Raw genomic sequence first — 72,089 nt, forward strand, 5'->3', positions numbered from 1 at the left:
TTCATATCGGACTTGGTGTCTCTACATGAACCCACAGAAATGAGATACAGTACTTTATAACATTAGAAATGGTATTACAATAGGAATATTGGCAGATAAATACAACTCTCTGGCTCCAAGCTAACCTTAGAATTGCCTTATAGCAATCACAAAGATACCTTAGGAGATTCCATCAAGGTTAGAATCCTGTTGAAGAAGAACTGATGCTACCTCTACAGAGAGAATTAGAAAGTTGCAGCTTGATTATATTTCCTTTTATACAAGGATTGCTATTTGTTTCGGAGCAGGGGTGAATCAGTCTATTTGGAGCTAATTGCTTAAGTAGCAAAATGAGCTACGAGAAAAAAAGAAGAAAATAGCATATGGTTCAAATAAGTTCGCAAATATGATGTATATGTTCGCTCGCTTATAGTTTGTATTGGGTGTGGGGGACAGGCTGTAAGTAGGCAGGGTCATTATAGCCTAAGGCTTAGTTTTAAGACTAAGCCTTTCCCACCCTGGGGTGGTGCACTCTCATGAGGAATCCCATTATGCTTCAGATCAGGGGTCCCCAAACTACAGCCCACAGGCTGCATGCGGCCCCCTGAGGCCATTTATCCAGCCCTGCCACACTTCCGGAAGGGGCACCTTTTTCATTGGTGGTCAGTGAGAGGAGTACTGTATGTGGTGGTGCCGCAAAAGGTGGCATTGCTCATGTACAGTACTACTTCCAGTGACGTGGGATGCACGATTCATGGCTCCGGAAGCGCATCATATCACTTGTTACGGCTAGCAGTGACAAATATGGAACCGGACATTGACCATCTCATTAGCCAAAATCAGGCCCATAGTTCCCATTGAAATACTGGTCAGTTTGTTGATTTAAATTTACTTGTTCTTATTTTAAATATTGTATTTGTTCCCATTTTGTTTTTTTACTTTAAAATAAGATGTATGCAGTGTGCATAGGGGTTTGTTCATAGTTTTTTTATAGTCCGGCCCTCCAACGGTCTGAGGGACAGTGAACTGGCCCCCTGTGTAAAAAGTTTGGGGACCCCTGCTTCAGATAAATGACTTTGTATCAGAGACTTCTTTGTTTGTATATTGGATTAAAGGTTTTGATTTCTACACTATAAAGTGGGGTAGACCGGGAGCTTGCTCGTTCTCAGTTTCTGAGATTAGCATACAGGAGAGCAGAGAAAGGCCACGTGGAGGAGAGGAGAAGCAGCCAAGATGGTGAAGTGCTGAAGGAGAAGCCAGTTTGTGCAGAGTTTGTGCAAAGAGAAGGAGATGAAGAACAGAGGTGAATAAGGCTGGTGAGGTAGAAATCTTTGATTCTAGGAAATTCAGATAAGTCAGTGGCTTTGGGATCCCTGAATGGAAAGGGAAGTGTTTTCCCATTGGGTGTATTTCTTGCCCGCCGGGTGCAAGCTAGGATAAAGATGATGGCCCACCAGTTCTTGGCTTTGTTGTTTCATTACTGTCTGTCCGAATCAAATGTAAATCTGCATGGGCCAGGCAGCTGTGATGGTGGTCACGGCTGCTGGCTTTACACCTTCTCTCTGCACAAACTCTGTACAAACTGGCTTCTCCTTCAGCACTCTGCCATCTTGGCTGCTTCTCCTCTCCTCCACGTGGCCTTTCTCTACTCTCCTTTCTTTGCTCTCCTCCAGCATGGGCTCCTCTGCCCCATTTTATAGTGTAGAAATCAAAACCTTTAATCCGATATATTATACAAACAAAGAAGTCTCTGATACAAAGTCACTTAGGGTGGGAAAGGCTTATTCTTAAAACTAAGCCTTAGGCTATATCGACCCTGCCTGCTTACAGCCTGTCCCCCACACCCAATGCAAACTATAAGTGAGCAAACATATATATCATATTTACAAACTTATTTGATCAACAATTTTACAATGAAAAGGACAAAAACAAATTGAAGAAAACATTATCATAAATAAAAGATACATTTTATTTATTGCAACAATAATGCAGTATAATATGATAAATGCATAATAAAACATTTGTAATATTTAATTTATAATTATGCTTACATGCCTATTAATATTTAATAATAATTGTAAGAAAAAAAGTACTCATTTAGATAATGTTATCTAAATGAGTACTTTTCCATTGAATGAATATTTTTTGTTTATATATCATCTTGTAACAATATATTGGAAATATCTGAACAAGAAATATCCTTCATATTGAATTTTACAGCAAGTGCTGCAGCTAGAGTATCAACATTCAGTCTCAGTTTCTCACTTGTCAAAAATCTTTAGCAATTGAAAAAACTCTTAATTGCTGTATTAGTTTCAGGCTAGCACAATGTAAATTGAACAAGATTAAATAAATTTTCACATGGAATATGTTCCTTTTTGAAATGGATGAATATTTCCGCCCAGTTTTTATCAATTTCAACATGTTCATTTTCCCATTGTATTAATTTTTCAGAATTTAAATATACATTCAGTCTTCTAATATCTTCAAAGAGACCATTGTCGTCTATTTTGATGTCTGGCATTTCTTTAGATAAAAACTCAAGACAAGATTTAATATCTTTCCAATATACTTGCGATGAAGTAAAAAAAACCCATTGAAAACTGTTATTTCCTGTTATGTTTGTTTCAGACCACTCTTCGATATATTGAAAACATGTGTGGTAAAAAATTCTAAACTTCTTTGATAAACTTTTCTGTTATGCCCAGATTTGATTCCTCTAAGTCTGACAATTTTCTTTTTGTAATTAAAGGAAGAAATTTTCCTTCAAAACCAGATTTATATTGAAGGATAAAGTCATTCAAAATAAGACTAACTTCCATAGATGAAATGTGTTCACCTTCAATCTTTTGAATCGTTTTGTGAAAAATAGGTGCTTGATTATGTACAAAAAACATTAATATCTCAGATATTTTATTATTGAAAATGATTCCAGGGTTTTAGCACATTTGTCTAAACAAAAAATATGAACAGAGAGGCTCAAATAATTGTAGAACACACTCTATCGCAGGTGTTAGAGCAAGCCATCTAACTTTTGAATATCCTAAAAGTTTTTTGTATTCAACATTTGCTTCTTCACAAAATTGTTTTAAAGTAGCAACATGAACAGTAAAATGACTAAAATGCAAATAAATTGTAGTTATTATTACTTCTACATCAATTGGCATGGCACACGATGCTGTGTTGATTGCATTTGACAAAATATGTGCATTACAACCTATTCCTAATATCTTCTTTTGGAGTAACTCTTTTAATTTTACATACACATTATTCATCCCTTTGCGTCTTCACCCACCAAAATTTGTATTTGTATTATCAGCCGTTAGTGCAACAACTATGGATTTCAAATTGTTTTCATTTATTACTCTGTAGAGATGGTTTGACAAAATTTCAGAAGTTTTGCTCTCAATGGATTCTAAATTTAAATTTTTACTTGAATGCCATTGGTAACATTAAAATATCTTACTATTATTGGATACAATTTAATTTCATTATGATTTGATGCATCAGATAAAATCATTACAAATGCTACAGTTTCCAAGTCCTCTGTAAGTATTTTGTCACAATAATTTTTAAATACTGATTTCAAAATAGCCTCGCATTTTGTCCTGGCACATGAAAATTTTGCACTGTGAAACTTTTTCAATAACTTAGTTGTACAATCCATACTATGAAAACTTTGATTGTGAATTATGGTATGAAATACAAATGTTCCCTCCATTGCAGCCAACTATTTTTCATCTTCAGAATAATTTGAAGTTTTAAGAAACCTTGTTACTTTACAACTGGAAGCTGATGCATCTAATGATTGTTTATGTTTGTTGGTGGTCAAGTGTTTCGGTATCGTTGCTCTGCCCCCAACTGCAATATAAAATTCTCCACTGCAAATATTGCTGAAAACAATGGTATCTTTCTTTGATATGAGGAATGGAAATTCCTTTTTCAATTTATCATTGAAATGGCATTTTCTTTTTTTTATTTTTCATCCTTTAAATGAAATTAAAAATTAAAAATAAAATATAGAGCTACATGAATGATGCAAACACATTAGGAACTGAAAACATTACATCATGGTAGGTGAATTTTCCAGAAGCTAAATTAACAGAACTAAATATCAAACAAAACCATTAATTTGGAGTGATATTTGGGTGTATTTATTACTTTTTAATTAAAAAAACATCTGTTTTATGCAACTGTTTAATCAAAATGTGTTATGAATAGATATGGTTTGAGGTTAGATTTCCACTTTAAAACTTGAATTTTGGGAAAATACTTGTAAATAAAATTATATATATTTGAAAATTATTAAATAGATAATGAATTGCTAAAACATGAATTGTGCTTACCTGTCTATGATTGAATATTCACTGAGAAAGAAAAAATTGTGAGTCTACAATGTCGTATGTGCCGTGTTGTGTTTCAGTAGGAAGTACACAAAGCCATTTGCACGCTCAGTGTATCACAAGCTCTCTCAAGGTCTCTCGTGCAGAGCGCATGCGTCTCATAATCGCATCTCTCCGCACTGTACTGATCCTTGACGAATCGGCATGTCAAATACAAATACGTCACATCATACGCAATGGATCAACTCTGCATTGACTGATTATGGACATTTACAGATTAGTCTTCCAATATCAAAAAGGAGGACATGTAGGAGGACACTTTTTGAGGGAGGACGGAACTTACAAAAGAAGGACTGTCCTCCCTAAAGGAGAACGATTGGTCACCTTACTTAAAGGGAACCAGCTCTAACAGGTCTCTCTGGCCTCAGAACCATCCCCAAAAGAGCTTCCTGGTTGCTTCTAGGCACCTGTAGCAATGCAGTGTGTGGACAGAGTTTTAATTCTGGGGGCAGGAGGTTTCTACAGGAGACTCTGGCTTGGCTGTGGCCTGGAACTGTCGCCGCAGGCACTCCTATCCAGTTGACCTGTACAAGGCCAAGGCAAAAGAGATCATTTTTTCCTGTTACATTCCCAGTCTGCTGACGGCCTTCTCAGTTGGCAAGCAGGGTACTTAGCCTCGTTCTCTTTCTAACTCCAGTGCCACCTGCAGCCTGAAGGGTATCACTCATCAATGGGCTGAAAAGGATGCTTCCAAAGTTGAAAGGCAAGAATGGCAATAAGAGGCGAAGTGCTGGACTGTGTTTCCTGTCCTGAACCCAGATTGTTTACTCAGATTAGAATAAATCCAGATGTGGTGAAGCCACCAAAGTGCTTTAAAATATATTGACAGGTGAAGCAAAATTCTCTGGGGCTTGCTTTAAGATAACCCAGTGGGCGGGTGGGATTGCGGGAGTGTTATAGTAAAACAGTGATCACTAGGAGTTGATACTTGTTGAAATTGGGTGATGGGTATATGAGGGTAAGCTTCTAATAGAATGGGTCTGTGACTCATACAAGCTAATGGAAGCAAAGTCCTCAGCATTTTCCCGACTTTATACTTAAAGCTCAGAGAAGTAATTTGCATGAGGTCACAATTCTAGGAAGCCATAGAGCTAGGTCGCTAAACTACACCTTATTCCAAAAGCCGGCGCTCTTGGCCACTCCCCTATTCAATGGACACTGTACCCGTGCCTAGCATGCACTACAACAGATCCCGAAGCGCCACCCCGTTTCATGTACTTAGTGTGAAATACCATATTTAATTATTACAACCACCCTGTGATGAAGGACTATTAGTATAGACATTTTATAAATGAGGAGATGGAAGGCATAGAATATTTGAGCATTCTGCCCAAGGAGAAGGTCAGGGTGGTAGAAGCAGACACGGGGCCCTGGCACGCTGGCTCTGGAACCCACTCTCCTACCCGCGATGCCGTACATACATCAGTACTGGGTTCGGTTGTGTGCAGAGCCCTGCGGGAAGGGTGGAGAATGGAGATGGCCCTGGTGCCTCCTGAGCTGTCTTTGGGAACTACCAACGAAAATGAAGTTGTTTAGAAACAATCAGCGCTTATTTCCTTCTCAATACTTTCCTCACCCCCGACACCACAGCGGCTTTCCCAGCATTCTCCTCCCTGTGTCTCCCTTTCCTTTACCCTCTTCCAGCGTCCACAGTTCTCCCCCGCCCCCCGTGGCTCCTCTGTTACTTTCAAAACTGACACTGAATGAGGTGCTAGAGGTTGCAGAGAGGAAGGACGCGCGCAGCTCTCGAGAGTTCAGTCTAGGATTTGCAGACAGTGGTTAATCAAGTCAGAGAGCACCTATGTTGTGCCAGGTCCTGCTGCAGGACTTTGGCATGGAGCATACACAAATGTAAAACATGCAAGTTCCCTTGCATTCAAGCTGAGGAGTCTGAGGTATAAGCGAAGTAAAGCAACCAGGAACGGTAATAAATTTGAATAGGTGCCACCCCTTTATTAGTTAGAAGCAAGAGCAGGGCCCTCCACAAACACAGGAAAGCAATACCTGAATTAAATCCTATAGCACAGAAAGCCTGGTGAGGAGGGTATACAGACGCAGGGTCCTGTGCAGAGCCACATGCAAAGGCCTGGGGTCTGCAACAGGGTGGTATGAATGGTTGTTATGTCTCAGCCAAAAGTGTGAGCAAGAAAAAGTAGAGTTCGAAAGAGTCAAGGTCACAGGAAGCTTTTTCTTCAGCTCTAAGGCTCCTGGACCTTTCCCTGTTGGTTTGTGTGTTTGCTAAACTTGCCTAATAAGAATCACCCAGGGTGCCTATCAAATGCCGCTTTCCAAGTTCATACCAGGCCTGCTGAGTCAGTCTTCAGGGTGAGGCTTTGAATGACTTGTTTTAACAATTTGTCAGGTGGTTGTTATGATCAGCCAGGTTTGGAAAGAGCCTGGAGTTGATGCCGGGCTATGGGACTTACTTCCAGGCCAATTCTTATTGGAACATGAGTATCCTATACCTCCCCTTGCAGAACTGAGTCCTTGACCCTCCACAATGTGTCTGAATAGTCATAGGGGTTGGTATGCTGGTGCAACCTTTGGACTTCTGGACTCATGAACAAATAAGACAGTGTGTGACCTTTACCGCCAGAGGCATCACTGCAAATTAGTGTATTTCCACAGGCAGAGATCAAACAGCAGACACGAAAGAAATGCGATACATTCTGCTTATCTTCTCACTGTTTTTCCCCCTTTTTTATTAGGTTATGAGAGCTTGTGTTTGCAACCTGCACTGGGTAGGTACAGACAGACTGAACACTACACTGATAGAAAAGGTGGAGGGAAGAGACAGGCAGAATCCTGGAAGAGGGCTTAGGGTGGTAAATAGACATTTTTGTGGGTTAGGAAGTGTGGCTATTTGGCGAACTGTGGTATAACACACCTTGATGAAGAGACATCTCTTTCTTCTAGCACTCTCAGGAGCGCCAGCTCAGAGAGCGATTTGACAACAGAGATTCTATACATGCTTCATATAAGTGGGCGAGGGATTAGGTTTCATAAGACCAATTTAGTGTCGCTAAAGCTTCCCATGTTAAAAAAAAAAAAACTGCTCTCAATGTTCATTATCTCAGCTTCAAAGTGTTCAGAAAGGATTAGTGAGAAATTCTATTGTAATTCATGGTTGACACAAAGGGAAAGGTGGGGGAGGAGAAAGGAGAGAAAAGAGAGAGACAATGCCAAAAAAATGAAAACTCATTTTAGCTCTTTTATTAAAGCCAGATGTATTTTAGGCCCTGTTTCTAGGCAACTGCATAGTGGTAATATTCTTGAATCCCTTTTTTAAAGACCCACAACTGTCAGAGTCAGTAAAGGTCAGAAGGTAATTATAAAGTAATAAAGATGATCGAGGAGAGGCAGCATCACTCCAGCATTGCTCGGGAAGCAGTGACATTTTGTCTTTTGCATTCATTTTCAGAAACTCTAAGATCGTCCTTGGGACACTTAGCCATGGCCCTTTGGCAAGACCACTGCCACAGACTTGGTCATGGAATTGACGCTTAACCTGAGGGTTCTCATCACACCTCTCAAATCACCGGTAGGGAATTGACGATGCTCCCCCAGAGCGCATAACCCTCCGCTGGGTGTGCAGGGGGCAGGATCGAGGTCTCTGGGGCAGGATCGAGGTCTCTGGGGCAATGTAGAGCCAATATAGAACTTTTAACTGGAAATTGCCTTACAGAGCAGTCCAGCAGGTTTAATGTATACATAAGGAAACTGAACCGAAAGGTAGCAGAGGGCAAGGAAGAGAGACAGAAACCCAAACCTATGAAGTGCATGGACGTGCCTAGTTTAGGCTCTCTGAAGGCGGAGGTGTTCTATCTAGTGTTGACTTCGTTATTGTGTGACCCTGTGACAAAGAAAATTAACATTTAAGTTCTTCAAGAATTTTGCTCTGCCCTTTTTAACTATTTGATTTTCACAATAATTATGTAGGGTTTACAGGTATCATGCCTGTTTTACAGAGGAAGAAGCCAGGCGCACAGAGTTTATCTCCCTGGCTCCCCACTTACCGTATTATTTGACCCTGGAGAGGATCGTGTAGTCCCTCCCCATCTGCAAAATAATAACATCGCACACCTTGTAGGGTACTTTACAAGAAGAAATGAGGTCGTTTATGTGAACCCCTCACACAGAAAGCTGTGCGTATGATAAGTCAGAGCATCACTACGCCTTTCTCAAAACCTTCCAGAACCTTCCATCCCACGAGAGTCAAGCCGAAGCCTTCCTTGCTGTGGCCTACAGGATCTGCACCTCTGGAAGTTCCTTCCCCATCCATTGACCTCCGGGACCCCCTCTGGGACCCCCGGCCCCCGCCTGCTCCCTTGGCCCTATCTTCCCCGAAGGTCTGGCCACGGCAGAGACCACCGTGTTTATGATCGCAGCTCTGCCCTCTTCCCCGCCGCCACCGCTGCTGCAATGCTCCCCAGAGCCCTCCTCACCACTTCGCATGCCCTATGTCCTGTATTCCCGTTGCCCTCGCCGGAGAGTAGGCTGTAAGGACAGGGCTTTCCTTGCACTGTTTAGTCCTTGCTGAACCCCAGCACCTAGTTGGTAGTCAATAAATGAATAAATAAGTATTATCTTCCATCTCCCTTACTTCTTCTTCCATGGTCACACATATCATATTAGATCAGAAGTCTGTGCCCTTACAAAACAAAACAAACAAAAAACAAGAAAATAAAAACTTAGCTGTAACTATGAAACACAATTAAAGGGCTCTAAGACAAAAAAAAAAAAGCCCAAACCAGGGACAAATAATTACTGGGGCTTCTTTGTCCATACTATAACTCTTTCCTGAGTTTGGGATATTTAGGACTCTATACAGTTACATTTTTTTTTTTTTTTTTTAGTGTTCACATGGCCTGTCCCCTTAGCATGAAGTACCTAGTCCCTGATTTCCAACATTTTAGTACAAGCATCTATTGACGTATCAGTGTGTGCCAGGCACCATGCTCTGGCCAGTGTGACACACAGGATGTGCTTACAATTTAGTGGCAGAGACAAACACCAATAGCCAATCTCCATACACACTACTATGGTAAATGCTAAAGTGAAACTGTATCTTGCAGGGCCTAGAAAAGGAACATTTAGCAGCAGCTGGGAGTTCAGAGAAGACTTCCCAGGGCATCAAGAGCTAGCCAAGCCCAGAAGGAGCAAGAGGTGCTCCAGGGACCAGTCTACGCAAAAGCAGTCACGAAACCGCCCAATGTGTGCTGGGAACTGCAGGCATTCTATGTTACTAGAACATCACTTATAAGGTTCACGGTCCCTGACATGATATGAAATAGATTGGACTTGGGGAATGTGAAATGATCTACTTTGTTTTTAAATTGACCACGCTAATGGAGGATATTTTTAATCCAGGCTTGCTAAAGGTTTCTTAAGTCCATTAAAGCAAGACTTCATGAAATCTTGGTTGACACACCTAGTCCTTTTTACATGGTGACCAGAGAGAATACAGACCTGTCAGAAATCCGTGTGGCCTAGAGGCCACCTTAGAATCAGACAGATAGCCTAGATGGGCCCTCTGATCTACTCCAATCCATGGTCACCCTGTATCCGGCCAATCTCTTAAGACCAGAGAATCTGTTAGCAGGTAAATTAATTTTGAAGTTCCTTATAAATCAAATTCACTAAAAGAGACCCAGATTGACATTTCAGAGGCTTCTGAGCATAATGAAAGTCCTAACAACTAGGATTTGACTGGCCCACTTCTCAGGGATTCACTAGACCAGGTGGCAGCCCACTGTATCTCCCCTTGGCTCTTTTATTCACCCCACATATTACCAACAAACTAAACAGACTTAAAACCCACGCAAACATGTAACAATCATATTTCACAGAAAAATTTGGATCCTAACTTCTCTTGAAAAAAAAGTATCTAAAAATACTGGCCTGCCTTCCTATTGGGCAACTGGCTGGAATAACATGTTGACAGATGCCACCCCTCTGTGCTCCTCGTCCTCCCAGATGGGGCATGCTCTCATCTGCCAGTCCCACCATGGGACCTCCCAGATGACTCCTGAGTCTTCAGAGTCAGATATCCTGGCTGTCTCCTCCTTATCATAGCCCCTCATCTCCAGTGTGGGTTTATCAAGTGATCAAATTGAAAAATTAAGTCCTAGTAAGTCCTATCAGTAAGTTCTCTACTGCTAATTACTTGGTGCTAGTATTTCATTGGAGAGGGAAGATACCTTGGAAAAGGAAGACATAATAGGCACTACATTACACAGAGAGGAGGAGAGAGACAAGGGTGAGATCAGGTGAGGAGTGGGGGTAGGTGGACCACCTAGAGGATCAAATCAGAGGGCTTGAAGGAGCAGGGTCAATACAAAAAGGAAAGACACGAGAGTGTCAGCCCGGCGTGTGGAAGTCCAGGTTCTATTCCTGGCCAGGGCACACAGAAGCACCTATCTACTTCTCTACGCCCCCCCCTTTCTTTCTGTCTCTTCCCCTCCCATAGCCAAGGCTTCATTGGAGCAAAGTTGGCCCGGGTGCTGAGGATGGCTCCATGGCTTCGCCTAGGGCGCTAGAATGGCTCTGATTGCCAAGGAGCATCCCCCCTAATAGGCATGCTGGGTGGATCCCAGTTGGGCACATGTGGAATCTGTCTATCTGCCTACCTGCGCCTCCCCCCCCCACTGCTTCTCACTTCGAAAAAATACAAAAAAAAAAAGGAAAGTCACAAAAGGGGAGTAGTGGGATAGAGGAGGAGCTAGAATAGAATTAGTATCTTGGCAAGACTTATGAGTGCCAAGGGATAAGGAGGGATTCCTCTTCTTTTCAAATCTCTCAGATATTTAAAAGAAAAATACTAATAGCCATGCACTTCTAAGTGTTGCTACTAATTAAAACTTAACGTGCTTGGGAGTTCTCAATGAGGTGTTAAGTACAAAGTATGTTAACTTGGGCAGGGATGAGCTTTTCCAGTTCAAAATTAATGCCCCTAAAAAAAAAGTAAGACTAATAGAATGTTTCACCCAGATGGTTTGGCTCTTTGATATCTACAAACATTTTGAAAACACTTAAAATATTTTCAACTTTTCTGTGCAGTTGCATTAGGTGATGACTGTTGTTGGCTTACTTATTTCCTGTTTAGTTTTTCCTTTGCTCTCTCTCCAAATAACTTTTGGTTTGGAAGGCTGTAGTCAGTCCATAAAACTAGGCTGATGGCATAAAAAAAGTTGTGTAATACTGGAGACACAAGTGCCAATCGGTGGTTTCATAACCTAATGCCCTGTGATAAGTTCTGTTATCCTGCCCCTTGGCTTGAGTTCTAAGCTTGATGATGGATCTTCTGAAATGTGCACATTAACCATATCAAGATGAGTCTCTGACCCCCAAAGGATGGGATTTCACTAGGGCTATGGAAGATCTCCAAGACTGCACACTTACTGCACAAAGGCAACTAGGAGGTTGGCTGAGAACGGGTGCAACAGTGAGATGAACATTTTAATCCCTGATGGAGAAAGAAAAAACCCAGGAAAGTCAGCTTTCTGGAGACATTCTCTTTTTGTCCTCTACAATAAAAGAAGATGTAATCACTTGGCAGTGCACCCTAGGACGCACAAGTAGAAAAAGGCTGGTAGAGGTGGGTGTCAGGCCAAAGTATGCCCACTCCCCCGCGGCATACATGAACACTTTCAGTTTCATAAATTCCGACCACGTTCTTAAAAGAAGTAATCATTTGGTCTTCCTGAAAAGTTCAACTGCCTGGCAAACATAATAAAAATTTAAAAAAAACTTGAAAGTTTGTCTTCTTGTCATCCTGATAAGAGTTATAACCCGATTTAACCTTAGAAGCTGTTGTTGGTATATAACCTTTCTGTTTTTGTTTGGTTTAGCAGATTCATTTAACATAATTACACTTATTTAAATAATCCAAAACTCTAACCTGAGATTTTCTCCTCCTGGGCCCCCAAAAGCTTTCAGGGCATGGTAGGCAAAGAAAGGCGGTCTCTTCATAGGAGCTTCACTTAACGAATTCAAAGAATATTGATTAACCATCTATTAAGTACCAGATAATCCTTGAGGCATTTGGGATATAATGAATAAGACACTGGACTTCTTAAAAAATGGCACAGGAGCTGTCAGTTCAAACCTGACCTTAGGTCGACCATATCACTGGAAATCACTGTATACATGAGGTCTTCCTGCCAATCTCACTAGGTCATACAGCGCACAGCTCAAAACCGGACGGCCAGAGCACGCACCACCCCATAACACATTACATGGAATCCTTCTGGAATTATTAAAACTTTCTCCAAAGTGTTTTAGCTTCTACTTCAAGAATGGTTTATCTATCATGCAAGATGTATCCAATGATTGTACTTTAAAAAACTTAAATTGGGTTGTCAGGAAATGTGTAAAACATTTTTCTGAGCTTGATCAAAAAAAATATAAACTCCTGTGTATGCCTTAATATGGTGAGTGGGGAGTAAGCTGATCATTGGTAATTATCCCTTTCAACGCAGGTCTCTATACAGCAATTCGTTTGGGAGGAATTGTGCAGTTTACAAGAACTGATGTTGCTTTGGAAAGTCAGCTATTTATACATATTTCTATTTCAGCAACAGGTACTTGCCTTTGTTTTCATTTCACTGGAAGTAGCACCCCTTCCTTTCCTTTCAATGGAAAGGCCATGAGTTACTTCCCACCCACATACGCAGCTGTATTCTGATAGTAGCTTCCTTTTGTAGTTATTATAACCGAGAAAATTTTAATTAATTACTCCTTGAGGATGTGATATATGTAGTTATCAATGGAATATTCCCCTAATATAAAAGATGGTAACAAAGCACTTCCATTTTTAGTGCCTTCATCAGATGGGTGGTTAGACTTAAAATTAATCCCTTTATACATTTGCTTTTCAAAATAACTCTTCCAAATGTAAAAGTTAAGGAATCAAGTCTCAGCTTGCTATTCACATGTCAAGAAGCAACAATCTACAATAACATAGTGCTCCACAGTTAACAAAAGTGTTTACATACATCATCTTTTAATGTAAATAATAACAATTTTTTTTTCCAGTGGATATTTCTTTATGGGTGACAGTAGTCTGGCTGAGATGTGGGTATAATTACCTACACTTAACAGATAAGTAACCCGAGGCTGAGCAGGACTGATACCACAAGCTGGAACATAAATGAGGACACATAGCCAGGCCACGACTGGTCACTGTATAAGTTTCCATAAATTCAAAAGGAGCCTCATACAAACTATAGTGATAACATGTTAAAGATTTAATCGTTAACAAGGAGATGAGCAAAAAGACAAAGTTGATTCAAAGAAGAATTTGAGAATGTGATACATACAGTGGGAAAAAAAGAATGCTATATAGGACTATAAATACATACAAACCTGGAGAATGCCTTGCAAGGCAAGAAAATTGGAACTTTTGGAGTTGCCTTCTCTACCAAACAGAAGTGCTTTTGCAATCTCCTCTGAGCTATTAGCATTTAACTTTAGAGGAACTGGGTCCTACTCAAGGTTAAGCATTAAGTCAGTTACCTCCCCTGGAGCAGGGGCCACCAAACCTTTCCCGAGTATGGACAAATAACAAATACAAGGTGTGGCAAAAGTAGGTTTACAGTTGTCAGTACAAAAACCACAGTTTATTCTATCATTTATTGAATTCTTTTCCATAGTAACTGTGAACCTTCTTTTGCTTTTGCCCCGCTCTGTATTTCAGCTGTTGTAGGGCTTTTGGTACGTCGTGACTACTCAACTCTGCTGTTGTAACATGAAAGCAGCCGTAGGCAGTAAGTAATAAACAGAGTTGTGTTCCCACACAACTTTATTTACATAAGACAGGTGGCAGGCTCCATTTGCCCCACAGTACAGAAGTTGCCAACAGCCCAGACCTAGAATAGCAGTGGCCCAGTTGCATAATCCTCTAAGTACAACTTTGAAGAGAACTGCAGCAATCATTTTGCTTTATTTCCAAGTTTAGATCATATTTTAAACAGTACACAGGACTTCAAACAATAAATCCCATGCTTCCTTCCTCCCCATTCTCATAAGAGAGCTTGCTCTGCTATCCTCTGAGGTTCATTCAGTCTTTGGACTTCAGTTAAAAAACAAAATGAAACTCTATTAAATAGAGAACATTAAAACAAAACTAAGAAACGTCTCAATATTCCTGCCTTTGGCTTGTTGGCTTGGAAAAATATAGTGTGAACTACCTATCCCTTTCTCACTGCCTTGAGGAATCATCAGGACCCATAGGAAGCCCTATGCTGAGAAGCAATTGCAGAAGGCTTTCAGAAATACATGCCAGATATTCCCAAGATGAAGAAGCACCCATCTGGAGGGGTGGTCATGACAGTGTCCCATGATTCAAGGGGAGGGAGTCCATGCACCAGCCATAGGACCTCAGCATTCAGATTTCAAGAATCAACAACCTACAGAGGGACCTGCATTCAACCCATTCAAAAGCTGTTTCATCCAAGACATTATGTTAAATTATGACAGGTGCAACAGTCATTTTTAATATAGTGGAAATTACCTGATCTCTCAAGAAAACATTCCTGTGAAGGAATGTATCCTGACTGCTGTCAAGCTGGGGTTAGGATGGGAAATCAGTATGTAGTCCTATACTAAGCTCACTCAGTCTCACCCACAACAGGCAACTGACACAGTAAAATGCAAGAAATATATTTCTAATGCTTCTAGGTTTTTTTGTTTGTTTGTTTGGGTTTTTTTGTATTTTTCTGAAGTTGGAAATGGGGAGGCAGTCAGACAGACTCCCGCATGTGCCCGACCGGGATCCACCTGGCATGCCCACCAGGGGGTGATGCTCTGCTCACCTGGGGTGTTGCTCCGCTGCAACCAGAGCCATTCTAGTGCCTGAGGCAGAAGCTATGGAGCTATCCTCAGTGCCCGGGCCAACTTTGCTCCAATGGAGCCTTGGATGCGGGAAGGGAAGAGAGAGACAGAGAGGAAGGAGAGGGGGTAGGGTGGAGAAGCAGATGGGCGATTCTCCTGTGTGCCCTGGCCGGGAATCGAACCCGGGACTCCTGCACACCAGGCTGACGCTCTACCACTGAGCCAACTGGCCAGGGCTTGCTTCTAGGTTTTAATTCACATACACGGAGGTCCTTGGGTTAGGACAGTCTCAACACATGACATTTCAAGTTTACGATGCTCACTCGCATAAAAGCTTTTAAAAATCGAGACATTTCGGCTAAACACCATCAGCACTATATTTACAGACTACGTGGGCAAACTAGTTTGGTTGCGTTCAGTAGAAGAATATGCAGTATTCTTTTTCTGTGGCTTAGTTGCGTTATGTTCTAGAATAGATTATGATTTGACAACTGTATTAGGATAGGTAAGTGACTTAGGCTAGGGTGTGTTCTACTTATACCAAAATTAGGGTCACGTCACTGTCGTAGGACCGGAACTGTGTTGTAACCCCCTGTATACTGTATACCTATTGTGGGCTAAATACTATGATAGACTGCTGTTACAAAGTTGTAACACAACCATTCCTCACTTTTAAATAGCTTCATTTACCAGGGAGAAAATGTAGTGCCAATTGTGCTTTATGAGATCTTATATAACATGTGGGGAATGCTACAACAGCTGTCTGAGGCACAGTACTGGCACAGACGGGGGAGTGATGAAGACGGGTGAGGGAGATCAGGCTGAAGGCTAATGGTTTCAGAAATGACTAGTAGAAAAAGGGGGCCAGAAAGGCACAATGGCTTTGTTTAATTCTATTAACACCATTATCAAATCAAATCTAAAAATTAAACGACAATAAATCCAGATAATAAGATAAACAAATGAAAATCAGAGAGAGAGAAAGCACTGATTCGATGATTTATTGCTAACAGTTTTTACAGAAATACTGTCTCACACTGTAACAGTCTCTACTGTCAACGTCTCTCCTAAATTGCTGCTGGTGGTGGGTTTAGATTATCTTTTAATTCCGTTGCTGTTCTGTTATAGTCATGTTTATTTGTCTGCTAGTGATCACGCTTTCCTCCTTCCAGTTGGTTTTCTAATTTTTCAGTTTCTAGAAACTTAAAAACAGAAAAAATCTTGATGAAAGTAACTTGGTATCATGTAATGTGTCGACACCTTCAAGGAATCTTTTTACTGTTTAACCAAGATCTTATTTCTATTTATAACTATTTCTCTAATGGGAAACAGTTTATATATGATGTTTGAATGTCTCTGGATAGTTTACACTTAGAATAAGGGTTCACATAATATTTTAAATGCACATATAACACATTATTTCTATTTTTATTATTTTATAGAGTGATAAGTTATCCTATAGGAAAGCCATTAAATTCTGATCTAAAATGTGGTTTTATGTCATACTCTGATTTCTATTCAGATTAAATATTTTGCCTTTTACAAAATGTGGCTTACCACAATATTTTAGGTAGTTTAAGGGAAGGAAAAGCAATTAAAAGAGTTGTTTTAAAAAAAGGAAGAAAAAGAAAACATGGAAAAACTTATAATGAATCTAAGTTTCCCTTAGAAAACAATCTTTCAAATGAAATGTAATAGTTCTAATAAATGCTAATTTAGACCATTACAGAAACCACATAAACTACTTACGAAAAAATTAGGAAAACTGTCCTTTAAGACAAAAATTAGATATTTTCACAATATAAGTTAGGCAAAGGTTTTGGAAATTCTTAGTACAATTAACTTAAAAAACTAATCCAGCAGTTCTGAATCTCATGTAATTACAGTTTGGTTTTATCTATGAAAATTACAAACAATACTAAGTATTAGCATGCAGCCAATAATTTATAGAGTATTATATCAAAGGAAGATGCCTTTCTTGATGGCAAAATGATGGAGAAATGTAAAAATTACACAGCACTGAAAGAGAGAGCCCACCACCTTGCTCGGAGGCGCAGTGGAAAGAGCCTCATCCCAGAGCACCTAGATCTGGAGGGCCAGCTCAAGCCTGGTCAGGACCCTTATGTGAAGCAGTCAATGAATGCACAACTAAGTGGAACAATGCGTTAATGCTTCTCTCTTTCCCTTCCCCCCACCCTTCTTCTCTCTCAAATCAATGAAGAAGAAAAAATAAAGAGCCCACTATTAGTCCCTCCGATTTAAATCAGATGTTAATAAAACCATTGGGAGTTATAGGATAAAATTAATAAACCATTATAATAAGAACACAAGAATCTTTTAAAACACAATACAACAGTAAAATCTAGCCCTTCCTAAAAAAGTAGAACACTTTTAGTTAAAGGCCAGTTTTCAAGCCAATAATATAAGTTAACCTAAATATAAATATAATGGTTACTGTAGTGGCTTTAAAGCATGTATGCGAATTCTTTCTTTGACACACCTCTCTTCAAATTATGGGCCAGGATTAGTCCCTCACTTCTAATAAAGACAAGTCAGAAGTGATACTGTGTAACTTCCATGACTAGGTCATTAAAAGGATACAGCTTCTGGCTGGCATGCAAGCTTCGTCATGGTGCTGGCTCTTAGAACCCAAGCAGTGAGGAAGCCGGGCCACACAGAGGTCACATGTGTGTGCTCCAGCAACAGCCTCAGCTAGACACCCTGCTGACACCAGCATCAACTAGCCTGCCAGTCACATGGGGCTCCAATTCCTGACCCACAGAAACTAAGACAATAAATGATTATTGTTGTTTCAAGCCACTAAGTTGGGGGTAATTTGTTTTGCAGCAATAACTAAGTTTCCTGAATGCACACACCATTAAACATGGAAGAATTTTTTCTCAAACTGAAAAAAATTATAGAAACCAATTTAGGGCACACCCTCCATTAAGAACTCTGTGGATTTTATTTAAATAATATAATTAAAGTTTATTATGATAAACTTTTCTAATTTGAAATCTGAGAAAATTAGAATCTAAATTTCAGAGTGTGTAGGCTGAATGTCATCATTAATGTTCTGGAGAATTTAGGTAATCCACGGAGGAATACACAGAAAATACTGAAGCTAATTAAGAGAACAAATTATTTTAGAGTACTTTAAAGTACAGTGCTCTCCACATTGACGACACTATAGGAACAAAATGTCAAATGAACACTAGAAGCTCTAAATTTTTCCAAATCACTTTTTACATATTAATTACTTTTAAAGTATTCTATTTGGCAAATTAGTCAATTTACTTCAAGCAAATTATTTGCACATACATAATTTTTATCTTTTCCTAATAAAAAAGGAGCTCCCTGAGGCCATCCTTATCTTGTTCAGCTCTGTACTCCCAGCTGATGTGACACAGTGCTGCTGTAGGTCAAATACTGCACCAAACATGTACTTGTGCAAATGACCAAACTACATAGATGTACCTGACACTCACTCAAGATTCTCATCATTCACCTTTCTCTCTTATTTGTTCTGCCCTTCCCCATAATGAGTCCAAGCTAGCTGATGTTTTATTATGCTTCCCCAAGCATTCGGCATACTCCTTATTCTCATTTACCGGTTTACTCAGAGGAAAGATAAAGACACAATGTTTGCTGTGCATAACTGGTCATCTGTGGTGATCAACCATTCCTGCTCAACTCCAGGACTCTGCACGCTGCTAAGTTCACGGCACACCATGTGGCTCTGTCCCTGGAGAAGGGGACCACACGGCCATCTGGCTATGCATGCAGAAGCCTGCTCATTTCCTTCACCAACTCAGGGCAGAGAAAACCTAGTCATAAGATTTCTATTCCATTACAGGCAGAGATTTATAGATCAGCATTATTTTTTAAAGACAGGGCCTGGCTGGTTGGCTCAGCAGTAGAGCATCAGCCTGGTGTGTGGATGTCCTGGGTTCAATTCCCAGTCAGGGCACGAAGGAGAAGTGCCCATCTGCTTCTCTACCCCACCCCCTCTCGCTTCTCCTCCCCTCTTGAAGCCATAGCTCGATTGGAGCAAGCTGGCCCTGGATGCTGAGGATGGCTTCATGGCCTCTGCCTCAGGCACTAAAAATGGCTCCAGTTGCAATGGAGCAAAGGCCTCAGCTGGGCAGAGCATCGCCCCTAGTGGGTTTGCCAGGTGGATCCCAGTCTGGGCACATTCAGGAGTCTGTCTCTGCCTCCCTTCCTCACACTAAATAAAAATATAAATATATTACAAAGACAGACCACTCTGTTTAGGAAAGAAAAGAATAAAGACATCTAACTTTTTGTTTATTCCTTCCGTTTAATAAGAACTGAGACCAATCTTCTTTGACAGTATTATATTGCCTGTGCTCACACTTACACTTTTCATTGAATCCAGATTTTGAAATATTTATTTATAAGTTTATAACTTCTTTGAAATTAATCAGTTCATGAAGCAACAGTTTTTTTCCATACATATTCATACTTAATTACTATTATAAATAAGATGGGGATACTCTCCAGTTTCAATCTGAACATCTAATTTGCAGATTCTAGTACAGAGTTGCTAATTCACTGTATGGCCCTAGACGAGCCATTTCAGATCTCTGCCTTCATTCACATCTAACCGGGATAGTAATACCTTTAAACCTACTTTACAGGCAAGTAGGCACAGGATTTATGTAAAAACATTTTGCTAAAGTTGCCGAACATAAGGTAAAACATGTAACATTTTATTATACCATTTCCTAATACTCAATTGCTTTTTATAATGTAACCAAAATAATGATTGGATACTTTAAAACTACAAAATTCAGTAGTTATACAAGGTGAGTTAAAGTAGTAAAGCTGGTCATAACAGTAAACCCATTCATCTGTGCTCTCATTTAATTACATTAAGAAATAATAATTATAAAAATAGGTAAATGTTTGTGAAAATATTCCTATTTATTCCGTCTTAGGAGTTCTTGCTCACATCGATGGACTGTCTGGCATCGGCCATGGCATCAGGCACTTGGACAGTCATTTTGTCCATAGACTTTGTCAAACATATTTGGCAGCCCAGCCGGGATCTGTGTAAGAAAGGGGAAATTATGGTTTAGTATGAAGTATTCATAAAACACCGCAGTTCTATAGGACCTTTTCTTAGTCAAAGCAGTTAAGAATTTATTTACCTTTCAGATTTCTATTAAGTTGAAAAAGATACCGTCAGTTCTCAACTACAGGGTACAAAACGTGAACATGAAAAACAGAACGCCTAGTAGGCCAAAGCTTCATTTTAGTTTTTAGTGTCTATCACCTACCAATTGTTTCACCAGAACTACTGCTTTTTGGTGAAAGGACTGACAAGCAATGGATAATCAGAAGGTGTAACAGTGGAGAAGAGAACTGAGGTCTTAGCAATGCCATGAAAATGATTAAATAATTCCTAGATAATTGAAACCATATAGAATATAAAGGAAAGCTATATTTTTTAAAGTATTTAAAGCAAGAAATTTGGAATAAACATAGATATGTTATCAATTATCAGATACATATTTTCCCATTTTTAACTTCTTTGAAATCAAGATAAATCTTAAAATCAATGCATCTTCCAGTCAGTGCTACACTGTGAGGTGGCAGTCGCATCAGAGCTGCAAACTTGGTTACAAAGTTCATTTAGATGTCTCTTCAAATGAGTTATGAGAAGTGTATTACTACTACATGTGTTAAATTTAATTACCAAAGTAAGTGCCAAAAGATTACAAAAGATAAAATTAAGAATACAGAAATACAGCAGTGTAATTTGATATTCATAAACATGTAAATTTGATATTTATAAAGCAAATTTTTGTCATTGGAAGAATAACTAATTCTTTTTTTTTATAGCATTACTAGTAATTTTATTTATATTTTCCTTTTTTAACAGGAAATCTGTCTAGGCAATTTGAAGTAGCTCTTTTACTATGTACAAAATAGGTTAAGTGATAACTTTGTGCCATATATATACAATATATATTTTTAGAGAGAGAGAAAAAAACAGGAAGGGAGGGAGAAAGGAAGGAGAGAGATAAGAAGCATCAACTATAGTTGCATCACTTTAGTTGTTCATTGATTGCTTCTCATCTATGCCTTGACATGGCATGGGGGCAGCTCAAGCTGAGTCAGGAAACCCTTACTCAAACCAGTGACCTTGGGTTCAAGCCAGCGACCTTGGGATCATGTTGATGATCCCACGCTCAGGCCAGGGACCCCACACTCAAGCTCAGGAGCCTGTGTTCAAGCCAGTGACCTCGGGGTTTCAAACAGAGGACCTCAGCATCCTGGGTCAATACTCTATCCACTGAGCCACCACTGGTCAGGCAAGTGCCATATTTTTAAGAGAAGTCTTTTCTTTCTTTCTTAGTGACATATTAAAAAAGTGCTAGTCTTATAATCAGATTGTCTTTGATATGATGGAATGTGATATGCAGGTCTTAAATCAAGCACTCACTGAGCACCTAGAGGCACAGTACTAAATGTCAGTGGGGGTACAAAAAACAGTAACTCACTTCAATCCTTTGCATATCTCTTATATGCTGGGCGCCAAGGATGCAATGAGGAGGCGGCAGGGGGTTAGAGCCCAGCAACCCAGTGGTACAGAATCCAGCCTAAACGCAGTGTATACAGCTTCTTAATGTTCCTCCCCACACACTAGCTTCTAGATCTCATCCTAAAGATGGACAATAAATAGGTCTCTCACTAGACTGTTGCTAATATCAGTATTAAGGAGTGAACTTGCAGTCAAATAGAAAAGCTAAGACACATTCACAGGTAATTAAGATATGAGCTTGTGACAAACGCCACAGGGGGTAAAAGCCAAAAGTTCTAAGGAGACAGCTCTTCTGTCCAGGGGGGATGGTGTTCAAAATGGGCTGTGAAGGATGGGTAGGATTTAATATAATATTTAATAAAAGATAAAGGAGAACGGCATTTGAGGCAAAGGTAACAGCATTCAAGGTACATTTCAGGCAATATGGGTTTTTAGCGAGGCTGCCACACAGGACAGACAAGGACAGGAGAGTGATGGGCTAGAAAGATGGCCAGGCCACAGTTAGTTTTGAACACGAATGAAGGAGTTCAGGTTTTAATTGTGAACAATGAGGAACTGCTTGGAAATTTTTGAGTAAGGGAGTCAGTACAACTAGGAAATACTGAATGCTAACAGAAAAAGAAATCCCCTTCTACCAATAGTTCCTATTTGTTGAATGAGAAACAGCCTTGACAATACTCCAGTATGCAGTAAGCTCAGTCTGCACAAGAGAAAATGAGGCAAACCCATACAGACCAATTCATTAGCACTGTGGTAGGCCCTGGAGACAGTTGGTTATTCTACGTGTTCATATAAAGATAACAGGATAATGCTAATCTTGAAGGAACTTTTAATTTAGTAAGAGAAATAAGAGATGGACACTTGTGCAAATCTTGGAGATACTTTCTCAGTCAGCCTTGTCATATATACCTGACATTGGAAATATACTGGGTGTTGTGTTCATTTTACTTCTAAGGTTAAATAAGTAGTTTAAAAAAGTAAAAAATCAAGGGCTTTGGGGCCCAAATTAACCGATTGAAATCAGGACCATTATTCTGCAGTTGTGCTGCCTTGAGCAAATTTCTGAGAAGTAACCCTTGTTTTCCAACCTACAAAATGGTGATAATACTGCTTAACTCTGACGGCTAGAAACAACCTTGAAGTGCCGGCACGGTACAGTACAGTATCTGACACATAATTTGAGAAGATTTAGTCATAATGCTAACAACTACTATTTAATGAATGCTTTCTCCACCAAATACTGTGCTAAGCACTTCGCACAACACCCCAATGAAGTAGCTGCTATCCTCCTCTTACAAATACAGAAACTGAGGCTTCTGTGAGCCCTAGAAACTGGTGGCAGCAAGCACTGACAATCACCAAATACAGATTCATAGGTTAATTCCTGAATCTCTCTTTCTACCGACAATCCTTTGAGTAGTACGAACGTTCATGTATGTCCTCATGCCTCCTGACCATCCAGAGTATGACTGTACAGGTAAGTCTTTAAACTGAGCTGGAGCAGTTCTTGAAAGAGAGGAAATCACCCAGAGGAGGCTGACTATCGTCTGTAGGAGACAGCCTTCGTCTTTCAGGGCATCACTTCCCAAGGCCAGTCCCTACAACAGCCTCAGAGGATAAGCCACAATGAAAATGCTTCCTATGTCAGCACACTACAAGAAGGGAGCATAAACGGAGGGACACAAGGGTGTTGTGCATTGAATGTAACAAACCACTTTGCCTGCATCCATGGTTTGAGGAATACCACAGTTTGAAAGTTTTTTTAACGTTAAGGAATAAATAAAAATACCTACATTGGCTTAGCAGAGGAGCATCAGCCCAGTGTGTGGAAGTCCTGAGTTTGATTCCTAGCCAGGGCACCTGCTTCTCCACCCCTCCCCCTCTCCTTTCTCTCTGTCTCTCTCTTCCCCTCCTGTAGCCAAGGCTCCACTAGAGCAAAGTTGGTCTGGGCGCTGAGGATGGCTCCATGGCCTCCACCTCAGGTGTCAGAATGACTCCGACCGCAATGGAGCAATGGCCCAGATGGGCAGAGCATCCCCCCCCCGTGGGCATGCCGGGTGGATCCCAGTCGGGCACAGGTGGGAGTCTGTCTTTCTGCCTCCCCATTTCTAACTTCAGAAAAAAAAACCCAAAAAAATAACAACAAAAAAACCCCTTTAAATTGTCCTAAGAATATCATCATATGCGAGTACATATTTGAGATTCTGCTAGTAACAATACTTTATTTACAGATGGGAGGTATGCGAGAATTGCACGAGATAACAAAAATTTTTATTTTAAAAAAGTGTAAGGCAACATTTAAAAAAAGCAAATGTATGTTCTTCTTGTTTCCATAAATTGGTTATCAAACAAACATGATTTTAAGTTAAAAAAAACTGGAACTGGAACTAATCTCACATTTTGAAAAAAAAACCTCACTCCCGGGGGTCAGCGAGGGTGAAAAAAACTCACTACTCAGAGGGCTGACTCCACCAACAGTTGGAGATGTCCTATTGTGAATGCCATAAAAGCTACTCCTTACTCTTCCTTATTTTGTTCTAAAACTTCTGAATTTTATTATCAAAGTTCTTGGCTAGTCCACATTTACATTAGGTCTCTGCGTCTTTTTACATTTGTGTATCTCTTCCTAACTGTAGCTCTCCTCTAATTTTTCTTTTTCTTTTTACTTAGCATATTATCTGTTCCATGCCTCTACACATTTTATCTAAATAAAAAGGCAAGCAGTCAGTCATGATTTCTCCCTCTCACTAGGAGAGAAACAATTCTTAGAACCAAATTAATGCAATCTCAGTGTATTCTGTGTAGTAATTATCCTTTATGAAAAAAAGGTGTTGATTGAGATGGTAGCACCCAAAGATGTGAGGGAGGACAGGCAGACCCCAGCCATTCCCTGCTTTGCTTGGGAGCCTAAGAAGATACTATTTTCCCAGTTTCTTTCCCAGGGTATCAGTCTCACTGCCACCAAGGGGGAAATGAACTACAAAAGGAGTAAAATTATTCTTTACCTCTAAATAAATACCAATGACCTAAACATTATTGTGAGATAAGAAAATTTATGTTTTTAGATATTTATTGAGGGTTTAAAAAATGTAGTTACATAATACACATGAAATAAAGCTATTATTACAGCTATTATTTTTAATTTTTTTAAACTTATTTTTTGTTAGAGTCACCAAATTAAACACCAATGCCAAACTTGCATAAGCCCTCTTTATCTTGTCCCTCAAAACAGTAAATCAACTAGCTACTTTCCCTAATTACAACAAAAAATTAAATAATTTTTAAGAGTAAGGCATCACTTGATATCATTCACTTAGATCTTACTTTTAAGAGTAATTCTAACAAGTGCTGGCGAGGGAGTGGAGAAAAGGGAACCCTCCTGCACTGCTGGTGGGAATGCAGACTAGTACAGCCACTGGGGAAAACAGTATGGAGATTCCTCAAAAAGTTAAAATAGAAACTGCCTTATGATTCAGTTATCCTATTTCTAGGAAAATACCCTAGAATTCTCAAAACACTAATTCAAAAAAAGAAATGCACCCCCATGTTCACTGCAGCATTGTTCACAATAGCCAAGATCTGGAAACAGCCCGAGTCCATCAGTGGATGAATGGATAAAAAAGTGGTGGTGCATGTACACAACGGAATATTACACAGCTGTAAAAAAGAAAAAAACTTACCTTTTACAACAGTATAGGTGGGCCTGGAGGTTATTATGCTAAGTGAAATAAGCCAGGCAGAGAAAGACAAAAATCTTATGATTTCACTTACATGTGGAGTCTAGTGAACACAATAAACTGAGGAACAAAACTGAAACAGAGGCAGGGTCACAGGGAACAGATAGCTGTCAGAGGAAGAGGGAACTGGGTTATAAAAGATGAAGGGATTAGCCAGAAACATATGCACATAACACATACATACTGACAACAAGTAGCAATAGCCAGAGGGAACAGGGGTAGAGGCAGGAAGAGAGGGGATCAAGGGGGGATAAACGGGGGTAGAGAGAGACTCTGCACGGGGCACTGCAGAGGTATGATGCAGTGTGTAGAGGGTGTTATATTGAGCGGGACACTTGAAACCATGTCAACACAGTAAATTAAAAATAAAAATCAAAGGTTAAGTTAAATAAAATCATTTTTAAAAAGAGTAATTCTGTTAACAAGAATAACCTCATACAGTTTAATGTACACATAGAAATAGAACTTCATTTTAATATAATTACTATTATATATTAAGTTTCTTTGAAATTCTGATTTCTCAAGTAGGTAAAACTTTTCATTACAATTTCATTCAATTATCAAATCTGTCCTTTAATACCATAAAAAACATTAAATTTAATTCCAACTCATTAATTTTTGATAAATACTAATTCCTAGAATAAATAAAGAAGATTTATTTTTTTACTTTTGTAAAAAGGAAAATTTTATAAGGGCTAAACTGTAGAATAGCAAAAACAAAGAAAAATGTCACATATTTTACATTCGAAGTTTGTAACTATTAGCTATTTATGCAGAAAGAACACTATTACAAAGACACATCTTGTTTTAGATAGGCATGAACTAAGAAACCCTTCATCTTCCTAGACTGTTTGGAACAACTGAAATGGTCCTAGAACCTTACCTATCTGTTAGCCCGTAAGCCAGATCAAGCATGTCGTTCTCCTCATCAGTGATTGCTTCTAATTTCTCATATATGTGCTTCTCAAAGATGAGGTGACAGGTAGAGCAAGCCAAAGTTCCCTCACATGCACCTACAAAAGCAACAGACGCTGAAATTGAACACACTCCACTCTACATTATACACAATTCAAACTTAGTTTGAATTAAAGTTAATTATTTCTAAATTTTAGAATCAGCATTAGCATATACAAATAAGACTTTATTGCTGAATAATAATGAGAATTAGGGACAACCACCCCCAACCCTATACACACACAATTTGAAATCACTTTCACATATCATTTCAAAAAAGTTCTAGAGAGCTCAATATAATTTATGAAGCCTCATGGTATATAAGTGGAATAAGAAAGCAACCAAACCTACATTAAAAGTTACATATTTTTCCCTCTCTGTCTTTCATTGTAATTAGAACAAAATCAAATAAGTTCACTTTAAGAGTCACTTTGGTTTTGAATAATGAGATTTTTTTCCTGTCCCATTTTTAAGCTATGAATTTAACAGTTATTTACTGAGTGCCTATTATATGCCAGGTACTGTGAAAAAGGGAAATGAAAAGTCTTGTCCAACCAAATTATGACTGAATCTGCTCTGCATATTCTTTGCCTAGGGTTAGCACCCTTTGCTTAGAAACCTGCTGAGAAAGAAACCCAGCACAGGCCGGGCAGGTCAGTTGGTTAGAGCATTGGCTCAATACGCCTGGGTTGCAGATTCTAGTCAGAGCACATACAAGAACCAAACAATGAATGCATAAATAAAGTGGAACACATTGATGTCTCTCTCTCCCTCTCTTTCCCTTCCTCTCTAATATCAATAAAAAACAAACAAAAAAATCCACACCCGCATAAGCCAATTTTGAATTTGGCTTCTGCTGAGATCAAGTCTGTAATTCTAACTTCCATCTACTAGTCCAGTACTATCCCATAGAATCATATCCTCCTTCTCCCTCCTAAGCTTTATTGAGATATAATTCAAAACTAAAATTGTAAGATATTTAAAATGTATATTGTGATAATTTAATATACATATACATTGTAGAAACATTCCTCTCATAGCTAGGTTGGTCTGAGCATCAGCCTCAGGCACTAGAAATAGCTTGGCTGATTCAAGCATCAGCCTAAGACGAGTTGCTGGGTGGATCCTAGTTGGGGTGCTTGTGGGAGTCTATCTCTCCTCCTTTCACTTAAAAAAATTAAAAAATAAATAAAAGCATTCCTCTCATCTAGTTAACACATCCATTTTATATATATAAATATATATATATAAAATTTGGTGAGAACATTTTTAAGTTCTATTCTCTTAGCAAATGTCTATTATACAACAGTGTTAACAACAGTTGTCACCATGTTATAGTTTAGATTCTCAGACCTTATTCATCTTATAGCTACAAATCCTTTTATCAAACTCTGTTTTCCCCACCTCTAGCCTCTGACAACCACTTTTCTACTCTTTGTTTCTATGAAAATTTGATTAACTATTCAGTGATTCCTTCTTTTAAACAATAGCTCTTCATATATTTGAGATTGTTCGTACTTCTCAGGGCTGAGCATACCCAAATCTTTCAGATTTTTCTTATATAACAGTTCTAAATCCCTTCCTTCAGTCTGCTTGGGCTCTTCTTAAACTATGGCAGCCAAGAGGGTCTGACAAAACAGAATTGTGTTCTGGTTAAATTCTACTTTAAAAATAGTTCTGGTTTGTTTTTTTTTTACTAATTTTTAAAACTATTACTCAACTTTGAAGATTACATACAACTATGAATTACTTCAGTTTATCAATTCTCTTTTGGTCAATAAACAATACAAAATACGTAAGAGAACTGTCAAAAACTAGTAACCTTGGCCCAGATGGGCAGAGCATCTCCCCCTAGTGGGCATGCTCGGTGGATCCTGGTTGGTCACATGCGGGAGTCTGTGTTTCTGCCTCCCCACTTCTCATTTCAAAAAAATACAAAATAAAAAAAAATACAAAACAAAAAAACTAGTAACTTTGAGAGTAATGGTGGCATGAGACACCCTTCATCTCTCCCCTTGAAATTTCAACAAATTAGGCAGATGGGATGAGAGAGAGCGAGAGGATGGGGAGTAGGTGCAGCCGGCCGCAAGGAGAGAAGAGCTCTGGGACTGTTAGTAGGGCATATGCTTCTGTGCCTCATGTTTCTAAATGGATGGTGTGGTGAGGCCTAAAGAGAGCATATGTAAGTGACGTCACAGAAATGGCGCCGTGAGCAGCGCGTCCAACAGCTCTCCCCTAAATCACAACAAATTTATCAACTAGAAACAGAAAAATTTATCCTCGGAGCATTCCAGAGTTCCACATAAACTGACAGCGAAAGGACTGTTATCACTTGAATCTGAGAGACGAGGGTGTGGAGGAATCTACCACAGGGACGTTCTTTCAAACCGCAAGGAAGTGCGCCTGTGTGCTATCAATAAGACCACCCTCAGATGCCGATAAGAAAGAGGAAATCGAATATTATGGATACAAAAGAAAGAGAGGTAACACAAATAGATGTGGAAAAATCTATGGAGAAAAGACTTAACATATTGGAAGCCTTGGAGCTAAATGACAGAGAATTTAAAATAGAAATCTTAAAAATACTCAGAGATATACAAGAAAACACAGAAAGGCAATATAGGGAGATCAGAAAACAACTCAATGAACACAAAGAATATATTACCAAGGAAATTGAAACTATTAAAACAAATCAAACAGAAATGAAAAACTCAATTCACGAGCTGAAAAACGAGGTAACAAGCTTAGCTAACAGAACAGCCCAGATTGAAGATAGGATTAGCGAAATAGAAGACAAACAACTTGAGGCACAACAGAGAGAAGAAGAAAGAGACTCAAAAATAATAAAAAACGAGAAAGCCCTACAGGAATTGTCTGACTCCATCAGAAAGAATAACATAAGAATAATAGGTATATCAGAGGGAGAAGAGAAAGAAAATGGAATGGAGAATATACTCAAACAAATAATAGACGAGAACTTCCCAAGCCTGTGGAAGGAACTAAAGCCTCAAATTCAAGAAGCAAACAGAACACCAAGTTTTCTTAACCCCAACAAACCCACTCCAAGGCACATCATAATAAAGATGACACAAAACAATGACAAAGAAAAAATTCTCAAGGCAGCCAGGGAAAAGAAGAGTACAACATATAAAGGAAGGCCTATTAGATTATCATCAGATTTCTCAGCAGAAACTCTACAAGCTAGAAGAGAGTGGACCCCAATATTTAAAGCCCTGAAAGAGAGGAACTTTCAGCCAAGAATACTATACCCATCAAAGCTATCCTCCAAGTATGAAGGAGATATAAAAACATTCACAAATACAGAAAAGATGAGAGAATTTATCAACAGAAAGCCCCCACTCCAGGAAATACTAAAGGGGGTTTTCCAACCAGATTCAAAGAACAAAAGAAAACAACACCACAAGTAACAGCTCCACCAAGAACACAATAAAACCAAACTTAAACTGTGACAACAAAGGAAAAAAAGGGGGGAGAGGATGGAGATTAACAGTAGCAAAGGATGATGAAGTGCAGAAATACTTATAAGATAGGGTACTACAATGAATATGGTAGGTACCCTTTTCATTACTTAATGGTAACCACCCTTAAAAAAACCACCACAAAAACACTTGACTTAAAAAAGGTAGCAACAGAGGAAAGAAGTATGGAACACAAACAAACAAAATCAAATGATAGAAAAACAAAAGAGAAGAATCAAACTAGATACAAAACTAACAGAAAGCAATTTATAAAATGGCAGTAGGGAACCCACAAGTGTCAATAATTACACTAAATGTAAATGGATTAAACTTACCAATAAAAAGACACAGAGTAGCAGAATGGATTAAAAAAGAAAATCCAACTATATGCTGCCTACAAGAAACACATCTAAGCAACAAGGATAAAAACAAATTCAAAGTGAAAGGCTGGAAAACAATACTCCAAGCAAACAACACCCAAAAAAAAGCAGGCGTAGCAATACTCATATCTAATAATGCTGACTACAAGACAGAAAAAGTACTCAGAGACAAAAATGGTCATTTCATAATGATTAAGGGGAAGTTGAATCAAGAAGACATAACAATCCTTAATATATATGCACCAAACCAAGGAGCACCAAAATATATAAGACAGCTACTTATTGACCTTAAAACAAAAACTATCAAAAATACAATCATACTTGGAGACCTCAATACACCGCTGACGGCTCTAGATCGGTCATCCAAACAGAGAATCAATAAAGATATAGTGGCCTTAAACGAAATACTAGAACACCTGGATATGGTAGACATCTACAGGACACTTCATCCCAAAGCGACAGAGTATACATTTTTCTCTAGTGTACATGGAACATTCTCAAGAATTGACCATATGTTGGGCCACAAAGACAATATCAGCAAATTTAGAAAAATTGAAATTGTTCCAAGCATATTTTCTGATCATAAAGCCTTGAAACTAGAATTCAACTGCAAAAAAGAGGGGGAAAAACCCACAAAAATGTGGAAACTAAACAACATACTTCTAAAAAATGAATGGGTCAAAGAAGAAATAAGTGCAGAAATCAAAAGATATATACAGACAAATGAAAATGAAAATACGACATATCAGAATCTCTGGGATGCAGCAAAAGCAGTAATAAGAGGGAAGTTCATATCACTTCAGGCCTATATGAACAAACAAGAGAGAGCCGAAGTAAACCACTTAACTTCACACCTTAAGGAACTAGAAAAAGAAGAACAAAGACAACCCAAAACCAGCTGAAGAAAGGAGATAATAAAAATCAGAGCAGAAATAAATGAAATAGAGAACAGAAAAACTATAGAAAAAATCAATAAAACAAGGAGCTGGTTCTTTGAAAAGATCAACAAAATTGACAAACCCTTGGCAAGACTCACCAAGGAAAAAAGACACAGGACTCAAATAAATAAAATCCAAAATGAAAGAGGAGAGATCACCACAGACATCATAGATATACAAAGAATTATTGTAGAATACTATGAAAAATTATATGCCACCAAATACAACAATCTAGAAGAAATGGATAAATTCCTAGAACAATACAACCTTCCTAGACTGAGTCATGAAGAAGCAGAAAGCCTAAACAGACCAATCAGCAGGGAGGAAATAGAAAAACTATTAAAAATCTCCCCAAAAATAAAAGTCCAGGCCCAGACGGTTATACTAGTGAATTCTATCAAACATTCAAAGAAGACTTGGTTCCTATTCTACTCAAAGTCTTCCAAAAAATTGAAGAAGAAGCAATACTTCCAAACACATTTTATGAGGCCAACATAACCCTCATACCAAAACCTGGCAAGGATGGCACAAAGAAAGAAAACTACAGACCAATATCTCTAATGAATACAGATGCTAAAATACTAAACAAAATACTGGCAAACCGAATACAACAACATATTAAAAAAATAATACATCATGATCAAGTGGGATTCATCCCAGAATCTCAAGGATGGTTCAACATACGCAAAACGGTTAACGTAATACACCATATCAACAAAACAAAGAACAAAAACCACATGATCTTATCAATAGACGCAGAAAAGGCTTTCAATAAAATACAACACAATTTTATGTTTAAGACTCTCAACAAAATGGGTATAGAAGGAAAATATCTCAACATGATAAAGGCCATATATGATAAACCATCAGCCAACATCCTATTAAACGGCATAAAACTGAGGACTTTCTACCTTAAATCAGGAACAAGACAGGGTTGTCCACTCTCTCCACTCTTATTCAACGTGGTGCTAGAAGTTCTGGCCAGAGCAATCAGACAAGACAAAGAAATAAAAGGCATCCATATCGGAAAAGAAGAAGTAAAGCTATCACTTTTTGCTGATGATATGATCCTATACATCGAAAACCCGAAGGACTCCACAAAAAGATTATTAGAAACAATAAACCAATACAGTAAGGTCGCAGGATACAAAATTAACATACAAAAGTCCATAGCCTTTCTATATGCCAACAATGAAATATTAGAAAACGAACTCAAAAAAATAATCCCCTTCACGATTGCAACAAAAAAAATAAAATACCTAGGAATAAACATAACAAAGAACGTAAAGGACCTATATAATGAAAATTACAAAGCATTGTTAAGGGAAATCGAAAAAGATACAATGAGATGGAAAAATATTCCTTGTTCTTGGATAGGAAGAATAAATATAATCAAGATGGCCATATTACCCAAAGCAATATACAAATTTAATGCAATTCCCATCAAAATCCCTATGAGATTTTTTAAAGAAATGGAACAAAAAATCATCAGATTTATATGGAACTATAAAAAACCCCGAATAGCCAAAACAATCCTAAGGAAAAAGAATGAAGCTGGGGGCATTACAATACCTGACTTTAAACTATATTATAGGGCCACGATAATCAAAACAGCATGGTATTGGCAAAAAAATAGACACTCAGACCAATGGAACAGAATAGAAAGCCCAGAAATAAAACCACATATATATGGTCAAATAATCTTTGATAAAGGGGCCAACAACACACAATGGAGAAAAGAAAGCCTCTTCAACAAATGGTGTTGGGAAAACTGGAAAGCCACATGCAAAAGAATGAAACTCGACTACAGCCTGTCCCCGTGTACTAAAATTAATTCAAAATGGATCAAAGACCTAAATATAAGACCTGAAACAATAAAGTACATAGAAGAAGACATAGGTACTAAAATCATGGACCTGGGTTTTAAAGAACATTTTATGAACTTGACTCCAATGGCAAGAGAAGTGAAGGCAAAGATAAATGAATGGGACTACATCAGAATTAAAAGTTTTTGCTCAGCAAGAGAAACTGATATCAAAATAAACAGACAGCCAACTATATGGGAACTGATATTTTCAAACGACAGCTCAGATAAGGGCCTAATATCCAAAATTTACAAAGAACTCATAAAACTCAACAACAAACAAACAAGCAATCCAATAAAAAAATGGGAAGAGGACATGAACAGACACTTCTCCCAGGAAGAGATACAAATGGCCAACAGATATATGAAAAGATGCTCAGCTTCATTAGTTATTAGAGAAATGCAAATCAAAACTACAATGAGATACCACCTCACTCCTGTTAGATTAGCTATTATCAACAAGATGGGTAATAGCAAATGTTGGAGAGGCTGTGGAGAAAAAGGAACCCTCATTCACTGTTGGTGGGACTGTAAAGTAGTACAACCATTATGGAGGAAAGTATGGTGGTTCCTCAAAAAACTGCAAATAGAACTACCTTATGACCCAGCAATCCCTCTACTGGGTATATACCCCAAAACCTCAGAAACATTGATACGTGAAGACACATGTAGCCCCATGTTCATTGCAGCACTGTTCACAGTGGCCAAGACATGGAAACAACCAAAAAGCCCTTCAATAGAAGACTGGATAAAGAAGATGTGGCACATATACACTATGGAATACTACTCAGCCATAAGAAATGATGACATCAGATCATTTACAGCAAAATGGTGGGATCTTGATAACATTATAAGGAGTGAAATAAGTAAATCAGAAAAAAACAAGAACTACATGATTCCATACATTGGTGGAACATAAAAATGAGACTAAGAGACATGGACAAGAGTGTGGTGGTTACCAGGGGTGGGGGGGGAGGGAGGACATGGGAGGGAGGGAGGGAGAGAGTTAGGGGGAGGGGGAGGGGCACAGAGAACTAGATGGAGGGTGACGGAGGACAATCTGACTTTGGGCGAGGGGTTTGCAACATAATTTGATGACAAAATAACCTAGATATGTTTTCTTTGAATATATGTACCCTGATTTATTAATGTCATCCCATTACCATTAATAACAATTTATTAATAAAAAAAAAAAAAAAAAAAAAAAAGAAATTTCAACAAATTAAACAGCCATAATGCAGGGAAGGAATCCCAGATGGGCTCATAGGCCTGCCTAGAAAGATCACAGGGGGGGAATGGACTGAAGGTGGGAGGTGGGGATGGGGGGAGAAGGGCAAAAGATAAGACTAGCTTGCAGTCGGCTGGGCTCCCGAGAGGAGGGAAACCTGAACTGGTTGAGTTTTCATCCCCCACAGCTCTAGAGAGGGGAGAAACCCAGAGTGACTGAGTCTTCACCTGCGGGGGAAGGGAGAGGAACAGAGAGGTTGCGAAGCAGTCAGACAGATACTGAAGCTCAGGGACAGGCAGAGCGAGGGGTCACAGCCCCTGTTCCCACGGTCTGCTGGCAGCCCGCGCTGGGAAGGGAAACAGATATAAACTGAGTGCAGCGCCTGGAGCTCCAAGATCTGGCCTCCCTCACCTCATGGGGTACGGAGAGTGGCAGAGACAGACCTCACAGCTAGTTCTACAGGGCCACTCTTCCCCTGAAGAATGGAGGTGCTGTGTCTGGTCCCCTGATCTGTTGAGAAAATTTAATTCAAAGAAGTAACAGGATTAAATGGAGATAGAACATACAGTGAAATACAGGAGTCAGGAGCATGGGCTCTGAAGCCAGACTCCCTGGTTTCAATCCCAGCTCTATTTTGACCAACATCAACTTGGGCCACTTAATTTTCCATGACTCAGTTTCCTCAGTAGTTATAGGTGCATCAATATCACATGGTAATGGTGAGAATTACATAGCAGTGTGTACTTACATATGTGCTTGCAATCCATGACTGGTAGATAGTAAGCACTATACAAGTGTTGGTATTATTATTTGAAAGTTAAAAGAAATCTGAGAGTAATTCAACTTCCCTTTTTATAAACATAAGAATTAAATCCAAGAAGTTAAGTAAATATACTAAGGCACTAAGGTCATACTACTACTGTAGTTGTAGATGAGTCATGACTTCACTTGAGTTTCCTAATGCTGAAGACAACTAGTTCCTTCCACTCAATAACAAAACACAGTCCAGGGCAGGACAAGGTGTGTGGGGGAGGGTGGGAAAGGCAGTAGACCAAGCATGGAGAGTCCCCATGCTTTCCTAAGGAACTTGAACTTGTTCTATAAGCCCATTTTCCCCCACCTTGTTTCCTGACACACTAGGTGGGTAACACATGCTCAGTTAACTGTCTTTCATGGTGAGTTACCACAGAGATGACACTGGCCAGGGGGTTATGAACACCTGTCACTCCTCTCCCAGATCCTACCCCTGGAGAAATTGTGGTTCTGAACCTCTGCAATAGGTTACAGAAAGCTAGCGGTTCAAGGATTCTGAGCAGGAAAGTGACATGGCAACTTTATTTTAAATAGATCTCAGTGGTGGCTGTGTGTAAAGGATGGACTTAAGATGAAAAAGAAACAAAAGCCATGAGATTTCACAAAGAGGGAGAGGGAAAAGAGGGAAGGAAATATTAGAAGCAAAGATAGCCAAGGTGATACCTCCTCCTAGAAAGCCAATCAAAATAAAAACGTCCCAAACAGTATAGAGCAGTGGTTCTCAACCTTTCTAATGCCGTGACCCTGCAATACAGTTCCTCATGTTGCGGTGACCCCAAACCAAAAATAATTTTGGTGGCTACTTCATAACTGTAATTTTGCTACAGTTATGATTCGGAATGTAAATACCTGATGTGCATTATGTATTTTCCGATGGCTTTAGGCGACCCCACCGGAGTGGCGACCCACAGGTTGAGAACTGCTGGTATAGAGAAAACTAGAAAAATACAATGTCAGAAAAGCCCAGGGAAGAAGAGTGTGTACAATATGGTCTCAATCATCCTGGAATGGAGAGAAAATTTCTTTTGCCCATAAATCCTTCCAGAAAAATTTAGGGCATTCCTTTTTGTACCACCTGGTCAGCTGAAATGGAGTTACTATACATCCAGCTCTTCCTACACTTTAAACTCACTCCTCCCTAAGAAACTTCAATTCTTCTAACTTTCTCTTAAAGGCTTTATTTTCATTCTCTAATATAATTTTTATTGCCCTTTCACAAACCTTGCCAATTGTTTCCGTATCTTGCTTAAGTTGCCCAGCTCAGAGCTGGAGAGTAGTCTAATAAGAATTTGACAAATGTTGAGTGTATACAGATTGACTGTTGGTTCCTGCATGCATCCTAAATTCCCATTATACATTCTAGTTCCATGTTTATTCTTTAAATAAATACATCACATTTTAGTACCTTTCAAACTTTTCTACCACATGTTGTGACCAGACATGTTTTTCTTATTCTTCATAGTAGAAAGAAACTCAAATATAAAAGAAACTTTAAGACTCAGATGGAAATCAACTCAGCCTGTATCAGATGGCTATCACTGAACAAGAGAAACATACGGTCATATTGTGGTACAAGTGCTACCATAGAAGAAAGTCTGTAGGAAAGATTTACAAGACCTCATGGCACTTATGAGAAGAAATGGACAAGTCTACAAAATACCAAAATAAGACAATCAGGGCAGTTTTTAAAGTTTTTTTTTTCTTCAAGATTTAACATATATGGTCTATTTAAAAAAATAAAAATTTTAGGGAACAATGAATAAAGTATTTAGAAAAAAAGAGCTTTAAGAAAGAACTCTAAAACAATGAGAACAAGAGGCTATTTCAGGAAAAAAGGTATTTTTTCTGTTCTTTATTCATTTCATAAATAAATTTTTTTCATTATGACTATGTCCTTCAATTTATAAATTTCCTGTGGTTTTGTAATTAAAGGTGTCCCCAAAACACCTCGCTCTTGTCTTTTTAATACATGGTTCTATAAATGTTAACACATGTATGATAGAAGTTTGTGTTCGCTCCACCACAATTGGGAACAGTTCACAACCCCTCCAAATCCCTTGGGCTACCCCTTTGGAGTCACACCCTCGCCCACTCCTAACCCCCTGCCACTATCTATCTGTTCTCCAGCCCAGTCTTTTCAGAGTGTCATATAAATACACTCACACAGTATGTAACCTTTTGAGCCTGGCTTCTAACACTCAGCATAATGCTTCTGAGATTCATTGTGGTTACAAGTTGTCCCATGTAACCACAATGCAACGCTTTACACTGCTGAGTATTCCACTAGCTGGGTATATCACAACTGTTTCCAGTAGGTATACACAGTGGTATCATGCTATGGTTTTCATTTGCATTTCTCTGAAAATTGATGAGGTTGTAAGATCCTTTTTTTTTTTTGGCTTTCCATCATTGTCCTCCAAAGCCATTTGGGAGAATGGCATCATCATTCATCTCTTGTATCACTAGGAGAAAGCTCTAGATGGCGTAGAGTTGTGCATACATACAAATCTAGGTTCAGCTGCCATTATCTTTTTTATGTCCTTATTTGTCATCCTTACATTCTCTTTTATGAACTCTTACTCATTTTCATGCCTTTTACTCATTTTTTAACTATACTTTTTTTAAATTTATGTATTGATTTGAGAGAGAGGAAGGGAGGGAGAAAGAGAGAGACATCAATTTGCTGTTGCACTTATTTATGCATTCATTGGTTGATTCTTGATGGTGACCTGACCAGAGAATGAACCCACAACCTTGGCCTATTGAGACAGTGCTCTATAATCAACTGAGCTACCTGGCCAGAGCCTCACAGGTTATTTCTGTTGAGTTTTACAAGTTCCTTACATATTAGGGATAAAAGTCCTTTACCAGAGATGTGATTTACAAGCATTTTCTCCAACTCTATAACTTATCTTTTCATTCTTTTCACAATGTCACTGGCAGAGCAAAAGTTCTTGGTTTTAAATTTTTTTCTTTTATAAATTGTATTTTTAGCATCATTTCATAACTCTCTATCTCCAGGTCCCAAAAGTTTTCTCCTAAACTTTCTTTTAAAAGTTTCAGTTTTAACTTTTACATTTAGATCTATGTCATTTTTGAGTGAAGTTTTGTATAAGGTATAAAGTTTAGTTCAATATTCTTTCTTTTTTCTCTATGTATATGTCCAGTTCTTAATACATTATACTCTTTGTTGAAAAAGTATCCTTTCTTCATTAATTGCCTTTGTGCCTTGGCAACAGCCCAGAAGTGGAAGCAATCCAAACATCCACCAGGTGATGAAAGAGTAAACAAAATGTGACATATCTATAAAATGGAATATTAACATTTGGCCATTAAAAGGAATAAAGTACTGACACATGCTTTAACACAGACGAACCTTAAAAATATTTACTAAATTAAAAAAGCCAGTTACAAAAGACCATATATATGATTTCACTTATATGTAGATTAATAGGCAAATTTATAGGTATAAAAAGTAAGCAAGTGGTTGTTTATGGGTAGGAAAATGGGGGGAAGGTTGAGGAGTAATAGTTAAAGGGAACAGGATTTCTATTTAGAATGATGAAAATATTTTAAAATTAATTGTGGTGAGGGAATGATGACAGCAAAATGGCCAAAAAAGGTGTCTCTCAATGTCACCATTCATCAGAGAAATGCCAATTAAAACTACTATGAAATATCATTTCACACCCATCAGAGTGGCAATCGTGAATAAATCAACAAACAAGTATTAGCGAGGATGTGGAGAAAGGGATTAGTGCGGTCACTGTGGAAAGCAGAGTGGAGTTACTCATAAAATTAAAAACAGAACTGCCTTGGACCCAGCGATTCCACTTCTGGGAATTTATCCAAAGAAAACCAAAACACTAATTCAAAAGAATATATGCACACCTATGTTCATTGCAGGATTATTTACAATAGCCAAGATTTGGAAGCAGCCATAGTGCCCATCAATAGATGAGTAAATAAAAAAGCTGTGGTACATTTACATTAGTGGTAGTCAACCTGGTCCCTACCACCCACTAGTGAGCATTCCAGCTTTTATGTTGGGCGGTAACGGAGCAACCAAAGTATAAATACAAAGACAGGTTTAACTACAGTAAGTTGTTTTATAAAAATTTATTCTGCCAAACTTAGCGAAAATTCAACATAAAGTACTTGGTAAGTAATTATTATTATATGCTTTAACTTGCTGTAACTCTGCTTTATAAATTTTATAAAGTAAAGTTACTTCCCTACTTTATAAATCACCATTACTATATAACTGGTGGGCAGTTAGAAAATTTTACTACTAACAGAGATACAAAAGTGAGTGGTAGGTATAAAAAGGTTGACTACCCCTGATTTACATGATGGAATACCACTCAGCCGAAAAAAGGAAGGAAATCTTAACTCTTGTGACAACATGGAAGGACCTGGAGAGCAATGTGCTAAGGGAAATAAGCCCGTCAGAGAAAGACAAGTACCATATGATTTCACTCATATGTGGAATCTAATGAACAAAATACAATAACAAAAAAAAAATAGAAACAGCCTCATAGATAGAGAACAGACTGACAGCTGTCAGGGGTGGGGATTGAGGGCTGGGTTAAAATGTGAAGGGCTTCGGCAAAGAAAAAGAAAACTTATAGACAGACAACAGTGTGGGCACTGCAGGAGGGAAGAGGAGTGGGGATGGAGGAGGATACAGGGGAGATAGATGGTGAAGGAGGAAGACTGACTTGGGGTGGTGAACCACAAGGAAACATACAGATGATGTATTGTAGAATTTTGCAGTTGAAACCTAAAGAGTTTTATTAACCAATGTCACCAATAAATTCAATAAACAATGAAATAAATAAAAAATATTTTAAATAAATTCAATGTGGTGAGGGGGCAAAAAAAGGTTTCCTTCAAACATATTCTTCTCAACATTCTGCATCTACCCATACACAAAAGTGCCTTTGTGGGAGCTCTGGGGTTCAAGGAGGAGACTGAAACTCCAGTGTTGTCCGAGAATGAGGAGAGCCATTCTGAGAGCTGCTTCAATAGGTTGAATCAGAAGATTTATTTACAGAGACTGATTTCTCTCTTGCCTCATCCAGAGTAGTGAGTTGTGAGCTGAATGACAGTGGAGGGGGGTGGGCAGTGAGACTGGCTGGAAGATTAGCAGCCAGGGCTCGAAATGTATCAAAGGGAAGTGGATTTTACTATGTCACAGACACTACTGGGAGGCCTACTCATCAGGGCTAGGAACACCCTCACCCACATATCTGCCCAGCTGGCCCATGGCACCCCCAGCATTACGCACATTTACCCACCTACCCCCTGGGGCCAACAGTGAGCTTAGGCAAACAGCTAGTGAGCATGCACAGAAAGCCAGTGCAAACCTGCAGGACTGGGAAAGATCGCCCTTGAGCTCCCGCCCAAGGGCCCCAGGTGTCCTGAATTTTTTCTCAGACCTTAGGGGGTGTAGCCTCTAGGAGTCAGGTAGGTGGGGCTCTGAAACCCAGAGATTGGTCTGCAAACAGCCAGGACAGTCTACTGAATCTCCCCTGAGGGGGAAGCACCAGTCATATTCTCAGGAATGTGGGGGAATAGCTCTGGCCTCAAAGCCAGACAACGTTGCCACTGTCACCTACTGAGGCTGTTCAGCCATCTGGTCCCTGGCCACAGCTGCTTACTTCTCAGTAGGTCCTGATCTCTGTAAGGTGGAGCAATAGAGATTCCTGAGTGTGGGTTGGTCTGAAAATTTTGTCACCATATATAACATTATTTCCACAGGAACACAAATTCCAAATGCCAGGTAGCGGACCTGAAAATAGACTTGAGACTAAGAACCTATTCATTAAATAGGGAATGTCTATTGTTTTTATTCTTATCACATACACAGGAAACAACTCTACAAAAGAAGCCAATGGGAGGCAATCCATAAAAGGAAAAAGAATATAAAACTAACAACTGCTACAGAGCCTTCAATCTAAAACTGATAGCTGATCAGAATATGAATACAGAAATATAATGACACATGGAGAGATGGGGACCAAAAGTGCAAAAGTTTGTGATTACATACAGCCCCAGGGCAATATTGGTGGCTGTCAGCTTTTAGTGTCTTTGTAAGTGCTGGCTATAAGAGAAAATTAATAGTGAAATATGTATGTGTATGTATATATAGAGGTACATAAATGTATATGTATATGTATATATACAGATACACACATATATATGTAAACATAGTGATCACATTTTATGAGGAATGCATTCTAAAAGATTTTGAAAATTATTTGAAACTCAAATTTGAGTTACCATATTTTTCGCTCCATAAGACACACCTGACCATAAGACACACCTAAGGTTTTAAGGAGGAAAATGAGAAAAAAAAATTCTCAATGAAACAAAATGTAAAGTAGGAAAATGAGTTCTTATAATTCATAAATCTACAATCCTCATATCACATATTTCTTTGAAAATATGCTTAGATAGGACAAACATTTGAAGTAAAACTTTTTACATTACTACATATACCCTTCAAATTATTTTATTTTAGTGAGAGATACAGACAGGAGAGACAACAGGGAAAGAGATGAGAGATGAGAAGCATCAACTCCTAGTTGCATCACTTTAGTTGTTGATTGTTTTTCATATCTGCCTTGCCCGGGGAACTCAAGCTGAGCCAGTGACTCCTTGCTCAAGCCAGCAACCTTGGGCTCAAGTGAGTGACCATGGGATCATGTTGATGACCCCACGCTCAAATTGGCAAGCCTGTGCTCAAGCCAGCGACCTTGGGGTTTCGAACCTGGGACCTCAGAATCGCAGGTTGGGGCCCTATCCACTGTGCCACCACTGGTCAGGCCACCTTTCACATTACTATTAAAAATACTGCATGCCTCAGTACGGATAATAATCTGACTTAGGGACACGTTATAGCCACAGTGATATTAGCCCCTGGTGCCCGCATTTTACCCTTCATCCTTGCTTGGTTCTACAATTTTCATGAATTTATAGGTATATATGCTTTAGTTCTGCTTTTATTTTGTCAGGACTCTGGCTAACAATTTAGAGTTCTTTCTCCTACATTAACAATATGTACCATGACAAGTTTTTGGCTTCCTTATAGCATTTTGTCACTTTTTTTTTTTTTTTTTTTTTTTGTGAGGGGTGTACAGACAGGCTGGAAGGGAGAGAGATGAGAAGGTTCAATTCTTTATTGTGGCATCTTAGTTGTTCATTGATTGCTTTCTCGTATGTGCCACAAGGGGGGGGGCTACAGCAGAGCGAGTGACCCCTTGCTCAAGCCAGCGACCTTTGGGCTCCAGCCAGTGACCATGGGGTCTTGTTTATGATCCCATGCTCAAGCCAGTGACCCTGTGCTCAAGCCAGATAAGCCCACACTCAAGCTGGCAACCTCAGGGTTTCGAACCTGGGTCCTCAGCATCCCAGTCTGACGTTCTATCCAACTGCGCCACTGCCTGGTCAAGCACATATAACATTTAACTTCTAACTTCATTTTAGATGTATCTTTCAGCATTCGCATTTAATGAATGTTTGGCTGAAACTGTTATCATATTTAAAAATAATATTAAGTTATAATCACAGTTTCAAATATCAGCACTAGAGTGAACAAAATTACACAGGCATTGAGATGTCTGTAAATAGCTCAGTTCCTATGATACAAAGAACTGCAGGTGTTTGTTTACCAACTAAAGTGTTACCACTTCAGCTGCAATAACAAACGGAAAATTTACAATACACACCACTGCCAACTTGAAATTATGAGTTTTTTCACAAAAGATTTGGGTTTTCACAGTAGTTCGGGACTTCAATAGAGTAAGGACCTTAATATTATTAATCTGCACAATTTCAAGTTCATATAATTTAAAAATTACATTGTGAATAAGTAAGGCATGACTACTGGCTAATTTCAAAGTAGATAATGAATAACTTTCCAAATGAATTTTTTAAAAAGACTACTTTTGCACAAATGCTCAGAAATTCCTGCTATTAAATTAATTCCCAGAAAAACTTAAGATATTTGCACACTATTGCTCCTTTTCTTTCATGTAATTTGAGTGTTTGTCAACAGGAAAGGACTGTTTCATGTGTGTGTGTACCTAAACATGCGTGCACATGATCTTATAATCAGTATTTTTCAACCTCCGGTCTGCAAACCAGTTTGCCAGAAACTTCATGCAGGTCTGCGAAAGAGTTAAGCACCCTCATGTTGTATGAGGATTATACACCCTATGATCTTAGTCAAATTCGCTGATGCTCAGGTTGATTCCTGCCTTGGCAGTCCCCAAAATAATTCTCCTATTTTCACCAGTCCCAAGTGTAAAAAGGTTGAAAACCACTGTTCTATTAAGATCATTTTGGCCCTGGACAGATAACTCAGTTGGTTAGAGCATCATCTCCGATATACAAGGTTGCAGGTTCAATCCCCGGTCAGGGTACATACAGGAACAGATCGATGTTTCTCTCTCTTTTTCCCTACCTCTCTTTCTAAAATCAATCAACAAATTTTTTAAAAATCATTTCATAAATCTAGAATGATGCTGACAAAACAGATGGACAACTCTCACATTTAACTCCTCTCTCAAACAAAAATCCATTGGATAGCTGTATGAGAATATCATATATTAAAAATGCCAAACTACATGTAAATATAAAATCTAATTTTATAAAATAAACTTTAATCTAGCATACCCAGAAATACATTACACCAATAGGGAATCAATAAATATGATAGGAATATAGATTTGTATAAACATTATCAGGCTTTCCCAATTTGAATAATTTCTCTCAAAACAGCTATATAACGTATACAGGTAATGTAGAAGAAAAAAATGAAGTCTGAGATAATAAACTAGGTAAATTGGATGAGAAAGCTGTAACTGCCCCCTAGTGACAGAATGTTATAATACACTCTGAAAACATAAAAGTTGGAAGTAAGAATGCTTATAAATTTGTGTTGTTTCCAAAATATACAGTTGTTCATTTGTACTCATTTATCCATTCATCACTTCATATACAATAAGGGATAAAGCAGGAATTATTTTATTCTTCACTGCAGTCTCTTGGGAGAAAGATGCACAAGTAAACAAATAGGTAATTTATAGATCATGATAAATGCTGCCAAAGAAATAAACAAGCTGCTGTAATGGAGACTAATGGATTCAGGCTAGTAAGAGAAACCCTACAGGGGACTGGGTGCTTGGCAAAGCTTCACTAAGGAAGTACGATAAACTCAGACTAGACAGATACAGGATTTTAAGGATGGGGATCAAAAGAAGACTCCGGACAGAGAAAATTGAAAAGTGTATAGAAAGGCTCAAAGGTAAAAACTCCGGGTGATTTCAGCTCTTGAGAAAATGCCAGCATGGCCAAACTGAGAAAAAGAATGAGTAGAAATGAGGTGGAGTTCTTCCCAGACAATGCAGAATCCTTATGTGAGTTTTATCCTAAGTGAAATAGGAAGCTATTCATGGTTTTTAATCAGGGGACATGTCCAATGTGTAGTATGACAAATCACAACTGCTGGGCTCAAGAGCAGACGCAGACCAGCACAGCGCAGGTATACAAGTTACTGGCCAGCCCAAGAAGTGACTGCAGAATGGAGAGACTAGGATACACTTTGAATAAGAGACATACTTTGGAGGCACAACTGGCAGGAGCTAATAATGGACTGGCGTAAGGGATGGGGAAGAAAGAAAAATAAAAGATATACTCCAGTTTCAGGCTTCAACAGCTGAATGATGCTCATTACTGAGAGAAAAAACTTGAGGAAGGACAGGTTTTGGGGTGGGGAGGTGTCAAAAGCTGCTTAAATATGCTGACTTTAAAAACCTGTGCAATTTCTGCCTGATCGGGCAGCGGCGCAGTGGATAGAGCGTCAGACTGGGATGCGGAGGACCCAGGTTCGAGACCCTGAGGTCGCCAGCTTGAGTGTGGGCTCATCTGGTTTGAGCAAAGCTCACCAGCTTGGACTCAAGGTCGCTGATTCGAGCAAGGGGTTACTCAGTCTGCTGTAGCCTCCGGTCAGGGCACACATGAGAAAGCAATCAATGAACAACTAAGGTGTCACAACGAAAAACTGATGATGGATGCTTCTCATCTCTCTCTGTTCCTATCTGTCTGTCCCTATCTATCCCTCTCTCTAACTCTCTCTGTCTCTGTAAAAAAAAAAAAAAAAAAAAAACCTGTGCAATTTCCAAGAAGAGATATAAAGGAGGAAGTTAGATCTGCAGCCCATGGTTTATAGGGAAGATCTGAGCTAATAATGTAAATTTAACAGTTCAAAGTTAAATTTGTATTTAGGACTGTATTTGGCTTTAGGAATTAATGATATACTGCCCCCATGTTGTTACAATAACCTCTTTATAAAGATAACATTTCAGACTTCTCCATCTCTTTTCATCTTTATTCTAGAATGTGACTTAGGCTTAATTCTTATCTTTTGTGAACCTACTTTAGAGTATCTCAAGTTTATATTTACACGCCAAAATTCTGGACACATTAAGCTCCCTGATCTTTAAAGCTTCTCTGCTAAGTCTCCATAAGTGAACTCAGAATTCTTATCAGACTCCTAAAGGCTGTGCTGGCATTACATTTTCTGTATTTCTGGTACACTAGGGAAAAAAAAAATTATTTTGGTGGTTATGCCTATGTGATAAGATTATAGGATGTCTTTTTTACTGTATTTTTAAAATTTGTTATAATGACCAGTGAACCTGTATTAATAACCATGTTAATAATAATAGCTAATGTTTATTTTAAGCACTTGCTTTTAAAGCTACTGCAGTTCTGAGGAGGCCAGTTTTTTAAGGTTTTTGGAACTGGTGGGGGGCAAGAATGAAAGTAGGCTCAGCAAAATGTCACAAACCCCACTGTTCTTACATGGAAGGCACTGTGCTAAGCACTTTATTTCTAACAGCCCATTTAATCTGTAACAACCCATAAGGTTACAACTATTACAATCCTATTTTACAGAAGAGGAAACTGAGGCATAAAGACATTAAAGTGGCTTGTAGGTCTCATGAACTGTTATGTGATAATGGTTTATGACCATAATCTATAATGGACAGTGAATCTGTATTAAAATATAACTATGAAATTAATAATAGTAATTTTTATTTTAGTATTCTTTTTTAAAAATTTTTATTATTGATTTGAAAAACTGATTTATCTACTTAAATTGGTGCATTTTATTGTATATAATAAATTATGCTTCATAAAGATGATTTTAAAAATAATAAAAAATGTAACTAATAAGATGGAGCTATTTTAATTTGCTGTAAAAGTTCTAGACAATTCATACAGTGAAATGGGCAATACTTTAAGAAAAATTCAGTAAATAAACTGAGTGCCAACTCTGGGCAAAGTATACTCTGTGAAGTGACCTGAGTAAGAAGAAGAGTCTTCCAACAGCTCACAATCTAATAGATAAAAGCAGCATTCTCCCTAAAAAGGAAACCGTGATGAGCATTAACACAGAGAGGTATATTCCACATACAATGGGAAAATGGAGGTGTGAAATAAGTCAGACAGAGTAAGACAAGTACTGTATGATTTCACTTATATGTGAAGTCTTAAAAATCAAAACAATAAAACTAAGAGGACTCTTCAACCAAGGAACACTGAAGAAGCCAAACTGAGACTGCTTAGTGTATCCCAAGGTTCTCTCTACCAGGCCACAGTCTCAGAGCTCCAGGGAAAAGCAACCTGGTCTCATCTCTCCAGGCAGAGGAGAACAGAAGCTCCATATCCATGCATGCTGCAAATGGCTTCTCCAGTCTACCTGAATCATTACCAGCTAGAAGCAGCGGTCATTGGGACTTGGACATGAGCTGCAAAGTATAGAATGGTGACAACAATTCCAGTGCCATGCGGACTTTTCCTGGATGTGGACTTTTCCTGGACTCCTGCTCCCTGTGACAGATCCTACCGACTGAACTGTGGTTGGGTTGCATTTTTCAGGAATTTGGCATGGTGTTGGGGCCAATGTGGACTTGGTGAACATCTTAAGGACATTACTCTTTTATGGATTCTTGCTGTATTGGCCAAGAGTTTGCTTAAAGGCTTTTAATCACTGTAAAAAAAAAATAGAAGACTGGATAAAAAAGATGGGGTACATATACACCATGGTATACTATTCAGCTAGAAGAAACGATGACATCGGATCAGTTACAGCAGAATGGTGGAATCTTGATAACATTATGCGGAGTGAAATAAGTGAATCAGAAAAAAACAAGAACTGCAGGATTCAATACATTGGTGGGACATAAAAACGAGACTAAGAGACATGGACAGGAGTGGGGTGGTTACGGGAGGTGTGGGAGGGGGGGAGGGAGAGGGGGAGGGGGAGGGGTACAAAGAAAACTGGATAGAGGGTGACGGAGGACGATCTCTCTTTGGGTGATGGGTATGCAACAGAACTAAATGACAAGATAACCTGGAAATGTTTTCCTTGAATATATGTACCCTGATTTATTGATGTCACCCCATTAAAATAAAAATTTATTTATAAAAAAATAAAAAATAAAAATAAAAAAAATGGGAAAATGGAGAAAGGATAGTCTTGATATTGAAATGGAATTTAAAAGTTCAATGTGTACAGAAGTCTAGTCAGATAGGCTCCTTGGACCTTAATCCAAACCAATTGCTCACAAACTTAATAATATTCATCAAAATCACATGGAGGGCTAGTTAAAACACACATTGCTGAGCCCCACCCCACACTTTGTGATTCAGATCTGGAGTGGGGCCCAAGAATCTGCACTTCCCAAGTGACACTGATGCTAATAGTCAAGGGAACCCTCTTTAAGAACCATCACTCTAGACAGAATACCTGAGCAAAACTGACAAGTGCTATATACAGTGCATCCCCGAGCTTTATAATATGGCATGTCTGGGACACAGGCTTTCTGTCAGTGGTTAAGAAGTATGGTTAGAAGTCTAGAAATAAAAACTTTCTCAGTAAATCACTTTCTTCTTTAAAAAGAGGCAGATAGCCTGACCAGGCAGTGGCGCAGTGGATAGAGCGTCGGACTGGGATGCAGAGGACCTAGGTTCGAGACCCCCGAGGTCGCCGGCTTGAGTGCAGGCTCATCTAGTTTGAGCAAAATTCCACCAGCTTGGACCTAAGGTCACTGGCTCCAGCAAGGGGCTACTCGATCTGCTGAAGGCCCGCGGTCAAGGCACATATGAGAAAGCAATCAATGAACAACTAAGGTGTTGCAACACGCAATGAAAAACTAATGATTGATGCTTCTCATTTCTCCGTTCCTGTCTGTCTGTCCCTGTCTATCCCTCTCTCTGACTCATTCTCTGTCTCTGTAAAAAAATAAATAAAAATAAATAAATAAATAAATAAAATAAAATAAAATAAAATAAAAAGAGGCAGATAAATTATCCTTCCTAGGAAGGTGAGATAACATTCAAGACTAAATTAAAACTATTTACCCCTCACAATATGACATCTATTTTCTCTAACCTGTTATCATTTTCCTGGCTTTACATAACACAGGTAAACAGGAAATGAGGTAACAGTAGATTTTAGGACAAAAGCTAATTAAATGTACAAAGAACAGAAATACAGTATTACTTTGATTCTTTAAAAATGAGACTATGGGCCCTGGCCGGTTGGCTCAGTGGTAGAGTGTCGGCCTGGCGTGCAGAAGTCCCGGGTTCGATTCCCGGCCAGGGCACACAGGAGAAGCGCCCATCTGCTTCTCCACCCCTCCCCCTCCTTCCTCTCTGTCTCTCTCTTCCCCTCCCGCAGCCGAGGCTCCATTGGAGCAAAGATAGCCCCGGCGCTGGGGATGGCTCCTTGGCTTCTGCCCCAGGTGCTAGAGTGGCTCTGGTCACAACAGAGCAACGCCCCGGAGGGGCAAAGCATCGCCCACTGGTGGACAGAGCATCGCCCCCTGGTGGGCGTGCCGAGTGGATCCCGGTTGGGCGCATGCAGGAGTCTGTCTGACTGTCTCTCCCCGTTTCCAGCTTCAGAAAAATACAAAAAAAAAAAAAAATGAGACTATGACACTAATACATCCTGAATTTTAATCTTTTACTCAGTATACTACAGGTTAATATTCTTAAAAAAAAAAAAAACTCAAAAAACAAAACAAAATCATACAGTTGAAACCCATTCATTCAGTAGTTTCACATATACATTTTAAGAAATCTTCCATACTCACCAAAACCATCAATATCTAGATTATTTTCAATCACAACATCTAGCAGAGAGTCACCAACTTTTCCTTTAGTTGTTAATGTTTCACCATCACGGTTTAAAAAGTGGACTGTTATTTTATCTTCTGAGCTGGAAAAGAAAGCAATCCTTTATTATTTTCAGTAATTTCAAAAGAAACTTTAAAATAATTGTCTTAAGGTCAAATAGTGATAGTAGTGGGTGTGGGTGTGTGTGTGCATGTGCATACAAGCAAATAAGTTCTTTTATAATATTTTTTTCTTTCCAAAGTTCATTTGGGAAGAAGACACCACAAATCAAAGGCACGTTTATCTGCCCACCTACCAGGAGAGCTCTACCACCTTGAAGGAAATGGTAACTACATCACTACCGAGGCCATGTATCACCCTATGTATCATGTGCCTCCCTAGTGGTCATGGTCATGGGTCACAGTCATGTGAAAACATTTGGCAACCATATTACTCATGAAAGTCTATTTTGCTCTCACACAGCTCTCTGAAAGACAATGATTCTATGAATGTGTCCCTAAAAGACCAGATCATGGTTGTAGTGACCTTTAGAAAAACAAATCATCCTGCCATCAATAAGGCAATTGTGCATGTATCTGACAGGTACAGTTGCTTACCAGCAGTCATTTGACAGTTTTCTGAGTATTCAAACATATTATTTTGGTCCACATGATGTATTTTTAAAAAATCAATGGGTCTAGGAAGTATTATTTGTTTGCTTGTTTGAATCATGGGAAGATAAATATAGTACCTCCTTATGTGTTTTATTATAAGATATTATATAACCTACCAGGTAGCTGACTTAAATTTCTTGTCTTTCTCGCAAACATTACAAGAAAACTTGGGAAGTTATATAAGCAACCAGTCCTTTTCCTCCACCACTGGTCATTTTAATTTTTACCTCACAACTGAAATATTGAAAATATATACTCAGCTTAAAATAATTAGTTGTAATTTTCACTACTACCAGCAGATGGTAACGGTCCTATAATTCAATAATTTCAGAGCTATAAATATACATAAAAATATTTGCAAACTATCAAATCCAATCATCTCATTTCACAAACAAGGCAACTGAAGCCCCTATCAGATAACGGCCTCTCTAATATTTCAACACTGAAAACACATAATTCCATTAATTAGAATGTATCAAAAAATATATGTAAGAGAAAATCCTTCAAAAGGACCTGTGAGTTTAAACTTTTTTTACAGAAAAAAAATGCTTTAAAAACAAATATTCTAAACATTATTGATGATTTTCCAGGTAGAATGGATGAGAATGAAGATACTCTGGAGGCAGGGAGAACACTTTGTAAGTTATTAAAACTGCACACTAAGCAAGGATATAAGAAACACTGGCTTAAGAGATATTCAGGAGGTGACCATCAATATAAAATGGATTGAGAGAGAAGGAAGAAAAAGTGTTGAAGATTCCAACTAAGGCAATTAGGAGGTACAGTTTAAGGTGGAGCTAAGGGAGGAGGAGAAGGAGCTTTGAAGAAGATAAAAATGAGTTTGAGTTTAGACCTGTTTAATTTAATAATAGAAAAATAATAGATGGGAATGTACAGAAGTCAGATGGAAATACAGATCTGAGCCCAGAAAAGTGGTCTAGAGATTTGACATCAACAAATATCTGGTAAAAGTACAAAAGAAAGAATTCCATCATTTGTACTCCCTAGGGAAAGCCAGAGGTTTTAGGTTTGCTACTGTTCTGCAGCTCTATCTAGAGCTAAGTTACAGCAAAAGAATCCAAGTGCCCTTTGACATCAGACTCCTCCATAAGAATGGGTTAACGATGTATTCAAAATATACTGCTCACAAAAATCAGGGGATATTTCAAAATAAATATGAAGCCATAAATATCCCCTAATTTTTGTGAACAGTATACATAACACAGAGTACAGCTCAATAAACACTGATTAATACCCTGTATTTAAAACTTCAGTCCTTTTGTTGCTAAGAAGCCTGAAATGCTGCTATGTATCAGAGGTGCACAACCCCAGAAAATACACTGCAGAGTGAGAATACTAACAGATTTACCAAAGGACAGGCCAGGAAGCAGAAATGAGAGAGGAAAAGTAATTCTGCTGTTGAAAAATATGGAATGTAAGAAGGGACCAGCCAAATTATATATGCACAGCGCATGGATACAGACAACAGGGTAGCAATTGCCAGAGGCAAAGTGGGAATGAGGGTGGGAGGAGAGGAGCAAAGGGGGTGAAATAGGAATGGAGAGAGACTTTGCATAGGGCATGGGGGGGTGCAGGGGGAGGGGGTGTTATACTGAGTGAGACACTTGAAACCATGTCAATACATTAAAAATAAAAATTAAAAAATATATAGAGACTGTAAGAATCAGATGTAGATTCAAGCTCTGGTTCTGACATAAACTCATTAGATGACCAGAGGAAGCCACTTATGAATTTAACAGTGATTTCCCCAAGCTGCTGAGAGAATTCAGAGAGAAGTTTTTGGAAACTTTTTTTTCCTTTAAGCATTCTACACATACTTGACCCAAGTAACTATCCATTCACTGTTAACAACTGGTGTTGGTGGGTTTTGTAGATTTCTCCCCCATTCTAAAAACCAGCAAAAAGCTGTTAGCTGTTTTCAAGAAGGAAAAGATTTCATGCACTGGGAAATAATTATGATCCTTCCAAATCTCCTGTCATCAATTAATCAGCGAACTCCACAAACTACGTTCCTCACTTGTAAGGTGACCAATCCTCCTCCTTTAGGAAGGACAGTCCCTTCTTTTTTAAGTTCTGTCCTCCCTCGAAAAGTGCCCTCCTACATGTCCTCCTTTTTGATACTGGAAGACTAATATGTAAATATCCGTATTCGATTGATGCAGAGTCGATCCATTGCATATGATGTGACGTATTTGTATCTAAATGAGTACTTTTTTCTTACAATTATTATTAAAAATTAATAGACATGTAAGCATAATTACAATATAAAATATTACAAATGTTTTATTATGCATTTATCATATTATAGTGTATTACTATTGCAATGAATAAAATGTTTCTTTTGTTGTTTTCTTCCATTTATTTTTGTCCTTTTCATTGTAAAAAGTTGGTCACCTTATCACGTTATCCGTTACTCACTGCTATTTACTTTGCTCAACCACAGCAGACATTTTAGCAAAGCGGCCAGGGTTTGCTGTGGTGAAATTCAGTTACAACTGCTGGTACCCACCCCCTCACCATATAAAGTAGCCTGGGATAGTTGATCCAAGAGAAGGGCCCCCATCTAGGGCTCCCTTCATCCACAGCCACCTTTGCTCTTCCAAATGACCGCATGGACTAAAGAATTACCAACTGCTTTGGAGCTCAAAAAGCAAACAAAACATGAGTTTTCGTTCTAGCTCTGCCTGTCACTTAATATGGACCTTTTTATTCCCATTTATCTACATCACAGGATTTTCTTAAGAGTCAAATTCAATAATATGTGGAAATCTCTTTGCACGTTAAATCACTACAAAATATAAAATATTGTTGTCAGGGTATTTTGGAGTTAAAGGAGGTTTTTTGACTCTTAATTACTGATAGCTTATCTAAATGTTAAAAACTGTAAAGTCAGAACTACAGCTGCTAGAATGCTCTGTCCAATTGACCTTTGTCTGCTTCACACCTACAATGTCCAATACAGTAGCTACTAGCTACTGAGTACTTAAAAGTTCAACTGGGAATCTAATTCATTATTTCAATTTAATTTAGTTTATTCAATGAGGTTAGTGGTGAGCATACTGGGTACAGCACAAACCTCATACCAGACTAGTAGGAACTCCAAAGTCTGTGATAGGAAGCACGAGGCCATCAATAGAAACTGTGCCAATGAGGGTAAAAGCAGTATTATAAGAGGAAAAAAACAAATGTGCTTCCCTAGGGCAACTTCATAATACTCAAATTCAAACAATAAGTTTGGGAGAGATAATTCGCATTTACAAAAGCATTTATGTTCCTTCAAATACTAGTTACACAAGTATGTTCACTGTAGGTCCCAATTTACACACAGTTAAAAAAAATTTTTTTTTAAGCATCTTTTGTTGAAAACAAGGCATCTACTTGGAGAGAGGTCGAAAGCATAAAGTGTAGGGGTTAGGGACAAATAAATCCAGCTTGCCTTCTCCATTATTCCCCTCACAGTTAATGAAACAAATTCATTCAGCACCCACTGTACAAGATTAAGTGGAAAAGATAAGCCAGTCCTACACCCTATTCTCTGGTGCCTCTTAAAGAAAAAACTTTTCTAGTTTTTCCCTCCCTCCAGTTCTAGCTTCCTCCCATATGCCAGGAGGCGGTCAGCGGACTGTCTGCCTTATACAGAGCTCCACCATGTTCCTATACTCTGAAATGATGAGTACATTTTATCTCTATTATACCCAAGACTGTGTCTTTGAAAAACAAATACACCCAAGAATATAAAACTTCAACATATTCGAGGGAAATTTTTTCACATCTCAAAATTTTAACATTTAATACAAAACAACACTGTAGGCCCAAGAAGCTGCTGCTGCTAACAGACATCTAGCGAGCCGTCGTATGTCGTATTTGCCAGGCACAAGACTACCTGTATTACCTGCACTCTCTGGTTTATTCTTCAAATATCCTGAGACCTGTACTAGTGCTATCTTCCATTTACAAATGGGAAAACTGAGGTTCATAAAGATTGAGGAAGTTAGACAAGTTAGACAGTCAGCGCCCAAGCTTATTTTAAAACCCTGTCTTGCCACTCCAATGCAGGAACTTTGAACTCTGGATCAACCCGAGGAGAGAACACAGGGAAGCAGAGGGGACAGAGTGGGTGTGCGCTAAGAGGACATTCTCCCGACAGAGAAGTGGAGACAGAATGTCCCAACACTGCAGGAGAAAGGCCCGGTAAAATAACTTGTGGCCTGGATCTCAAAGTGGTGCATCTCATGAAGGTCATCGTAGGTTCCCACAGGGACAGCCAGTGGCAGCAAAGCGCCCCCGACTTCCCTGAGAACACAAGATGTCCTCGGAAAGGGATATCGGGGATCCTAGCGCTTCTCTCCAGGCGTTGACGGTTCGTCAAGTTTTTAAGGGGCGACATCAGGCAGACAATCTCCCCCAGCGACAAAACCGGGTTGCCAGGAGGGCCCCAGAGGAGGAGCAAGAGGCGGACAGTTCCGGGCGTGTTCCCGACAAGCAGCGTCCGAGAACAGGCAGCGGAGCCGGCGGTCGGGCCCGGGGGTCGGGTCCGCCCCGGGTGACGGACCCTGCCCACTGCCGCGCCTCACCTGCTCCGCGTGGGGGCCGACACGCTCAGCTTCCGCGTCGCCGCCAGACAGCCGCGCAGGTCCGGCTCGGCGCTCCCGCTGGGCCTCCGCCTTCCCGGGAGGCTGCCGGCTCCCGCGCGAGCTCCGGCGTGGAGCAGCCACCGCCGGGCCGCGCCGCCCAGGGCCGCGGAGGAGGCTTGCAGAAGCCGGGCGCCCCCCGTGGCGGCCATAGCCGGGGCAGAGGTTCCCCGAGTGCGGGCAGGCAGACAGTGGCGCCGGCGCCTGAGAGCCCGGGCGGCGGCGAGGGTCCCGGCAACGAGGTGCGAGAGAGCCCTACTCCCGCCGCGCGCCTTCCGGGTGCCCTATAAATCCTAGCGCCCGGGCGCAGCTCCTCCCCCGCCCGCTCCGCGCCTCCCGGACGGGGCTCCGGGGGCGGGGCTAAGCGCTGCGAGTTTTGTTTGTTTTGTTTTAACCTACTGACCAGGTTTTGCTTTACCCTTGCTGCCTTGTTAAGCGTCTAGAGTTGCCACGCAAAAACAATGTATTTTAAAAGATATCTGAAGAGCTGACGGATATAATAAAACACCCCACCCCCCCCACCCCCGTTAACTAACTCTCCCTTTCTTCGGTTCTCACTTCCCTTTTTCTCCACCCTATTTAAAAAAAGAAGAAGAAATCAACGACGTGGTAGTCTTGTCATCTCGGATATCAAAAATAGGGTTAAAGGGAATTTTGTACATTGTCAATTAAGAACACTAAGAAACTTGAGAAATTTCATAATGTAAATGGAAGTGGTACCCAGAGGAATAACTGTGACTATAAAGTTATAAATTATAACAATAATTAATAAATTTGGTGATACTGGATAAGGCAGATAATAATCCTATCCCTAAATAGCAAATAAATGCTTCTTGAGTACCTGGAAATCCGTGAGAGTTAAAAAAAAAAAAAAAAAAAAAAAAAGCTTTGATGAATTGAGGTATTTTTTAAAAAAACTTTTACAAAAACCAGAAAGATAAATTTTAAAATATACTTTATCATAGTTAATATGTTGTGGTGGAAAGAACATGGCTTTGAGGTCAAAAATCAGCAATGTCCAAATCCAAGGTCTACCACTTTTGAGCTCTGACCTTAGATAAATTATTCTCTTACAGGATCAGAGTTTCCACAACACTTGCACGGATAAGATGTTCCATCCTTCAGGGCCATGCTGAGGGTTAGACAAACTAACGTGCACAACGCACAGCCGGCCTAGTGCGTCACAAACCATGATTGATAACTTCCTGTACCTTCCTCCCTAAGCCTGGTCTTAAGGCTACTAAAGGCCAAAATTAAGTGTGGATAATGCAAATACGTTAAACACAAGAATAGATACTTTATAGAATATTCAGAACAAGAGAATATAGAACTGAGTGAAGTCTCTCCAGACAATGCATAGTGGACATTGTACCTAATGGCAGAGTGACAGCAGTCATTTGGCTCCTAAATTGCCTCAATTTGATGATAAAGGGAGTTCAAATTGTAAAGGGCACAAACCCAGACAAGTAATACAAAAGAGGCCAAAAGAATCATTCTTTTTTTTTTATATATAGGATTAAATCTCCAAAGTCAGACGAACTAATTGTAGGAAGTGTAACTAGGGGCGGGGGGGGGGGGGGGGGGGGGGGGAATGCAGGTATTCCCTCTCCTCTCAGACCTCCCATCCAGCCCCAACTGGGTTATGTCACTTACAGCTTTCTGCTTTGTAGAGCGGCTGTTTTGCATACATAGTTTATCTTAGTAGCCGCCACACTACCAGGTACAGGGCAAGGGTATTTGTGAATAAATTAATGTTGTCATGTAACTAACACTACTGATCATCAGAATTCATTAAACATGTGCATGAAAATTAAAGATGGAAAAAGGGTTCTCCAGATGTTCAAAGGCAGGTAAAGATTGATTCCAAAGATTATAGACATCAATACTCATGAAGCAGTATTCCAGAAGAAATGTATAAACATATGGTTTTATGAACACAGATTTTTAAAAAATCAATATGGAATTACTGAGAACAAACTGTTGCTTATATATTTCTCTTTTTTATAAACTCCTGCCCATCCATCTTTCACTCCTGTCAAAATCCATCCATATTTTGAAACTCATCTCAAATTTTCTTTCCCATGTTGTGCCAATTGATCCCAACAGATCATTCTTTTCTCTGCTGAATGCTTAAGACCTTTGTTCATTCTTGTAATACTTATATTATTTGTTGTTTCAAATAGGATAATACCCATGAAAGTGTTTTGTAAACTGTAAAGTGTCATAAAAATTCAGATTCACTGTTTATTAAGCAGTTACTCTGAGCTTCACAATGTTTATGGAGCACCTACTCTGTGCTCCATCACATATACTTTGTGTAGCTTCTCTAAACTAAAGCTCCCAAGAGTAGGAAAGCTATCTTATTCATCTTCATATTCCTAGCACCTGGCATAGTGCTTGTCACAAAGCAGCTCTTTAATAATATCTTTGTTAAGAAGTATCTTAGAAACGTTCATAATTTTTACCACATTTCAGCACAGCAATTTAGTAAAATACATATGCCTATAAGCAATAAATGGCTTTCCTCAATAAATATTTGACATCAGCACCATGTAAAATCACTATGCTAGTGCTGGAGACAGCGGTGAACAAAACAATCCCTGACCTCTTATTTTTAGTTAAGGAAACTGAGGTGCACAGTAGTTGTGTCTTTCTTAGAATCATACTGCTAGTAAATTGCATTCAAATCTGAAATTTAAATCTAGGTATTCCTGGTCCCACGTCCAAGACATAAGCACAAAAAAAATGATCATTTTATTTTATTTACTATACAGGCAATCCCCAATTTACAATGGGTGTGCTTCCATTTTTGTTTTTTTGTGTTGTTTATTTTTTTTAGCGAGAGAGACAGGAAGTGAGAGAGATGAGAAGCATTAACTCACAGTTGTGGCATTTTAGTTGTTCATTGATTACTTCTCATATGTGTCTTGACCAGGGGACTCCAACCCAGCCAATGACCCCTTGTTCAAGACAGCAACCTTGGGCTCAAGCCAGTTACCTTTTAGGTTCAAGCCAGCGCCCATGGGGTCATGTCTATGATCCCACGTTCAAGCCGGCTACCCTGCACATTCAAGCTGGTGAGCCCATGCTCAAGCTGGCTTCAGGCCTGGGTCCTCAGCATCCCAGGTTGATGCTCTATTCACTGCACCACCATCTGGTCAGGTTCTACTTCCAATTTTTCATTTAGGATGGTGGAAAAGTGATATGCATTCAATAGAAACTGACTAGGCTCAGCTATGATGTTTAGTACATTAGGTGCATTTCTGATTTATATATATATATATATTTTTTTTTTTTTTTTTCAGGGACAGAGAGAGAATCAGAGAGAGGGATAGATAGGGACAGACAGGAACGGAGAGAGATGAGAAGCATCAATCATCAGTTTTTCGTGGCAACACCTTAGTTGTTCATTGATTGCTTTCTCATATGTGTCTTGACTGCGGGCCTTCAGCAGACCGAGTAACCCCTTGCTCGAGCCAGCGACCTTGGGTCCAAGCTGGTGAGCTTTTTGCTCAAGCCAGATGAGCCCACGCTCAAGCTGGTGACCTCGGGGTCTCAAATCTGCGTCCTTCCGCATCCCAGTCTGATGCTTTATCCACTGCGCCACCACCTGGTCAGGCTCTGATTTATATTTTCAATTTATAATGGGTTTATCAGGATATAACCACATCATAACTTCAGGAGTATCTGTATTTTATATTTTTACATATATTATTCATTAAATTTTATCATTATATTTTATTAATGTATATTTTTTATATATCATATATTTTTCAACTCTATATTTAATAGTAATGCTTAATATTCTATTTGATCCATATACAGGCATACCTCAAAGATATTTCAGATTCAGTTCCAGACCATTTTAATAAAGCAAGTATCAAAATAAAATGAGTCATAATTTTTTTGTTGGTAGAAGGTCTTGCCTTCGGCTTGTAAAAAATACAACACCTGTGAAGTGCGCTAGAGCAAAGCATAATAAAATGAGGTATGCCTATAATTAGGGATAAAGTCAGAAATTATCATTATCTAAATTTTTTGAAAGAAGTATAAAATTAGACCTAAGTATACTTCTCCCCAAGAAATTACTCCATCCAGGTCATTTGTTAATATGGCTGATGATGTTGGTGAGTTTCCTAAATTTAAATTAAAGATATAACTGAATTTTACATAAATTACTTCTTTTATCTTAATTGATCTTCCTGCTTGCAGTCTTAGCTTGCTCTGCAGATTGCCAGTAGGCGAATTCTGTTAAAATACTGACTTAATCATGTTACTTATTTTATGAAAATCCTTGAATGATATTCCATCACCCTTATATGATACTCCTTTACCACTGGAATGACAATGGAATAACATTTCATCACCATTTATTAATGAAATAAAACAAACTGCTTAGCTAGGCACACAGCATCCCTCCAGCACTTTCCACTACCCACTGGGCTTCTTTCCTGACTCGTTCCTCTCTCCTCCGCCGGGTTTGGATTCCACTGCCTGTACCTTTGTAGGAACCATTCTCTGACATATGCAACCGTTGTGAACTTTACGCGCTATAAATCCCTCTATCACCACTGACAATTAAATATCATATGCTAATAGAACTTGATCAAGTGGCTTGCTGGATTTCAGGTCTCATTTCTTTAAGATTACTTTTCAAGTACTTGTTAAATTTTTAACATGACCTTCAAATGCTAATAATAGGTTCTTTCTTTTTGTGGTATTAACCACTCCTGATGAACAGTTCACTTAGGGGTGCAAAATGCTGATGTTCTAATTGTTGTTCCTTCTTCACTGATTATGGAGACAACTTCTGTAAGACAGGCTTACTTTCATCTTCTCTTCCAATATTCTGAAATAGAGCCTGTAGGAAAGGCAGGATAAATGCTTGATTGTTACCCTTAATTTATCTCTTATACTTATAGGTATTCATGTTTTTTATTTATTCACAGACTGGTTTAGAAAGTTATCATTTTCTAGAAAATGAAATATTTTACCTAAAATTTAAAAACATATTGGTATAAATTTTTCTTAGTGTTTATTTATGTTTTAAAAATAGTCTTTGCTCTGGGCAGGTAGCTTAGTTGGCTGGAACACAACTCAATGCACCAAGGTTGTGGGTTCCATAACCAGTCAGGGCACATATTGATACAAGAGTCAACAAATAAATGCATAAATAAGTGGAACAATGAATTGATGTTTTTTTCTCTCTCCCTTCCTCTCTCTCTCTCTCTAAAATCAAGAAATAAAAAAATGTTTAATTAATTAAAAATCTCTGATATATTTATAGTTATACTGCTTTTTATATTTTTTGTACTATTATCTTGGTATTCTCTCTTTCTTGTTTGTGTAATCTTGCCAAAAGTTTTTGTTGTTGTTGTTAGTCTTTTTAAATAATAACTTTGAACACTGATCTTCTGTGCTATAACTTTGCTTTGTAATTTTATTTACTTATCTTTATGATTTTCTTAATTCTAAATTATTTTGAATTGCTGTTTTCTTTCTTAACTTAAAAAAATTGTTATTTATTGATTGAGTTTTTTAGAAAGAGAGGAAGGGAGAGAAGAGAGAGAGAGAGAAACATCAATTTGGTGTTCCACTTATTTATGCATACATTGGTTGCTTCTTGCATGTGCCCTGACCAGGGATCAAATACACAACCTTGGTGTATGGACAATAAATACTCTAACCAACTGAGCTACCTGACCAGGGCTTTGTTCTAACTTCTTGATCTAGATATTTAGTCATTCATTTTTGTTTTTGAAAGAAATATTTTAATTTCTCTAAATATTTAAATTCCCTCTAAGCAATATGTTTGTGTCCAGAATTTGAAATGCAATATTTTCTTTATTGTTCAGCTTAAATATTTTCAAATTTTCATTCTGTTTATATTTTTATGTTGAGCCATTTGGAAGTGTGTTTTAATTAAGGTTTCAAGACATTTTTCAGCATATATTTTGCTTATTATGGGTACCAGGTCAAAAAAACCTATGCTCTCATGAAATTTTGTACTAAAAATATATATAAATGTAATAGCTAACATTTATTGAGCACCTACTTTGTGCCACACAGTTTCTGGTGCTTTACATTTTTTGGTTAATCTTTACAAAAATCTTATGAGGTAGGTAGCTGCATCATTACCATTTTACTAATAAATAAACTGGGGCACAGTTTATATTTACATAAAATGAAGTTTGGGGTGTTATCAAAATAAATTATCTTAGATGGCCTTAACTATAGTAGTTTTTATAACATACAAACACAATGGGTATACTATGTATACTATACAGTATATATTTTATATTACATTCTACCATCAAATGGATTTATTCACCTTTAGAGTAAGAGGAAAAATAAATGGAGTCTACTACACATTTCCATTTCTTTGAATCTGAAAGAAATGCTGCTGCTGGTGTGTATATGTGTGTGTGCATTTAATTGATTCAATATCAAAATCAATTCCGCCCCATTGTTCTCATCTTTCTTGTACCATTCTTACTCTATGATTCTGTTCAAAACATTAGACATGTATTATTTTGCCTTTGGAGTTTATTAATATGTAATTATTAATTTTGAATTATTAATATGCAGACAAGACTAGAGCTTAGTAATAAAGAAGATCTAGTTAACAACACTGGGACAGCTCAAGGCTGGTCTGCAGGAAAGCAGCATTTGGTTTCCAGATTAAGATTGAATAACCAGAGAACAATTGCCAAGTTTTCTTGAATTTAGTTGAAATAAAGCTTTGAATTAAAAAATATATATTTCTGTTTTGTTTCAGTGTTAATTGTTATTTACAGAACTTTCTGAATATTAGTCTGCTACAAAGCTTCAGACTTGGGGTCTGCTTTGAAAAATCCATTTTTATCAAAGTTTACCTTAAATTTTGACTAACATTTCAACTTCCCAACTCTTTTAAAAAATACCATTTTCATGCAAATTAAAATTACTCTGCATACACTTTCCTACTAGATTATTTTAAAATCCAGTTTTTGATAACTTGATATTGATGAAATTATGGGGAAGAAGCACTGAAATAGTACTAGGTGGTTTGTAAAATGGTCCAATTTCTATGGAGGACAATATGATAATATTTATAAAAATTACAAATTTATTTACTCTTAAATCCAGAATCTCACTTGTGGAAATTTGTCTTACTGATACAACTATGTATGATACAAAATGATGTGTGTAAAGTGTTATTTGCAACATTGTCTGTTATAGCAAAATATTACAAATGTCTTTCAAATGTCCTTCATCAGAAGATTAGTTAAATAAACTGTGGTACCGTAAATAGTTCCCCTTTATCTGAGAGATTTGCTTTCTGCAATTTCAGTAACCTGTGGTCAAATGAGGTTCAAACTCGTTAAATGGAAAATTCCAGAAATAAACAATTTATAAGTTTTAAATTGCACTGAGTAGCATGATGAAATCTCACTTCTTCCCATTCATCCCTTTAGGAACAAAAATTGTCTCTTTCACCTGACTAGTGGTGGAACACAGTGGATTGAGCATTGCCCGGGACATGAGGGCCTGGGTTTGAAACCCCAAGGTCGTCAGCTAGCTATACTACCAGTTTGTCAGCTTGAACGCAGGATAGTCAACATGATCTCAAGGTTGCTGGCTTAAGCCCAAAGGTCACTAGCTTGAGCAAGGGGTCACTGGCTTGGCTGGAGCATCCCCCTCCCCCGACCTGTCAAGGCACTTTTGAAAAGCAATCAATATACAACTAAAGTTAAGCAACTACAAGTTGATGCTTCTCATCTCTCTCCTTCCCCTACTCTCTCCCTTCCAGTCTCGCTCTCCATCTAAAAAAAAGAGTTATCTCTGCCCTGCATATCCATACTGTACAGGGTCCTCTCCCATCAGTAGTGGACATTTATCAGATCAATTGTCATGTTGTTGCAGTGCTTGTATTCAGGTAACCCTTATTTTGCTTAATAATGGCCCCAAAGTGCAAAAGTGGTGATGCTGGCAATTCAGATATGCCAGAGATAAGTCAGAAAGTGCTTCCCTTAAGTGACAAGGTATGTGTATATAGGAAAAAAATATATTATGTAAGTAGTCACCCATCTAGCCTTGAACCCTCTATGACTTGGATTGGGGAACTTTAGTTTAAAAAGCCCTGAGTGTAAATGTGCCTCTTGTATGCAAACGCCAAGAAACTGTGAGTGACCTTTGTGCAGACACAAAGTAATGCATGTGAACGGGCTTTAGAAAATTAGCCTAGAGTTTCTAGATTGCCTCTTCCTTTGTGCTTGTTAATTGGCAAAGGAAAGAGAGTGTACTGACCCAAATTAACCCTTTTTCCATGTCAGCAAAATGGCCATTAGTCATTCTTTCCCCTTATCACCTGTCCTCCCTCCCTAGAAATCCTGTTCTCTGTTCTGCTTCTGATCAATAAAAGCTAAGGGAGAAGAAAATTCAGGGATCTTTTTTGCCTCCCTTGGCAAGCCTCCCCCTATTCCTCTTGACATCAGTTTGTGTCGTGACTAGGTTTTTTCTTTCTGATACTGGTAGTTCCCAGTGGGTTGGAATACTACAGTAGTATTTATAGCGTTTGGTACTATCCATGGTTTCACGCATCCACTGGGGGTCTTGGAACATACCCTGCACAGATAAGGGGAGACTACTCTACTGCCACACAACTGAATAATATGCAGCTGAATAAGAAAGAAATAAAAGGAAGCTCATTGTGTCCTGGCACAAGGTAATCTTCAAGATATATTTGTAGGTGAAAAAGGCAAAATGTATACCAGAGAAATTAATGTATCATTTTTTGTGTAAGAAAGGGGAGAAGATAAGACTTTATATTTATTTTGCTTGAACTTGTATAGATAAACACTGGAAAGATAAATAACAAAAAAATGAGAAAATAAAGAAACAGTGAAAGTATGGGGAATAGGGTAGATGGGCAAGGCAGGAAGCAAAACTCAGTGAATGACTTGTGATAGTACTTACTTTTGTACAACGTAAAATGTACTACCTATTCAAAACAAAAGAAAATAAGCAAAATTTTCAAAAGAAAAAAGATTCCTCTTTTTATTGTTCACAGATTTTTCAAAGCATGTTGTACCTTTTTATACTCTTATATATGAACTCAAGGCATTTAGCAGGGAGGGAGCAAGGGTAAAAAATGCAACAGTGTCCTGTAGGAGAAAATTTAGGGCCAGCATGTGAGAGAAAATTAGATCCAGAAGGTCTTAAAATGACAAAAGAGCATAATTTTTTAGCTAGAATGCTTTAAATGACACAATCATTTTTAAAAATTAAGAAAACTGAGCCCCAAATGTTATGAGACTTATCACAGTCCCTGGGCACACAGAAATCAAGACTAGAATTCCAAGACCACTGATTAGTAATCTTCATATTTTTTATTTTTATATCTTGGTGCCCTCTATTGATTAATGAAATGATACCCCTCTAGTAAGGTAAAAATAACATATATAATGTGCTTTAAGCAATTTCAATATATCAACTACTTTGATTATCTACTTATGTTATCATGATAAGGTAGGTTGTATAATAGGCTCCAGAGTTAGACTTTGAATCCCTGCCTCATCACTTGATGTGTGGTCTTGAACAAATTACTTAACTTCTCAAGCCTCAGTTTCCTCATCTATAGATTGGAAATATGCCCTGGCCAGATAGCTCAGTTGGTTAGAGCATCATCTCAAAGCCCAGAGGTTGCCTGTTCGATCCCCCATCAGGACACATACAGGAACAACTCAATGTTTTTCTCTCTCTCTTTTTCTCTTTTTCCCTGCCTCTCTTGCCAAAATCAATAAATAAAAATTAAAAAAAAAGAAAGATTGGGAATATAACAGTACCTATCTCAAAGGGTTGAAGTGAAGAGTAAATGAGATCCTGCATATTAAGGACTTAGCCTAGCACCTAATATATATATACTCCCCAAATGTTTTTGTTACTGCTTTTATTTTACACAGATAAAAACTGAAGTTCAGGGGAAATGGTTTCCAAAGGCACATACTTACAAGTAAGTAGTAAATCAAAAATTTAATTGAGGTTTTCTCACTTTAAACTTCACCCTCTTTCTGTCCCTATGTGATTCATGGATTCGATGCACTTGGTTTTCCTCTACCTCACCATAATAGTTTTCCTACATGATCTTGCAACTCAGTCAATATCAATCCTTTTACAAAAAAGAATTGATGATAGCCCGACCTATGTGAATGAGAGAAGAGGAAAAAAACTTTATATCCAATCAGATTTTATTTCTTTGTCATTATAGGATCTAAAAGATTCTAAATATATAATAATTATTTTGTGTGCTAACACATTCCTTGAAATTTAATTGGTGGTTAGAAAGGTTTTCCTTACATAAAAAAAACCAATTTCATCCAGATAAGATTAAATACATATAATAATTTTTATAACTATATAAAATTATGTATGTATAAATAAAATAATAATTATATTTTTATATTATGTATATTTGTTATATATCATTTATATAGCATCCCAAAACACTAACTCAAAAGCATATATGTACCCTTATTTCACTGCAGTATTATTTACAGTAGCCAGAGAAAGACAAGTACTGTATGATCTCATTTATATGTGTTATCTAATGAACAAAATAAACTGATGAACAAAATAGCAACAGAGGCATGGACACATGGAACAGACTGACAGCTGTGTATGGGGCTGGAGGGTGAAGGGAGGGAAGATGAAAGAATTAGCCAAAAAACACATATACATAACACATAGACACTGACAACAATGTGGTGAGAACCAGAAGGAAAGGAAGGTAGGGGTAGGTGGAGGAGGGCATGGGGAGGAAATGGGAATGGAAAGAGACTTGCCTGAGGCAGAGGGTGCGTGGTGTGAGGTGCAAACGGTGTTTGATTGAGTTGTACACTGGAAACATGTATGGTTTTGCAAACCAATGTCATCCCAATAAATTCAATTAACAAAAAAATAAGTTAATAAACTGTTTTCAAGTTAAAAAGTATTAAATATATAATAAATGTTATAATTATATAAAATTATTCATCTATAAATGATATAACATACTGTATGATATATTTTTATTGTATGTTATTTTTATATAATATATAATATACAATATATAAGTTATACATTGTATATAATAATTACATAAATTATACACAAAAATATTATATATTATTTATATATTAGTATATATTTATAAAATTTTTATATAATTATAATATACAATGCATACTTTATATATATTTACATGTTTACAATTTATCTTAAAATCATTGTGCAGCAATTCAATAAAATATCTCTGAATTATATAAATGTAAAGAAAAATGTAATGGAGGTGCTGTCATTTTAATTAAACTATGTTTAATAGCTTTTCCTCCTGGACTTTGCAAAACCTTCCTGGGAAACCCACTGCAAAGCATTCTCGGGCTTGACCTCTAGTGTGGCCCAGACATGAAAAATTAACCAGTGTAATGTGTGTGTGTAAATAGCCTGGTCATCAGGCCATTTTCAGCCTATAGTCACATCCACTGCAACTTTGCATAGAAGATTTAGCATGAGGTTTAGAAGTGTAATCTATGAAACAACTGTGGTGAATTCCATTGTATACCTGTGTAAATAGATTTGTTAACTGAAATGTACTTTAAGCAAAGATAAATCTGTAAATAAACTGATTTATAAGTTAAAAGTTTTTTATTTTTTTAGATATAACTGGCATTATATGAGTTTCAAGTGTACAACACAATGATTCTACATTTGTACTGTATATAGTGTGAAATTATCACAATAACTCTAGTTAATAGCTATCACTGCACATAGTCACAAAAAATTTTTATAGCCTATGTATATACTCATTTATACATAGGTGTATATAAATTTATACTTTTATGTAATTATAAACAACCCTAATATCCCATCAGCAGGTAAATAGATCAAATTATGTATGCCTGTACAAAAGAATCCAAGTCAGGAACTTTTAAAAGGAATGATCTGCTGATAGACACAACAAGGATGAATCTCAAGAGAAAGGAAGCAGACACAGAGATTGCTTATTGTGTAATTCCATGATGTTAAGTCTAGAATTGGCAAAAATCAAGAATGATAGAAATCTTATCAGTGATTGTCTGGTGTTGGGGATAAAGGAACGCTGGCAGTAAGAAATATGAGGGAACTTTCTGGGATAATGGAACTAATCTAGGTATTGGTTTCAGTGTTGGTTTCTAGGAAATAAGGATTTACCAGACCTTCAATATCATAAAATGTGTCCTAACGTTTGAATTTTTGCAGTTTGAACTCTGAGGCTTCTTACAGAGCACAATTCTGCTCCTTGGACTTGGTAACTGACTACAGAACAAATAGTCTTTCTGTGCTGTTTGATTTCAGTTGATTAGTAACCCAAAAGCTTTTGTTCTACACTCCTGAATTGTAACTGGGACATTGACAAATGCTTAATCATATGTTACCCATTGTTCTCGTGTTGCAGCCACTTGCTCGCTACTGAGACAGCCAATACTTGAATTTTCCAAATATCCCCAGCAATCAGAAATGAATGATGTAAGTTTACGGTCTCATTTCCCCTTGCAATCCATCTTTTTAATTAGTTCTTTGTACTTTTTCCATTAAAAACTTTGCTTTATCTCCCCACTTTGGAACATGTCTTCAGCTTGTATCAAGGCTATATCCCTGATTCGCAAATCACATATAAATAAAATTTTTAATTTCTTCTAAAATTTTTGTTAACAGGTGTATACATTTTATAGAAGAGTGAACTTAAAATGTGAACATCTTATTATATATAAATTATGTCTCCATGAAGTTGATTAAAAAATATATCCCCCTTGAATTATAACATAGAGAATACAGTCAATAATATTGTAACAGCTATGTATGATGTCAGATGGATACTAGCCTTATTGGGGTGATCATTTCATGAGTTATATAAATGCGTAATCATTCTGTTCCACACCTGAAACTAACATATTGTATGTCAGCTGCAACTGAAAAAAGTTTTTTTAAATTTTCTTTTCCATTCATTTGAGTGAGAGGGGGGGGGGAAGAAGGAGAAGGATGAGGGGAAGAGAGACAAACATCAACTCATTGTTCCACTTAGTTGTTCTATTTAATTGTGCATTCATTTGGTTGCTTTTCCTATGTGTCCTGACCAGGATGCAACCTGCAACTTCGGTGCGCTGGGAGGACATTCTATCCACTGAGGCATCCAGCCAGGGCCAAAAAAAAAATTTTATTTTAGGGATCTGCAGATATCTCAAAATAAAACAAAACAAAGCTTTTCTTTTATAGATAGGATAAGGAGAAGGCTAGCTGAGATAAGCAGAATCTGGAGTAGCTAGACAAGCAGGTGTATGGCCAGTGAGGTCTAACAGGAAGGTTCCCATTAAATATGAGAAGTGGGACACCCTTCATATTTTTTTCTGTGTTTCTTTATGTTTGAAAGCAATCAGAGTTCAAGAGCCTATAGGCAAGAGAGAGCCTCACTATAAAGTTTGGCTAATAAGCATTTTGTTCCTATTCATTGGTGTTTATGAAGCAAAGAATAAGAATTTGGAGGGTCTTTGCCTGGCCTTTTTGTAGACAAACAAGAGGAGCATCTGTGAGTCCTATTATCTAAGTCAAATACAGAAGAGGGGGAGGTTCTTCACAGTAAGCCATTTTCCAGAATGCAAAAGAGTAGAAGGATTGCTTAACGTTCATCAGGGTGACAGAGCTCAGGTAAAATTCACTATCAGCTGCGACAATTTAAGGAGCACACTGCACTATATCCATTGAATTAAGTACCACTTCTGTCATAGATCACAAATATAATTCGCTTGATCTGAAATCTATCATGTCTCTGTAATCTTATATCAAAGGGTTTTTGTTCCTGCAAATTTGTTTTTCTAGGAAGTCTGAAGAATAACATCATTTTATCAAGATTCAAAACGAATGCTATGCAGTACCAAGGGGTTATTGCTATCTCATTAAAAGAAATGCTAGCCTCCCCCCAAAAACACCGCGACAAAACAAACTATTGCGATTCTATTAATATAATAAATAGTTCAGGGAGAGTTAACGCTTTCTTTAGCCTTTGCATCTAGGGATTTGATTTGTCTTTATTCTGTACAGGTTTGGTTGTTTCTTATGACAATGAGCCTGAATTTCAAAATTGATTTTCCAACTACCTACTCATTATCTGCACTTGAATGTCTAATAGGCCTCTCAAATTAACATATGTTATACATAAGTAGGAAGTACTGATTTCTGAATCATCCCCCATGAAAAAACTTGATTTCTCCAAGGTCTTCTCTGTGTCAACTAATAGCACCTCTACCCTCTGGTTTTCTCAGGCTAAAAAATCTTGCTGTCATCCTTGCCATCATCTTTACCTCTCATCTCACATTCAGTCAATCCATCAGCAAATACTACCAGTTCTATCCCTAGCTTATACTAACATTAGACCATTTCTTACCCTTCATCTGTTACTACCCTGGTAGCCTGCCACCATTATTTCTTGCTTGGATTACTGCAGTAGCCCCCCATTGCATTGTGGGGCCCAGGCCAAGTCACCCCAAGGTATCCCACAATGGTATATTGATTATTTTGAATTCAAATCCCCTGAGAAGCAGCAGGAGTGGGAGGAGCTCTCTGACTGTCCTCTGTCTCTCTGAATGCAGAAGATAAGTCTCCGTGAAAGGGGCCCTCCTGCTCCTGAAGGACTGAGAGACAATCTTATCACAAGAGTTATAAAATCCAGGGTGGAAAAGTCCTATATAAACAAACCTTGTAACTCTTTTACTAGTTTTCTAGGTAAACTAAAACCAGTTTAGATTCCTTTCTAATGAGAACTGACTTTGTCCTGTCAATTTCTTGCACATTTAATGCTTTTTTGTCTAAAAAGTTTTAAAAGGTGCCTAGTTTGATCATTTCTTTGAGCCTCATTTTATGTTCTGAGCATCATATTTTGATTCTCCTTTGTGCGTATATTAAAATTATTTTCCTTACTGTGAATCTAGCCTTCTGTCAATTTTATTATTTTATTATTAGTTCAGCCATAAGAACTAATGAAGGAGGAGTGGTGGCAATTCTCCCCTTCCCAACAGTTTCTCTGCTTCTGCATTTGCTCTCCCTATGATTTCTTCTAAACACAAGTTTTAAACATATAATTTTATTTATATGTGGAACCTAATAAACAAAATAACCAACAAAATAGAAACAGACTCATAGATACGGAGAACAGAATGACAGCTATCAGAGAGGGTGAGGGCTGGGGAGCTGGGTGAAAAAAGTGAAGGGGTTAAGGAAAAAAAATACTTAGACACAGACGACATTGTGGAGACTGCAGGAGGGAAAGGGGGTAGAGGAGGTGGAGGAGGTAGAGGGGGGACGGATGATGATAAAGGGAGGCTTGACTTGGGTGGTGTATATATACAAGGCAATATATACAGATGATGTATTATAGAATTGCACACCTGAAACCTGTATGATTTTATTAAACAATGTCACTCCAATAATTTCAACTTAAAAAATAAAAATAAGTTAATTAATAAAAGTAAATAAAATAATTCATAAAAATGTAAGTAAGATCTTGTCATTTCTCCACTCAATACTCCAATGACTTCCCATTTCATTCAGTGTAGAGGTAAAATCCTTAAAATGGTTTACAATCCTTAAAATGATCTCTGCCTCTGCGTCTCTGATCTTCTTACCTCTCACCTATTCCTTCCCACCCATATTGGCCTTCTACCTCAGGGTCTTCTCATGTACTGTTCCTTTTGCCTTAAATGTTTGTTAACCTAAAACTAGAAGGCCAAAGTGAGAAGCAACAGCATTTATTTAAACCCAAAAGAATAGCTATTCAGGAAGCACAGGTTCAGGCAGAAACCCAACCAGTGTTCTGATTAGAAGACAAAGGCAAAGGGTGTTTATGAGAAAGGGAAGGAAACAATTATTTCAATAGAAGGAAGGCATTTCTGTTGGCACAGATGCGCTAACATAATGATGCTAATTCTAAACAATGGTTTTAATTTTCAGTTTCATACTCATCAGTCCTATAGTCATAGTATCTGCTGTCTTGTGATCCTTACAAACAGTTATTTGAGACACAATCTTAGTTTAGGCCCAGTCCAAAGGCTGTTTTTTCTATTTAACATGCCGGATATTTGAGTCTTAAGACAGTAAGGTAGTTTCTCTAAGATGGCAGCTTCAACTCCATTTTTAAAATGGTTCTCTTTACATTAGATTTTTACTTGCTTTTCTCCCAGATAACCATATGCCTCACTACCTTACTTTCTTTAGATGTCTTTTCAAATGTCACTGGTTTTAGTGAGGCCCTTGCAAATCATAAAATAATGAATGCCTACGTGCAAAGCCAGTAGCCACGGCCACCATTACAGCTGCCTGCCCAGTGCAGGTACCCACTTGATTCAGATAGATGGTAGTGAAACCATGGGGCCAAGAACTTGTGGGCCATTATATTTAATCCTAGCTTGCACCTGGCGGGCGAGAAATACACACAGTGGGAAAACACTTCCCTTTCCATTCAGGGTTCCCAAAGCCACTGACTCATCTGAGTTTTCCTAGAATCAAAGGTTTCTAACTCACCAGCCTTATTCACCTCTGTTCCCCATCTCCTTCTCTCTGCACAAACTCTGCACAAACTGGCTTCTCCTTCAGCCTCCGCCATCTTGTCTGCCTCTCCTATGCACTGCTAATTTCAGGAACTGAGAAAGAGAAAGCCTCTGGTCTGTTTCGTTTTATAGTGTAGAAATCAAAACCTTTAAGTCAATATACATATAAGGAAGTCTCTGATACAAAGTCACTTATCTGAGGCATAAATGGGATTCCTCATAAGAGTGCACCACCCCACATCATGCAATAGTCAAGGGCAGGGGTCCCCAAACTACGGCCCACGGGCTCATGCAGCCCCCTGAGGCCATTTATCCGGCCTCCGCTGCACTTCTGGAAGGGGCACCTCTTTAATTGGTGGTTAGTGAGAGTGGTTAGTGGTAATTGGTGGTTAGTACTCCTGGAGTACTGTATGTAGCGGTGCCACAAAGTGCGACATTGCTCATGTACAGTTCTACTTCCGGTGATGCCAGATGCCTACATCACGCTCGGGAAGCACGTCATATCACTTGTTATGGCTAGCAGTGACAAATATGGAACCGGACATTGACCATCTCATTAGCCAAAAGCAGGCCAATAGTTCCCATTGAAATACTGGTCGGTTTGTTTATTTAAATTTACTTGTTCTTTGTTTTAAATATTGTATTTGTTCCTGTTTTGTTTTTTTTTACTTTAAAATAAGATATGGGCAGTGTGCATAGGGATTTGTTCATAGTTTTTTTTATAGTCCAGCCCTCCAACGGTCTGAGGGATAGTGAACTGGCCCCCTGTGTAAAAAGTTTGGGGACCCCTGGTCAA

At 38.4% G+C, this 72,089-nt stretch overlaps 1 protein-coding gene across 1 annotated transcript; it reads right to left on the reverse strand.

The window, feature by feature from the left end:
• Positions 1-19,516: 19,516 nt before the first annotated feature.
• Positions 19,517-54,976, reverse strand: FDX1 (ferredoxin 1). Its single transcript, XM_066247207.1, has 4 exons — positions 54,642-54,976; positions 49,351-49,475; positions 26,407-26,536; positions 19,517-20,287 (listed from the first exon to the last, which is right to left on the reverse strand). The coding sequence occupies exons 1-4, from the start codon at positions 54,848-54,850 to the stop codon at positions 20,173-20,175; spliced, it is 579 nt and encodes a 192-aa protein (XP_066103304.1). The 5' UTR covers positions 54,851-54,976; the 3' UTR covers positions 19,517-20,172.
• Between the last annotated feature and the right edge of the window lie 17,113 nt (positions 54,977-72,089).

The sequence above is a fragment of the Saccopteryx bilineata genome, chromosome 1 (genome assembly GCF_036850765.1).
Source record: "Saccopteryx bilineata isolate mSacBil1 chromosome 1, mSacBil1_pri_phased_curated, whole genome shotgun sequence".
NCBI lineage: Eukaryota > Metazoa > Chordata > Mammalia > Chiroptera > Emballonuridae > Saccopteryx > Saccopteryx bilineata.

Coding starts and splice junctions, on each gene's coding strand:
- FDX1 (XM_066247207.1), bottom strand. CDS start 54,850: ATGGCCGCCACGGGGGGCGCCCGGCTTCTGCAAGCCTCCTCCGCGGCC. Junction 26,537..49,350: donor TCTAGATATTGATGGTTTTG/GTGAGTATGGAA, acceptor TTGCTTTTGTAG/GTGCATGTGAGGGAACTTTG. Junction 20,288..26,406: donor GCTTACGGGCTAACAGATAG/GTAAGGTTCTAG, acceptor TTTCTTACACAG/ATCCCGGCTGGGCTGCCAAA.